The 72,089-nt window shown below is 38.9% G+C and overlaps 3 protein-coding genes across 3 annotated transcripts; all 3 read right to left on the minus strand.

Moving 5' to 3' along the window:
• Positions 1–8,192: 8,192 nt before the first annotated feature.
• rpp40 (ribonuclease P/MRP 40kDa subunit) lies at positions 8,193–21,505 on the minus strand. The gene is given in 8 exon segments (NM_001078949.1): positions 8,193–8,572; positions 9,066–9,200; positions 11,807–11,999; positions 13,481–13,606; positions 14,952–15,047; positions 16,888–16,956; positions 20,158–20,302; positions 21,384–21,505. Coding segments are annotated over 8 exon segments (1,080 nt in total). The 5' UTR covers positions 21,501–21,505; the 3' UTR covers positions 8,193–8,373.
• Positions 21,506–26,778: 5,273 nt separating this feature from the next.
• On the minus strand, positions 26,779–27,762 carry LOC116411741 (mas-related G-protein coupled receptor member H-like). Its single transcript, XM_031904580.1, has one exon. It carries the CDS (start codon positions 27,760–27,762, stop codon positions 26,779–26,781), a length of 984 nt encoding a protein of 327 aa, XP_031760440.1.
• Positions 27,763–58,218: 30,456 nt separating this feature from the next.
• On the minus strand, positions 58,219–63,474 carry LOC100492282 (mas-related G-protein coupled receptor member D). Its single transcript, XM_031904650.1, has 2 exons — positions 63,400–63,474; positions 58,219–60,778 (listed from the first exon to the last, which is right to left on the minus strand). Exon 2 carries the CDS (start codon positions 60,741–60,743, stop codon positions 59,682–59,684), a length of 1,062 nt encoding a protein of 353 aa, XP_031760510.1. The 5' UTR covers positions 60,744–60,778; positions 63,400–63,474; the 3' UTR covers positions 58,219–59,681.
• Between the last annotated feature and the right edge of the window lie 8,615 nt (positions 63,475–72,089).

The following is a 72,089-nucleotide window of genomic DNA, read 5'->3' on the forward strand; positions in this document are numbered from 1 at the left end:
GTAATAAGTGAAATTTTTAGTGAATTGTTTTCTTGTTACCATTGTGTTTGGATATGTATTATAATTTTATGCAGCTCTTGACAGGCTGAAAAATATAAACTTGAAAGGCCTGTGCCTAAAATTCTCACTGCAGCAGCCAGATAAAATGTTACTTTACTCCCTGGTGTTCTGTGGCTCTGACTGCCTCAGCCTTTATTTATGGAAAGCCATTAGAAACCTTAGGGAGTATTTGTAGAAGCATAATAGAGATTTTCAGGGCATTACACTGGAAAGTAACCAAAGTGACTAACAGCTGTCCTTCATCTTGTTTTCTATGCAAGACTGAGTTGATTTGGAATTTAATCTTATTTCCAAGAATGTAAAATGCAGGAGTTTAATATGTACTTAGATTTTCTTGTGTGTTATTTACTGATTTTTATTTGTATTTTTGCTTTGTCCCAAAAGTTTTCTTTTCGTGATGCAAAGACATAAATACAAATAGGCACTGTACAAATAAGATGGAAAAACTCTAGATTTGCAAGGGATAAAGCCGAAGACTGGCAATAACAACTATACCATCGGTGACAGCACATCCGTTTTCCCAATATGGGTATTTCAGAGACTACTACAAAAAAGATACAAAATGGATTTAGAAAAATCTTCAAATATTTTTTATTTACTGTGGTCAGAATTGTGTACTGAATTAAAAATATGCAGTTTCCATACAGGCAAGCTATTCCAGAGAAGCCCAATTCAGAATCTTTAGTTAAAATGTATGATTTTCTGAAGAAAATATGCATTCCCAGATAATAGATCCATAGCTATATTAAAATTGACAAAGGAGCCTGTTTTTATACCCACTGAATACTTGCACCACCACTGAGTCAAAGTGTAACTTTTTGCTCAATACCTAAATGCTTAAAAAGCCATATGGCTAGAAACACTGCAGTTTTATATCCTGCATTTATTGCACCTCATTGGTACAGCAGACCTATAAAAGTAGTTGTCAATGCCCCCCAAAGTTTTCTTAACTTCTATAGGGTGGTGCTGGTAAATTAGGCTAAAACAAAAAGTACAACATTTCTTATTGCCAGGCTTTAATTCTTCTTTAAGTACAACACAGCATTTTTTTCTTTCTACTTTGCCTTTTTAATTCCTCATGTAAAACCAGTTCCACTACATTTGGCACAAATAAGTTAATGCCATTTACTATTTAGTATTTGCTTTTTTTTTTTATGAAAAAATACAATACAAAGTAAATGTCATAAAGTTTTGACCTTTGAAAAGTGCAATGTAATTGTAGTGTTTGTCTAACTATGCATATGCAATACTGTAATTCTGTTTTATAGTGAGATATAAGATTTAAAAATAAAGATAGAAATAAAATATATATATAGCCGCGCAATAACTAATTTTTGAAAACATATTTTCTCTTTGCAAACTTACTTATTGCCAGCTTTGAGCATTTGAAAAACTTGGCCAAGAACTTACAAGTTTGCTCAAAATCTTTTAATAGGCTGAGTTATAAGATACTCTTTTCCCTGTTGTTGTTTTGCTACACCCTTTGGGTCTGGGTGCTGACTCCTGTTAATGTTGGATCTTTTTTGACTGGCTATTTATATATGCCCTGCAGTCAATTCACACAGTTTGACAGATGAGTTCCCTAGTGAAGTGCCTCTGTCATGAACCCCGCCCCCCAAATTTTTTTGGCATAACTTGTAATGAAAATTAATGAAAAAGTGAAGCATGGAGTCTAAAGGGTTATGTAATAAAAGGCAGTAAGTTTGCCCTGGAGCAGTAACCCATTGCAACCAATCAGCAGGCATCATCATTACTGGTTACCAATGCAAACATCTTATTGGTTGGTATGGGTTACTGCTCCTGGACAAACTATATATCCATCCTGATGACGATCCCATGTGATTTGAAACGCGTAGATAGTATGTCTCAATAAATAGTTGATTTGATTGGACACTGATGCTGTGAGTGCTTTCTATATCTTGGATATACAAACCGGATTCCAAAAAAGTTGGGACACTAAACAAATTGTGAATAAAAACTGAACGCAATGATGTGGAGGTGCCAACTTCTAATATTTTATTCAGAATAGAACATAAATCACGGAACAAAAGTTTAAACTGAGAAAATGTACCATTTTAAGGGAAAAATATGTTGATTCAGAATTTCATGGTGTCAACAAATCCCCAAAAAGTTGGGACAAGTAGCAATAAGAGGCTGGTAAAAGTAAATTTGAGCATAACGAAGAGCTGGAAGACCAAATAACACTAATTAGGTCAATTGGCAACATGATTGGGTATAAAAAGAGCTTCTCAGAGTGGCAGTGTCTCTCAGAAGCCAAGATGGGTAGAGGATCACCAATTCCCACAATGTTGAGCAGAGAGATAGTGGAGCAATATCAGAAAGGTGTTACCCAGCGAAAAATTGCAAAGATTTTGCATCTATCATCATCAACTGTGCATAACATCATCCGAAGATTCAGAGAATCTGGAACAATCTCTGTGCGTAAGGGTCAAGGCCGTAAAACCATACTGGATGCCCGTGATCTCCGGGCCCTTAAACGACACTGCACCACAAACAGGAATGCTACTGTAAAGGAAATCACAGAATGGGCTCAGGAATACTTCCAGAAACCATTGTCAGTGAACACAATCCACCGTGCCATCCGCCGTTGCCAGCTGAAACTCTACAGTGCAAAGAAGAAGCCATTTCTAAGCAAGATCCACAAGCTCAGGCGTTTTCACTGGGCCAGGGATCATTTAAAATGGAGTGTGGCAAAATGGAAGACTGTTCTGTGGTCAGACGAATCACGATTCGAAGTTCTTTTTGGAAATTTGGGACGCCATGTCATCCGGACCAAAGAGGACAAGGACAACCCAAGTTGTTTTCAACGCTCAGTTCAGAAGCCTGCATCTCTGATGGTATGGGGTTGCATGAGTGCGTGTGGCATGGGCAGCTTGCATGTCTGGAAAGGCAGCATCAATGCAGAAAAATATATTCAGGTTCTAGAACAACATATGCTCCCATCCAGATGTCATCTCTTTCAGGGAAGACCCTGCATTTTTCAACAAGATAATGCCAGACCACATTCTGCATCAATCACAACATCATGGCTGCGTAGGAGAAGGATCCGGGTACTGAAATGGCCAGTCTGCAGTCCAGATCTTTCACCTATAGAGAACATTTGGCGCATCATAAAGAGGAAGGTACGAAAAAGAAGGCCCAAGACGATTGAACAGTTAGAGGCCTGTATTAGACAAGAATGGGAGAGCATTCCTATTCCTAAACTTGAGAAACTGGTCTCCTCGGCCCCCAGACGTCTGTTGAGTGTTGTAAGAAGAAGGGGAGATGCCACACAGTGGTGAAAATGGCCTTGTCCCAACTTTTTTGGGATTTGTTGACTCCATGAAATTCTGAATCAACATATTTTTCCCTTAAAATGGTACATTTTCTCAGTTTAAACTTTTGTTCCGTGATTTATGTTCTATTCTGAATAAAATATTAGAAGTTGGCACCTCCACATCATTGCGTTCAGTTTTTATTCACAATTTGTTTAGTGTCCCAACTTTTTTGGAATCCGGTTTGTATATATACAGTGGTGTGAAAAACTATTTGCCCCCTTCCTGATTTCTTATTCTTTTGCATGTTTGTCACACTTAAATGTTTCTGCTCATCAAAAACCGTTAACTATTAGTCAAAGATAACATAATTGAACACAAAATGCAGTTTTTAAATGAAGGTTTACATTATTAAGGGAGAAAAAAAACTCCAAATCTACATGGCCCTGTGTGAAAAAGTGATTGCCCCCCTTGTTAAAAAATAACAACTGTGGTTTATCACACCCCCAGTTCAATTTGTGTAGTCACCCCCAGGCCTGATTACTGCCACACTTGTTTCAATCAAGAAATCACTTAAATAGGAGCTACCTGACACAGAGAAGTAGACCAAAAGCACCTCAAAAGCTAGACATCATGCCAAGATCCAAAGAAATTCAGGAACAAATGAGAACAAAAGTAATTGAGATCTATCAGTCTGGTAAAGGTTATAAAGCCATTTCTAAAGCTTTGGGACTCCAGCGAACCACAGTGAGAGCCATTATCCACAAATGGCAAAAACATGGAACAGTGGTGAACCTTCCCAGGAGTGGCCGGCCGACCAAAATTACCCCAAGAGCGCAGAGACAACTCATCCGAGAGGCCACAAAAGACCCCAGGACAACATCTAAAGAACTGCAGGCCTCACTTGCCTCAATTAAGGTCAGTGTTCACGACTCCACCATAAGAAAGAGACTGGGCAAAAACGGCCTGCATGGCAGATTTCCAAGGCGCAAACCACTTTTAAGCAAAAAGAACATTAAGGCTCATCTCAATTTTGCTAAAAAGCATCTCAATGATTGCCAAGACTTTTGGGAAAATACCTTGTGGACCGACGAGACAAAAGTTGAACTTTTTGAAAGATGCGTGTCCCGTTACATCTGGCGTAAAAGTAACACAGCATTTCAGAAAAAGAACATCATACCAACAGTAAAATATGGTGGTGGTAGTGTGATGGTCTGGGGTTGTTTTGCTGCTTCAGGACCTGGAAGGCTTGCTGTGATAGATGGAACCATGAATTCTACTGTCTACCAAAAAATCCTGAAGGAGAATGTCCGGCCATCTGTTCGTCAACTCAAGCTGAAGCGATCTTGGGTGCTGCAGCAGGACAATGACCCAAAACACACCAGCAAATCCACCTCTGAATGGCTGAAGAAAAACAAAATGAAGACTTTGGAGTGGCCTAGTCAAAGTCCTGACCTGAATCCTATTGAGATGTTGTGGCATGGCCTTAAAAAGGCGGTTCATGCTAGAAAACCCTCAAATAAAGCTGAATTACAACAATTCTGCAAAGATGAGTGGGCCAAAATTCCTCCAGAGCGCTGTAAAAGACTCGTTGCAAGTTATCGCAAACGCTTGATTGCAGTTATTGCTGCTAAGGGTGGCCCAACCAGTTATTAGGTTCAGGGGGCAATTACTTTTTCACACAGGGCCATGTAGGTTTGGATTTTTTTTCTCCCTAAATAATAAAAACCCTCATTTAAAAACTGCATTTTGTGTTTACTTGTGTTATCTTTGACTAATAGTTAAATGTGTTTGATGATCAGAAACATTTTGTGTGACAAACATGCAAAAGAATAAGAAATCAGGAAGGGGGCAAATAGTTTTTCACACCACTGTATATATATATATATACACACATATAGAGGGATCACAGTCACATTTAGAAATGCCTGCCAATGTTTTTTCCTTACTTGTTTCATTCCATGCATACTTATCTATGGTTATATTCAAACAGAAGTTTTTATAAAACTCTAGCCAGGAATCTAACCTTTTTACAGGGGGCAGATATTTATTAAGGCTTGGGGAGGCTAAAAAAAAATAAAAACTCTCCAAAAAATCAAATCCTGGGACTGCCCATTTTGCCTACTTGTTCTTGAGGGGGTGGGGGTGGTAGAAAAAGACAGTGATTTCACAGTGATTCCAGTGATTCATTGCTGAAAATTGCTGAAAATGCCAGCACAGAATTTGGATGGGAAAGCTTGAGAGCAGGTCTGCGCACCAAAACAATGTTAGGGAGAAGGTGTGACTGTGGTTATGCATGCTGATTGTGCGGCAATTGGGACCAAGAGACAAAGCAGCTGCTGATACACCACCTGCTTGCATGGCATGTGGGGATTGTTTGATATTTAAATTACATCTGAACTTGGTTTGCAAGAAGTTATTGGCACAAACAATACATAGATAAATACCTGGGGTCCCTCATGTAAAACAGTGCAGCAGCAGTGTACTTTGGAGTTCCTGTATAATAGGGGTCCCCAACCTTTCTTACAGTCAAATGTAAAAAGACTTGGAGAGCAACACAAGCATCATAAAAGTTCATGGAGGTGCCAAATAAGGGCTAAGATTGGCTATTAGGCAGCCTCTATGCACACTATCAGCTTACAGGAGGCTTTATTTGGTAGGAAATCTTGTTTCTATTCAACCTGGACTTGCCACCAAGTCAGGAATTCAAAAATAACTACTGTATCTTGTTTGGGGGCACTGAGAGCAACACCCAAGGGGTTGGTGAACAACATTTTGCCCCTGAGCCACTGGTTGGGGATCACTGCTGTATAAGGTAGTGTGTGTTGTGGGTCTTACTATTAAAAGTAGCAACAAAAAGAAGTGTGTCTGCAGAAGCAGTCTCAATGTGATATAAAGGGACGTAGCAGCAGACAGTATGAATGAAGTTCTTGTTATAGTTGCCATCAAATTTGCCTCTTATAATGCTGCATCTAGGGGTCCCTGCAATAACTGGAATGAAATAGTGGGCAGTTTGTGTGGGAGTCCCTGTTTTAAATGGAATGCAATAGCATTCAGTGTCTAAGGGTTCCCTATTTTAAAAAGAGGGGGTATTGGGCAGGGTGGTACAACTTGGGTACATATGCAGAATAGGTATTCAATACTCAGCTATCTTTTAAAATGTCCCACAGTGTCAGACAAATAGCAATATGAATCTATGAAGATTTTCATTTATCCAGGTCACGATATACAGTCTCTAGTTGAAATAAATTTGAAGCAGTTGGACTTTCTGACACAGACATCCAATCACAATAGTTCCATTAAAGATCCAGGCACAATTGTACCACAGTGACTGGATCACACTTTCACACAACTGTGAACCATTGTAATTGGATAAACTTTACCAAAGTACCAGAGGCTTTTGGTGCTGCTGTTATTCATTGTTCTGTATTACGGTACCCTGACAGAGACTGGGTGTGCACCCAGGTCTTCAAAGCTAGCAGTAATAGACAAAGGCGCTACACTTGTGAAGAGACTTCCATATTTTCTGAATAACTGACTGTTTACAGCACCTTCAAAACATCTTAAGGATGGCTATACAGTAACAGCATAAATTGCAACATACTCTTTGTTGCACTTTGATCCAGTGACTAGTCAGATGGCTCTCTTGGAGCTTTTACACCTTCCTCTGCTTCTGATTGCTATGCATATTGTTTTCAAAATAGTTTGGGCTTTATCCATGTTGAGTAAAAAATACTACTTAACCAAACAGCCTGTGGGCCCCTCAGTTGTTAGCCCTTATGTCAGTCCATGCATGGGACAGATTTCAGCCTGATAATGCTGGATATTTATTACGGAAGTGCAACGTTTCGGGGCAAAACAAAAAAAAGTTGTGTTTACTTCAGAAAGTCTACTATAATTTATATAAATAAGCTGCTATGTAGCCATGGAGGCAGCCATTCAAAGGAGAAAAGGCACAGGCACATAGCAGATAACAGATAAAACACTATTGTATTCTACAGAACTTATCTCTTATCTGCTATGTAACCTGTGCCTTTTCTCCAGCTTGAATGGCTGCCCCCGTGGCTACACAGCAGCTTATTATATAAATTATAGTAGTGTTACTGTAGCAAACACAACAGTTTTACCAGTGCAGGGCAACAGTACATTATATTTTTATTACTTTAAAGCTCTTTCATTTTTTGGTGTTACTTGTTCCTTTAAAATGGGGTCTTTGGGAGATGGCCTTCCCGTAAATCAGAGCTTTCTGGATAAAGAGTTCCAATACATTCAGTGCATCCACTGGCAGGCTGGTTGTCTAGTCAGTATGTGGCAGGAGTTCAGAACAATACCTGAAGTCAACATTTTTAGTTTGTGTGGAATACTAGTGTTAGTGTTTCTTTGCAGGCTTACCACTGCATGTAACATTATAAGTTATGGGACGGCAGTAATGCAAGAGAAAAAGATGCTTTCTATCTAATATTTTATTTGTGCAGTGAAGAGTTGCCCTTTAACAGACATGGTTTCTGAATTGTTCCTTTGTATCCAACACTGCCAGACAAAAAATAAAAAGAACATAATACAGTAAAGTCTGCACAGAAATATAGTTGCCATTAATCCAAATTCTGACACAGCAGTGAGGGGAACCAGCAAGAATCAATGTTATGATGATAGAAGCCGACTCTTCCTAGCAGGCATCTGCAAGACATTCTGAATAATTGCACCATCTGGGCTGAGCCTCTTATGCCACCACAACATTAGCGCAGCATAGAACATTTAGTGAGCTGATAAATTTAGATTACACAAAGGAGACCCTGTCTATGTAATCATACCAGTCTTCTTTACCATTCACATAAAAAAAAGCGTGAGATCCAAATGTCTATGAAATGGTTTTCATTTATTTTATTATAGCAGTCTGTTAGTCAAATGTATGCATTCTTTTCCATATAAAAATATGTAATAATGAAAATAAATATTATTCAAACAGTACAGCAGTGTTTATAACTGCAAGAAGCTTACACAATAAGTTTGATTGATCATTGTTTTATAATATTCAGAATTATGGAGGGCAACCATCATGTGTTCCAACAGCCATCTGCAGCCAGTAGTCCTGGTTGTTAAATACAACAACGCTGTACAGGTTTTCCCCACCCTTGAAGAATCCATGTTCACACTCTTTCCAAGACACGGGGCTGTCGGCAAAACCATGCACAATAAGGGACACCCACTGGGTTAATTTAGGTTCAGCAAAATACTCACTAGAATAACAAAAGAAAAATTAAAGATTGCAGCATTAAGTGCAGTTTATTCCCCCACCCCAGAGATGTAGGAGTTTGTGACAATATGACAATATGTTAAGACAAGATTAGCTAAAAAGATAAAAAGCAAAACAAATGTATTTTTATGAACATTCAGCATAGATAAGTCAGAGCCATAAATGACAGAAGCAGTATAAGAGTAGTTTTCATGTGCTATGTATTTCTAAAGGTTTTTTTGTATAGCAGGGATGATCTGTGTAGCCACACCAACAATAAATAAGTACAAGACAAGGCATAATTACATGGAAGTGACAGTAACACACAAATTAAAATGCCCTATATATTCTCTTTTTTATTATTAGTTATTATCTAACAAACATTTTGGATTCAATCAAATACCACTTCTTATAAAATTGCATAATTTTATGCTGCATTCAAACACAATTAAGACAATTCTTTAGTTAAAGATTATTTTTAAAAACTTGAATCTTACCGTAACTGATCCAGTAGCCTTTGAATATTCTCTGGTGTTACAAATCCATTTATTGTACACAAATGTGCACGTTCTACCATGGTATTTGGATGAGGGCAACAAAAGGCTGATATGAAATTGGAAGAATCATTATCACTAGAAGGCAATAAAAAAAGATTAAAACCGATACATTTTGAAAATAGAAGTAATCACTGATTGTGTTGACTAAATGTTTTTGTTTTTCTGGCTATCAGGCCAAAGAATAAACCAGCAAATAAATTATGTATTCAAATGGTTTGTTATCTGTTTTCCCTCTAGTTCCTCCTTTTCCAGTAATATTGCTGTCCAAACATTTATCTTTTAACATGGCATCATCTATAAAGGAGAAGGAAAGGCATTTTACTGCCAATAGATTAGTCATAATAGTGGAAGCTAGAACGCTATATTTATTCTGCAGAAAGCTTTACCATGCCTGAGTAAACAGCCCTAGAAACTCCCTCTGTTTAAGATAGCAGCTGCCATTTTAGCTGGTCTCAGTAGCTTTTGTGCTGCAGCTCTAGCTGCTGGTAGCTCAGATTACACAGCACTGTTAGGAGGGGGAGCGAATTGAGATGGGAGGGGAGCAAGCTGCACAGACTTGTGCCGTGCCCTGAAGGATTTTTCTGAGAAAGGAAGTCTGATACAGAATGTGTACACAAAAGAAGAAAAAAAATCACGTGTTTCTTTTGATAGAGGACTTCTGTGAGTGATTATGGCTGTATTTCCATAGGCCTTTTACCTTTCCTTCTCGTATAAAGTCTCCATGCTTCTTTTATTCACACAGACAGGGCAGAAACTATCACTGATACTATTTTGCATGCATTTCTCCATTTATTTTTTAAATCAATATGTAAAATCCAACCTCCTGTAGTTCTGCCCTCGGCTAATAGCCAAAGTATGTTTCACACACACCATGTTACGTGGGGAAAGATCAATGGAGGAAGAAGTCTATACAATGAGTGCTGACAGAGCCAAATCCTAGCAGTCGCTGATTATAATTTAAAAGCATTGAAAAGGATTCCCACTAATCCTGACACTTCTTGTCTTTTATATTTTATGCTGACGGTGAGAAGCCAGCATGCAAATTTCACCTTTGCAATAATATTCTAGTTCGTAATAAAGGGGTTACTATCTTTTTTCTGTTAGTTGATCCTTTCTTTTGAGACCCACACGTTATCATAAACCAGTGATCCCCAACCAGTGGCTCAGGGACAACATGTTGCTCACCAACCCCTTTGGATGTTGCTCTCAGTGCCCCCAAGCCAGATAGTTAATTTTGAATTCCTGACTTGGGGGCAAGTTTTGGACGCATAAAAACAAGATTTACTACCAAATAAAGCCCCCTGTAAGCTGATAGTGTGCATAGAGGCTGCCTAATGGCCAATCTTAGCCCCTATTTGGCACCTCCATGAACTTTTATTGTGCTTGTGCTTGGTCTTTCTACATTTTACTGTGGCTCACATGTAAGAAAGAGTTTATGACAGGGATCCCCAACCTAACTGTTTTTAGGAGCAATATAGCCAAAAGTACATAACTACCAAAAAACACAATACTTTTGATGTGCAGGTATAGCATTAATATCAATTCCAAAACTGTGATAAAGGTAGCAATGGCCAATAAGCAAGATATATAAACATGCCCCCTGTTCCATCATCTTTGAAATGATTAAATACCTGCCACTCCTGTTGTTCAAAGGTCAATAGTAAGGCTACGTCAACCCATTACTCACTTAGGATTCTATCTGCTCCTCTAACCCACTTGGCCCCCCTCCCTCATGAATATACTTTGGCTGTTGGCTACTAAGCATGTCCAGTTCCTCTCAACTCAGGTTACTAAACATGCCCTTGAGTCTAGCAGCCATAAAAAATATGCTCTAGCTGTACACTGTGCTAAAGAAAAATGTTTATTAAAGCAAATTTGTTATAGAAAAATATGGTGGTGCTGGCAAACAGAGGGGATATATGCAGTACAAATGACGCAGTTTGGATGCAGTGCCCAACCTTTATACATGGCAGGAAAATGTAGCGTTTACATGTCCTTTAATAAAAGTGCCCACAAAATGGCACCTGCCTACTTGATTGTAAATACCAAGACTGAAGGTTTATTTAAGTTATATATTGTAAGTACAGTTTATATTGCCTAACAAAACAAAAAAAGGACTTAGAATTATTTTTAGGGTGACAGGTCTTCTTTAAAACGGACTACGCTTGGGGGAAAAAAAAAAAAAAAAGAATTAGCCAACATGCTACACTGTGTGAAGTGTGTTAACTGTGATCTAGAATTTTAATTATCCAGTCAGAATGGATTTCAGCACTGGCTGTTGGTCCAAATGGGTTCAGATATTTCTGCATGTGAGAGAGGCGTGACATAAAAGGCCGGAAGTACAAATAAATGCATATGCAAATCACCTTGTACCCACTTTTTATTAAAAATAAAGATTTTTTTTGCATAGTTCATGATCCAGTACATGATTTCCTTGACATGGTTTAAGTATTAGGATAAAGACTGGATTACAATATCCCGAAGTGAACCAATACAAGTAGAAGCTTTTATTTTTTTTTTATGTTCTTTTAACCTTACATGACGCACCACATCACAGCACTCATTGCAATATAAAAAAGTATAAGGAGGCATCTATATAAATGAAGATGGGGGCATAAAAAGCTACAGGAGCAACATGTCTGTATGTAGTGTCTCTTAATAATTGTTACAGTATTACCCACCAGTCAATGCTATTGCTCACAGCACCGAGCCAGTCAAAAAGCTCTTCAGAACTACAAGATTCTTCAGGTTTCCCATGCAGGTCTCCACTCTTCAACACAGGGCAAGGCAAATCTCTTGATATCCTTGAAGTTATTTTAAAGTTACACTCTTTCACAGTGTATTTACAAAAGTATGACAATATGGAAGGTGCTCCTGAATACAAAACATAGAGAGGATCACACTGATGTGGAGCAGAAACATCACAAATTGAAATATATAAATAAAAAGAAACACTGTGTAAGCGGAATATAAATACTCTGAAAGATAAATTCCATTTACTGTACATTCCTTAAAACCTAATTTTGCCTCTTTTTAGGTCCCTGGTAAGGCCTCACCTTGAGTATGCAGTGCAGTTTTGGGCTCCAGTCCTTAAGAAGGATATTAATGAGCTGGAGAGAGTGCAGAGACGTGCAACTAAACTGGTAAAGGGGATGGAAGATTTAACATAAAAGGTTAGACTGTCGAGGTTGGGGTTTTCTTCTCTGGAAAAAAGGCGCTTGTGAGGGGACATGATTATTCTTTGCATGTACATTAGAGGGGATTATAGGCAGATAGGGGATGTGCTTTTTTCACATAAAACCGACCAGCGCACCAGATGCCACTCCTTTAGATTAGAGGATTGTTACATCCATTTGAAGCAGCGTATGCGTTTTTTCACGGTGAGGGCAGTGAGGTTGTGGAATGCCCTTCCTAGAGATGTAGTAATGGCAGATTCTGTTAATGCCTTTAAGAGGGGCCTGGATAAGTTCTTAAACAAGCATAGTATCCAAGGCTATTGTGATACTGAAATCTACAGTTGGCATTCATGTTGGTATATAGGGTTTTTTTTATGTGGGTCGGTATAGGTTGTGTGTGCTGGGTTTGCTTGAAAAGGTTATACTTTTTCAACCCTATGTATCTATGTATGCAATTTTTCAACTTAGCCAAAAATATTTCAGTGGTTTAAAAGTTATTTGTAAATGCAATTTCAATTGAAAGCATTCTCTGCACTCCTGGATCTGAATCCTAAACCAATATTGCAAGCCATCAGATTAAATAACCAAGAGGAGAACCGACTCCTGTTTTAGACCCAGAAAACCCAGTTTTTTTAAAAAAAAAAAGCTGCTTTCAATAGCAAGTTATATTTACAGACAACTTTAAAACCATGAAAAATTATGTAAACTTTCTCTGTGCTTCGCCAAGATTCATTTTCTGTTTTCAGGAGCTTCTGCTATATCTGCATTATAATTGCTAATAGCAGTCAGCAACCCAAGGGGTTAACAAAATGGAGGGAGTGCATAGCCTGCTAATAGCAGTCTAAACCTGCTTATATCTCAGAAACTACCAAAGACAGAAAATTAATGTAAACTACAAAAACGCTTGGAAGGACCACTCTGAGTAAGCTCATACCAACTCGATTTTTTGGGTGGACATCCCCTTTAAGTATTAAGAAATCTCAAATCTAACATGCATGTGCCAAGTTTTAATATGAAATGCAACACCATTTCCAGCGAGAATTTTTTTGAGTGTACTGTAAGTCATTTTCATTGCACTACACCATTAACTCATTCAGGAGCTAAGGTCTGTGTCTGTAAGTAAACCAAAATAATGTACTGTAAATAAAGGGTGTACATTGTAAGATTCATCAAAACTACCTGTGTTATCCCAAGCTAGGAGAAAGTCACATTTTAAAGGTTTCTTTTCAGTAAATGCCCAGTTTAGACGCTGAAATTTCTTGCCACCAGGAGCTAGACCTTCTTCAGTTAGGTCAATTTTAATAACTGTAAAAAAAAAATTTGTTTTGAATATGCAGTTATCTTTTTAAAGAAATATATGCTCTCTGACACTGTCCTTAAAAAGGAATCATTGCTATTATGAAAAAAAAACACCAAAACTATAGTGGAAGTTTTTAATTTTAATCCTTTTCTTATAGCTGTTTATATATTTAACAGCTTATTTAGATTTTCTCAACATGACTTTTTCTTACAGCTGCAAAAACACATCACCTCTAAAGGTGCCCGTTATGATCTAAGTGTTGCCAACAAGGCCAAACAATCAGATTGGCTCAAAATGTAGGTGGCCAAATCAGGCAAAGATCCACTCAATTGGCAACCTTGCCAAACAAGCACATCTTAAAGGACAAGGAAAGTCAAAATCTATTAAGCACACTATTAAATAGTACTACTATTGCTGTGTAAAAACGCTATATTTCTGGCTTGCCTAATAAAAGATTTACAGAGATACACATACTAGAAACTACATAGTTGTTTCAGTGAACGGCGCCGCCATCTTGTCCAGCATGTCTGTATGGGCCATTCCACCCCCCCCGCTGAGATCCCCGCACCTACCGGCTCACAAACCCCCAGACCCCACCCCGCTACGATCGCCTCAGCTACCGGCTCACAAACGCCCTCCCCCCGTTCCGATTCCTGCATCTGCCGCCTGCCAGCTCACACAAACCCCCCCTCCCCCCGCTCTGATCCCCGCCCTGCCGTCTGCCGGTGTGCATGCCACAGAATAGCACTTATAGGGGTGTTGCTGAAAAGCACAAAACCAGTCCCCCCCCCTTGCACAGTAATAAACAATGCTTTCGGTCTCCAATAGAGAGGCGCTTAGAATATCATGAAGTCGGGATAACAAGTCCTAAGGACAAAAGTCTAGCTAAAAGATACTACAAGATTTTGGCAAGCTTCATGTCATGCAATTGACAATATGTTGTCTTCATACACAGCTCCAGCCTATGAAACCATTCTAATGTGCTCCATGATATCAGCTGGACATGAGAAAAAGTATCAACGGTGCCACCTTGAAGGCAGAATATAATTTAATTTGCTGTGCATGGCACAGAACAGCACTTATGGGGGTTGAGATTAACTCTTACTAGCCTTTCCTTCTCCTTTAAGATGAATGGCATACTATATCAGCACCCCAGGGAATTCACATTTCCTTGTCCTTTAAGCACGATTAAGAATAAAACTTAATAATGAGGGCAGTCGTATATTTTCCCTATCTACTGCAACAAATTGCCAGAAAAACACATATGTGCTGACATGCACTAATATGTATTTTACAATTACTTAAAAAACAGTAACAGAAAAACTATAAAGATAAGAATAAAATACTTACTGTATCGCAGAGGGTTTTTACCAGAATAAAGGGATGGTTTGCCTTGAAGACCCAGTTCCTCATAGGTGTCTTTGTCTACTGATAAAATTAGCTTTCCTATGGAAATCAAAAATAGAGCTCTTTAACCAATTGGCCTCCTTTAATATCTACCAAGTTGCTATTCCCACTGAAAGAGTGAGCTGCCATAAATTTCCAATTTTCATTTTTTTTCAAACAAGCTGGGTGCATTTACCAACTACAACACCATCCTCAATCCCCTTCTGACCCTGTCAAGCATTTTAGAAGTCCAAATGTGCTCCTCCAGAAGATAAAACACTGCAACTTAAATAAGGATAGCTAAACTATAAAAATGAATATGGGAAAAAATCCTATATTTTAAATACTGTACTTACTGCACCAGCCTTAAGTTTCAGGACCTCACTAGCTAAACTTGTCACAGGAGCTCCCCATCTTGAAAAGTGTCTGTGACACTCACATGCTCAGTGTGCCCTGAGCAACTGTTGAGAAGGTAAGCTTAAGGGTTTGTTGCAAACTACCAAACAGAATATGATGTTTGTCTGTCATATAAGCTGATGCTACAGGGCTGATTATTAAAGTCTGATGCTCCTTGTATCTGTATTAATTACTAATTAGCCTTATATTGTGACATTTATATTCTGTATGTACAGATGTACATATGTAAGCCACTGAGGTCATCTAAAGATGCACAGATCTTCCATGCTAAAGAGCTGTGGTTGTCTTGGGTTGGTATAGAAGCCCAAAATATAATGTACAACATTTTTGCCCTTCTTCTTTAGTTAGGCTTTAGTTCTCATTTAACTCAAGAAAGGGTCTGAGAAAAAAAATCTAAATACCATAACCTGAAAAACTGCATTCCTAAAAGCCAAAACCATCAATTTATTTCACAGATAATTAATACATTTTTTGCTAATGATCTTTGGCCTAAGCTGACTGATATCTTACCAGCGGCCACACACATATGGCTATAATCCCACTGGTCATCAGGCCAGAACAATTATAACTGAAGAAAGCAAACAAGAACTTTGGTTCTTCCTCATTTGCAAATGCACCACATACTTAAAGGACAAGGAAAGTCAAAATCTATTAAGCACACTATTAAATAGTACTACTATTGCTGTGTAAAAACGCTATATTTCTGGCTTGCCTAATGAAAGATTTACAGAGATTCACATACTAGAAACTACATAGTTGTTTCAGTGAACGGTGCCGCCATCTTGTCCAGCACCTGCCGGCTCACAACCCCCCCTCCTTCCTGCTCTGATTGCACTTGGCGGCTCACAACCACCGGCCGCCACCCCCCCTCCAAAAATGCACTTTTATATTGCACCCTGATCTCCCTTCATATTTTTGCCTGCATTTGTCTCCCCCTTCTGCCACAACCTACCACCCCCCCTCCCGCTCCTGTGTCCTCTTCTGGGTCGCCATGGCAACCAGATGTTCTGCTGTGTGCGCATGTGCAAGCTAAGGATCTGGTCGTAGTGTCAGTGCAGGAGCGAGGCATTATGGGAATCTTCTCTACACAGCTCAGCGTTTATTTTTCCTGTTTGGCTTCTGATCTTCTGAACAGGTGAAATATGGGGAGAGAACTGAAGGTATGCCTGCAGCTTGAGATTAACTCTTTACTAGCCTTTCCTTCTCCTTTAACTGCATGGTGCATCAGAGGACTGAAAAATTGGTTAACACAACAGAACATCTATGCCTGTCAAAAAAACTTTCCTATGACCTGTCTGAAATCAGCAGATCCAATCTGTATGGCCAGCTTTTTTAAATAATTCACTTCTGGTGCTGTAACTTATTATTTATCTTGTGCTATTTGTAAGGAAATAAAAATACAAGACATATATACATATATAGACATGTCACACAAATTTTCTCCTGGGGGAATTTCGACAATTAAAAGACGCAGAAACATTACCTGTTGGCAACAGTGCTGCACTATTATCTTGGTCAATCCTTGTTCTATATGTAAGTGCATAGAATGCCCCTGTAAAAAAAACAAATAAGATTTACAAACACTTTTAGATTTCAACAAATTATTTTTGGGTCTGTAATAATGTTTCATTGTGGAAAATGTTTGTACAAATCTTTTCTTTTTGAACATAAGCTATGAGGAGCAATAATTCAGACAAGAGATAGAGCTTAAAGGAGAAGGAAAGGCTAATAAAGAGTTAATCTCAAGCTGCAGGCATACCTTCAGTTCTTCAAATAGTGACCTTAAATCTCCCCATACAGATGATCAGAAGCCAAACAGGAAGAAAAAACACTGAGCTGTGTAAAGAAAGTTCACATAATGCTTCGCTCCTGCACAGACACCCAGACCAAGTGAACATGCTCAGTTAGTTAGACTATGGGGCACATTTACTAATCCACGAACGTCCGAAAAGCGTCCGAATGCGGTTTTTTCGTAATGATCGGTATTTTGCGATTTTTTCGTAAATTGTTGCGACTTTTTCGTAGCCGTTACGACTTTTTCGTAGCGTTGCGACTTGCGCGAATTGTCGCACCGAGTACAAAAGCTTTGGATTCATTCAAGCTTCAGTATCGTGACTTTCCTTGGGCCAGGTTGGAGCTACAGAGTGCCATTGAGTCCTATGGGAGGCTTCCAAAATCATGCAAAGTCTGAAAGGTTTGCCCGCCATTTACGAGCGCTCAATAAGAAAAAGTTGCAACAATATACGAGCAAGTCGTAACGGCTACGAAAAAGTCGCGACAATTCGCGCAAGTCGTAACGGCTACGAAAAAGTTGTAACGGCGACAAAAAAAATCGCAAAAAATACGAAAAAGTCACAAAATGTTAGTTTCCAATCCAAATTTTTCCCATTCGGATTCATGGATTAGTAAATGTGCCCCTATGAGTCAGCTTCCTGACTCTCCTGCAGGAGAGAGGAGACAGCAGAGAGCTGCGTGTCTGTCACATGAAATACAGACACAAGAAATCTTTTCACAGAGAAGTCAGTGCAGCATTTCTGTGAGTGCTTATGGCTGTATTTACATAGACCTTTCTGATAAAGCTCACTTAGTTTTTTACCTTTCCTTCTCCTTTAACTCTGCTGCTCCACTGCTCAACGCAGTCGAACACATTTTGGTTTGATAAATACATTAGTTTGCTGAAAATATTCCTGGTAAGAAAGCTTTGACACATAGTTTTTTGCAATTTGTCTGCAAAAGTAAAAATATTTTGGCTTTAAAGGAGAAGGAAAGGCTAAGCCAAAATGTTAGGCACCCCCAAGTGACTTTATTCGCCTACATTGTACCATGGGCTGGTGCCTGATAGGAGAAAACAGCACCAGCCCGGGGTACCTGTAGTGAGCGCATCCTTCTTCCACAGCGAAATCCCTGGGCCGGCGCATGTGCATTAGAGTGAAAAGCTGCAGGTACGCTGCAGGTACCCCGGGCTGGTGCTATTTTCTCCTAACAGGGGCACCAGCCCGGGGTACAAGGTAAGCGATTAAAGTCACTTGGGGGTGCCTAACATTTTGGCACCCCCAAGTGACTTAGGCTTTCCTTCTCCTTGAAATGAATATTTTATTTAATATATAGTTTTTATAGATTGTATATACAGTGGTGTGAAAAACTATTTTTTTACTGATTTCTTATTCTTTTGCATGTTTGTCACACTTAAATGTTTCTGCTCATCAAAAACCGTTAACTATTAGTCAAAGATAACATAATTGAACACAAAATGCAGTTTTTAAATGAAGGTTTACGTTATTAAGGGAGAAAAAAAACTCCAAATCTACATGGCCCTGTGTGAAAAAGTGATTGCCCCCCTTGTTAAAAAATAACTTAACTGTGGTTTATCACACCTGAGTTCAATTTCTGTAGTCACCCCCAGGCCTGATTACTGCCACACCTGTTTCAATCAAGAAATCACTTAAATAGGAGCTACCTGGCACAGAGAAGTAGACCAAAAGCACCTCAAAAGCTAGACATCATGCCAAGATCCAAAAGAAATTCAGGAATAAATGAGAACAAAAGTAATTGAGATCTATCAGTCTGGTAAAGGTTATAAAGCCATTTCTAAAGCTTTGGGACTCCAGCGAACCACAGTGAGAGCCATTATCCACAAATGGCAAAAACATGGAACAGTGGTGAACCTTCCCAGGAGTGGCCGGCCGACCAAAATTACCCCAAGAGCGCAGAGACAACTCATCCGAGAGGCCACAAAAGACCCCAGGACAAAATCTAAAGAACTGCAGGCCTCACTTGCCTCAATTAAGGTCAGTGTTCACGACTCCACCATAAGAAAGAGACTGGGCAAAAACGGCCTGCATGGCAGATTTCCAAGGTGCAAACCACTTTTAAGCAAAAAGAACATTAAGGCTCGTCTCAATTTTGCTAAAAAACATCTCAATGATTGCCAAGACTTTTGGGAAAATACCTTGTGGACCGGACGAGACAAAAGTTGAACTTTTTGGAAGGTGCGTGTCCCGTTACATCTGGCGTAAAAGTAACACAGCATTTCAGAAAAAGAACATCATACCAAAAGTAAAATATGGTGGCGGTAGTGTGATGGTCTGGGGTTGTTTTGCTGCTTCAGGACCTGGAAGGCTTGCTGTGATAGATGGAACCATGAATTCTACTGTCTACCAAAAAATCCTGAAGGAGAATGTCCGGCCATCTGTTCGTCAACTCAAGCTGAAGCGATCTTGGGTGCTGCAGCAGGACAATGACCCAAAACACACCAGCAAATCCACCTCTGAATGGCTGAAGAAAAACAAAATGAAGACTTTGGAGTGGCCTAGTCAAAGTCCTGACCTGAATCCTATTGAGATGTTGTGGCATGACCTTAAAAAGGCGGTTCATGCTAGAAAACCCTCAAATAAAGCTGAATTACAACAATTCTGCAAAGATGAGTGGGCCAAAATTCCTCCAGAGCGCTGTAAAAGACTCGTTGCAAGTTATCGCAAACGCTTGATTGCAGCTAAGGGTGGCCCAACCAGTTATTAGGTTCAGGGGGCAATTACTTTTTCACACAGGGCCATGTAGGTTTGGATTTTTTTTCTCCCTAAATAATAAAAACCCTCTTTTGCAAACATGCAAAAGAATAAGAAATCAGGACAAATAGTTTTTCACACCACTGTATCTAAATTTTAAATTACCAAAACTTTCCTGTAAAATATATGGATATGATAAGTCACAGAGGAGTTCCATGGTCATATAAAAAAACAAGTTATTATCTTACCTTTCTTTACAAATGTATTTATAAAGTCTTCTTTTACAAATTCATGAAGTGGCAGATTCCTTACAAGATAATATCTCCCAAAGTTGTCAACAGTCCTTTTAATGTGTTCTGGCAAACTAGCACACTCCGGCAATAAAAGGGACACCTAAGGCGATACATTTCTTACAGTAAAAAAAACAGACCATGCATAATATAGACTGGATATGTATATACACATGTGCAATGTCAGAAATGTTGCCCCCTTAAATCTACAGTATACAGTTCTTTTTGGCAGTAAAAAGGGGGATACAAACGCAAAGAACTGCAGCAAACTAGGCAAGAGTGTGGTACAGTTATGGATACAGAAACTCAATTAGGGAGCTCTTTTCCCATAAAATCCTTTTTGAGCTAACAGCTTAATATCTGTCAAATTCAGCTATTTTAAAAAAGACAGTACAGGTATGGGATCCTATATCCAGAAACCCGTTATCCAGAAAGTTCTGAATTACAGAAAGACCATCTCCCATAGACTCCATTATAAGCAAATAATTCTAATTTTTTTTTTAATGATTTCTTTTTTCTCTGTAATAATAAAACAGCGCCTGTACTTGATCCCAACTAGGATATAATTAATCCTTATTGGAGGCAAAACAAACCTATTGGGTTCATTCAATATTTAAATAATTTTTTGCAGACTTAAAGTATGGGGATCCAAATTATGGAAAGATCCCTTATCCGGAATACCCCGGGTCCCAAGCATTCTGGATAACAGGTCCCACACCTGTACCTTTTTCTGGATGGTAACGGTGTTATTAGTGCTTCCACACTGAAAATTAGGTTAAAGCCCTAAAAAAAAAGAACCTAATCTTTTTCCATAAGTAGTCTCGGTAGAATCTGAGGGAAACGTTTTTTTTTATAGGAATGCTTGGGTTTAAGGCTAATGTGAAACTGACAAAAGCGCAAGCCCTATGGCACACTGGACAGATTAGAAGACCAATTCAGTGCCCTCAAGGATTCTATTCTGTTCCCTGAGTGTTGGCTCTAGCCATCTTCATGTAGCTGTGCCCTCCCGCATTGGGCATTACTAGATGGTATATTCCGTGTGCCTCCGGTCAGCATAACGTGCTTATTCGCTTAGCCCAAAATGAACAGCTGATGTTGGTTCGTTCTACATACACTGTACCAATGTTTCCCAACTCTCCCTACTGCCCCCCACCCCGGACACATGTACCGAACGCCGCACTCACAGAGCAGTTATAGTAATGAGACTGGACCAGCGCCGAGTGCCGGCTCTTCTCATGCAGAAAGCTGGACTTCTCACACACAAGCAAGTGCCGGGGACATGCCTCCAAGCCGCGCAACATGCTGCCTCCTCCTCTCACTGCTACACACGCACACTTCCCTCTTTCACTTTAGATAAACACGCTCCAGGATAGGACTGAAGGGAAGGAGGGACCGACACGGCACTTCCTGTCAGCTAAAGTGTCACCATTTCTGCTTTGGCAAGAAAGGGGCGGGGGGGTGAGCGAACCTGCTGCCCTCTAGTGAGAAAAGTGAGAACTGCAATAAGCAAAGACTTGAAAACGGATTTCTTTAACTGAGGGCTTTCATGTTCCTAACATTTTCGCAAATCTCAGTAAAATAGGATTTCTTTGTCATTTAAGGTGAAAAAAGTATATTTTTAATGGAGAGGTAGTGTTCACGTGGGCTTCATGGCGTTGCACTCCAGCATGGATCGCAGCAGTCTGTTTATTTTTTGTTAACTACATGGGAATGGTGGCTGCGCCGCAATATTTTGACCACGCCCACTTCTGTGGCCACGCCCCCAATTACCACACCCCATTTTTAAAATTCATTTTTTTGCCCCAATGGCCCAATAGACAGTACCCCCCATACACAGTGCCCCATTTACCCCCATAGACAATGCCCTCCATAGACAGTGCCACCAATTGACCCCATAGACAGACAGTAGCCCCCATACACTGCCCCATAGAAAGTACCCCCCATACACAATCCCCCCATACAGTGCCCCCAATTTCCCCCATAGAAAGTACCCCCATACACAATGCCCCCATACACAGTGCCCCCAATTTCCCCCATATACAGTACCCCCCCATACACAGTAGCCTCTAATTGCCCCCATAGAGAGTACCTCCAATACACAGTGCCCCCATACACAGTAGCCCCTAATTGCCCCCATAGAGAGTACCTCCAATACACAGTGCCCCCTATACACAGTAGCCCCTAATTGCCCCCATAGAGAGTACCTCCAATACACAGTGCCCCCTATACACAGTAGCCCCTAATTGCCCCCATAGAGAGTACCTCCAATACACAGTGCCCCCTATACACAGTAGCCCCTAATTGCCCCCATAGAGAGTACCTCCAATACACAGTGCCCCCTATACACAGTAGCCCCTAATTGCTCCCATAGAGAGTACCTCCAATACACAGTGCCCCCTATACACAGTAGCCCCTAATTGCCCCCATAGAGAGTACCTCCAATACACAGTGCCCCCTATACACAGTAGCCCCTAATTGCCCCCATAGAGAGTACCTCCAATACACAGTGCCCCCTATACACAGTAGCCCCTAATTGCCCCCATAGAGAGTACCTCCAATACACAGTGCCCCCCATAGATGCTGCTTCTTGAGACTCCTGCTCCTTATGCGGCTCCTTCTACGGCGGCGACAGGCCCTTTTATAAGGTTGCGCCCGTGTGTACGTGTGACGTCACACGTACGCACGGGCGCAACATTATAAAAGGGCCTGTCGCTGCAGTTAGAGGAGCCGCATAAGGAGCAGGAGCCACGGAACGAGCCGGAGCCTGAGCGCTCGGCTCCAGCGAGCGCGTCCTGCTGTCCCTGGGTTGTTCAATGAATGTTCTGCATTTTCGTAATGCAGGACATTCATGGAACTATCCGGGACAGCGGGACGCGCTGTAAAAACCGGGACTGTCCCGCGAAAAGCGGGATAGTTGGGGGGTGTGCTCATCCACTTCTCTCAGCCTGACTGAAAAATGCAGAGAAAACCAGATATACACCCTTGCCCTTATGACCATTCTTCAAGATAAGGTATGATACAAAATAGGGGTATATAAATCATAATATCTCTATAACATCCATGCAACACACTAGATCAGTGGTTCTCAACCTCCCTAATGCCGCGACCCTTTAATACAGTTCCTCATGTTGTGGTGACCCCCAACCATAAAATTATTCCTAAGACCATCGGAAATATGTGTTTTCTGATGCTCTTAGGCAACCCCTGTGAAAGGGTGGTTCGACCCCCAAAGGGGTCCCGACCCACAGGTTGAGAACCACTGCACTAGATAGTTATCTGCTTCCTTTACCGTATGTAAAGTATTTTCTACAGTATGTGGGGTATATATAGACACCATAGGTATAGAATCCATTATCTGGAATGCTTGGGACCTGGGGTTTTTTGAGCAAGGGATCATTTTGTAATTTAGATCTTTAGGGTAGTGTCCTACTGGGAGATTAGTCACCCGTGATAAATCTCTGCTACTGTGGACAACTCTCCACAGATATTCACAAAAAAAGCCTTTCCACCTGCAATTAAGGGAATGGCCAGTGGAAAGGCCTACAGATCACTTCAGTTTTCTGAAGTTGCGTGAACATTCCTCATGCAAGCAACTTTGCATAAATTCTGAAGTGATGTGTAGGCCCAAAATAATTATTTTGCCATCAATACAGATTCATGCAGCTTAGTTACAGTCAAGTTCAAGCTACTGTTTTTTATGACAGAGAAAAGGGAAATCTTAATAATTAGAATTATAATCATTTATGCAGAATCCCTACATTAGATTGTCTCTGAGCAGGCAGGTTGGGGTACATTTTCTGACCTGGTTGTAGTTGCTTAGCTTTTTTTTTTAACAGAAATTATTTTTATTGATTTTGTGTATATAACGGATAGGTATACAGAAGAAAAAAGGAGAAGGGAAAAGGGGGGGGGGTTACAGCTATAGTAGAGTTTCTTCATTACTTTGTAATAGCATGCAATTACATACTTATTTAGATGAGACATGAACTCATGGTAATCTAAGTATATGGGTTTCCAGCCAGTCACCTTTTCCCCAGGAGCAAAAATCCTCCTGGGGAAAAGTAAACACCAGGCAGGTGCTGGAAGTGGATAATTTTGGACATCAGCTTCTACAGCATCTGGTGTAGCCTATTACATTGGTCCAGGCAGAATATGAGTAATGCCATAGCAAGGGGGCACCTCACTTCTACTGGCTGCCACCAACCACTGAACAGAGCCAAGTTTTGCTTGTACTGCTTGTACTCTGATAAACTTCAGTCAGTGCTGAGCTGCAAGTTGAAATCATATTAATCCCTTTCCCCCCAGCAGCCAATCAGCAGAACAATGGGAAGGTAGATATCAGAATAGGACTCAATAGTAAAAATTCAAGTCCAGCTCATGACTCCTCCAGTTACATGGAGTAGGGTTCTGTTGTCCTTCTGAAAGTTCAGAATAAAAAAAATACATTAATTGGTTCAAAAATAAAATTTTAAATGGTAGAATGAATTATTTTCAATGTGAACAGTGTAATTTAGTAGTAAAAACTATGCCATAAAACTCATCCCTTTAAAGTAACCAAGACATTGCCGTATGTGTTATTGATGTAAGTACTAAATTTCTGTTTTTTTTAACTAGAAATTCTGTTTTTTTCATGTGTTAGAGTTCTTTATATCAGTAAATCTTCCAGACGACATCATTAGTTCTGTTGTTTCAGACAGCATTCTTAGATGCAACTCTGTATCTCCCAGTTTTCTGGTCATATTATACCCAGTTTAGCCCTGTCTAATTGCCTAATCTGAGCCTCCACCTTAAATGCGTGGGTCACCTTTAACTTAACTTTTAGTATGTTAAAGAATGAATAATTCTATGCAACTTTTTAATTGGTCTTTATTATGTTTTTGATCTATTTGCCTTTTTCTTCTAACTCATCTTTCTAAGGGGGTCACTGACCCCAGCAGCCAAAAAACTATTCCTCTGTGAGGCAACACTTTTATTGTACCTGTTACTTTTTATTACTTATTTTTCTATTCGGTCCCTTTCCTATTCATATACCAGTCTCTCATTAAAACCACCCCTTGGTTGCTAAGGTAATTTTGACCCTAGCAACCAAAAAGCTGGTATAACTTCAAACTGGAGAGCTGCTGAACAATTATTGAAATAATTCAAAACTACAAATACTAAAACATAAAGACCAATTGTAAATTGTCTCAGAATATTACTCTCTACACCAGTGATTCCCAACCAGTGGCTTTTGAGCAACATGTTGCTCACCAACCCCTTGGGTGAGCAGGTGCTTATTTTTAAATTCTAATGGCTTAGAAGCAAGTTTTAGTTGGGTAAAAACAGGTGTACTGCCAAGCAGTGCCACCTGTAGGATACCAGTCCAAATAGGGGCTACCAAATAACCAGTTATAGTCCTTGTTTGGCACCACCACCAGGTACCAGGTCACTCCCCAACTCTTTTTACATTTAAATGGGGTTCACAGGTAAAAAAAGGTTGGGGACCCCTGCTCTACACCATATTAAAAGTTAACCCAAAGGTGAACAACCCCTTTAAAGGCAATGACAGGTGGGGCGTTTTTATTGCCTTGTTTTGTTACTTCAACAAAATGCCAAAAATGTTTTCCCATTACAATGAAATCACATGCATAAAATGCCTTTATCAACCCACAAATAGGAAGGAATTTTTAAGTTCTTTTTTACATTGACAAAACGCGGCAATAAAGGATACCCTAGAATTTGTTCCCCCTACATATGGGGGCTAACACAAAACATACTTCAGATTGGGAAAACAATAGTATTGTTTATCATTAGCATGTTGGGAAACACGCTCACTTGTTATGTGTATGCATGTGATATAGGATCTGGGGACACGCTAACTGATCTATTACACAAAACTGTCCATAATGAGTGAGCTGGGGCCCTTGCTCATTATGTGCATGCATGTGCCCCATCATGGCCGCCTCCACTAGGAGTCTTCTTTTAAATAGCTGCCTCTGAGTGCTATGCCACCAGGCACTCTATGGTGTGGGTTTTGGTGTGGGTTTTTGGGTGACAGGCATCCTTTAAGTCAATACATAAGAGCAAATGAAATAATTGTAAATTTAAAGAGAAGAGACCCTGATATGCTTTATACACATTAAGCAGAAGATACTCACCTACATTATCATGTTGTTTTATGCAGCAATATAAATCAATAAATAATGATAGCCATAATATATGAATATCTACAGCAAAGTACATTGTATTTAATTTTACAATTTTACATATGACCTAAATATGCCCCCCTGTTAAGGAAATCCATAGAAAATCCAAAGAAATACTGGGTCAGAGTTACTAGGTTTCTTGTCCATGGACCAACACATTGAAGGAAATCCCTATTCTTTGCTCTTCCTTTTTATATACTGGCCTCCTGCCTCTGACTTAACAAGCAAGTTCCACTCAAGAGAACTCGGTAAATTGCTACAAATTATGTTGTGAGCATGGATGGGACACTGGCAAGGGTGTTTGGGGGGGAAAGTATAATAGTTTGAACTTTTTTTATGTGCACATCAACTCGATTACTCAAGTTTCTTCTGCGCTCTGCTGCCTCTTTCTCTATTACATTGGAGTTGTTGCCATTGTCTGGCTTTCTGTGGGTTCTTTGAAGATGTTCTCTAACATATATTTTAAGGAACGCTTTAGACTTTTTTTTCCTCCCCACTTGGAAACCACAATGTAAATATAAGGATTAGCACTGCAGTTTATTGCCGAGCTAATAGAAGTTATAAAGAAAATAGATACTAGGTATTTTTTTTCTGAAAGTATATTAAAATACAAAAGTAGACCCAGTATTCTGGAAGGCACTACTGAAACAAGAAAAATGGTGATACTAGCAATTATAATTATGTAAAGCTTTGGAGAATGGCAATGCTGTGGGGCTTTATCAATATCAAGAAGAAGTGTCACACTGGACCACAGCATAATGAGAACCACAATGACATATAAAGCAGATGTAAAAAAATATACGTTTGTACAATTTTCGGAACCCTGCAAAAGATAATGTTTTTCACCATCGCATATGAACAATTCAAGTCCAGTAACTAGGGCAGATAGTAGCCACAAGGCAGTGCTTATGTATAAAGCCAGGTTCTTGGGACGATGACATTGATACCACAGTGGGTAAAGTACAGCAAAGCATCTTTCCAAACCAATGACTGTAAGTAGATAAATGCCAGTGTTAAATCCAAAATTATAAAATAAATCACTGATTTGAGCTAGATGTTTCATCACAATTTTTGAGCTCTTTAAACCATTTAAACTACAAAACATGTAAAGCATCCAAATTGAAAGGCCAACAAGATAAATGAAATCAGCTACAGTCAGATTAATAACATAAAGTATAAACTGATTTCTTTTAACCTTAAAACGGAGAAGAATAAATAAAGCCCCATTGCCCACCAACCCAGTAAAACATATAAGTAAGGAAAAAACAGACAATGGTAAGGAAGATGGGTTTTTGTTTGCCAGCCCTGTGCTTTCTCCTGTTCCATTAATTGCCTCTTCGGTTTCATTTCTTCTTAATTCATTGTACAGTTTAATCATAGTTACCTGTGAAACATATAATAGTAAATTAGTCTCTCACATATAAATATTATGTTTGGTGAAGAGTTCCAACAACTTTAAACTTGATATAACCAGGGGAGGAGAAGGCCTTCGCTGCAGAATTTATTATTTTATATTAAAGTATAGCAGCCTTCCCAAACTGTAATTATTCTCTACATATGAGCATAACAGTCTCCTCTCTTGATAATGGTGTTCTCATAGAGCCCTCACTCACTTATTTTTTTGCTTCCAACATTTCTTATGATTCTAACATAAAGCTCATTGTTGTTCATTGGGTCCAAATGTATCTTCTATGTTCTGTAGCTGTCAGATAATTAGGTATATAATATTGTTTACGCAAGTCACTTCCAATAGAAAGTCCATAGTAGATGTCCATTTATGAGGTAGCTGCAGATGTAGATTTTGTGAACATTATTTTATAGCATAGAAGAAGAATGAAGTAAATGCAGGCAATCACATTTATGAAAAATAGGGGCTCTGTATGCAACATCAGGTCAGCTTTTTAGAGTGTAGAGACCTGCGGCGTGCCCCTTGAAGCATGGGCTCCCCTTAGGCAAATTACCTAATGGTAAGGAAAGGTCAAGCTGCGCCTCCTTCTAGTGCCATCATTTGAGTCTGGTGTGAGGAGCAGAACGCAGCTTACCGGGGGGTTCCAGTGCTTCTTAAAGGAGCACTAAAGGATCTCACAAGGCTTGTGAGGGTTTAACCCTTTTTGTCTGCCGGCAATATATATGTAATACTTTCTAATACTCTGTCTCTTTCTTCATTCTGTCTTTTCCTTTGTCTCTCACTTTCACAAGCTTTATTTTTTTGCTGACAAGTTGTGACAAAACACATCTCAGCCACTTCCTCTACTCTGGAGACCGAGGACATCAATGACACCTCTCTAAGTAAATATAGTAAGGGTATATTTTTGTTCAGCTCTGCAGTATTGCACTAAGCAGCCTATGCAAATATAGAGCAGCACCAAAATATTACACTGATATTACAGTGTTTATCTCATAAAGAGCAGCATTAAGTAGTTTTACAACTCCCTGTTACTATGATTACAAAACAAAACATTTAGATCAATGCCATATCACTAAAGCAAGCTACTCTTTATGATTCTAGAGCTGTATTGATAAAAGTACATGTTCATAGAATTAAATGAAAGTGACATTTGGAAATACTAATATAAAAACAGGAAAATGTCACTCATAGCATTTTTCAGCTGGTGCAGAGACCCAAGGGACTGCCTCCATCACTGACATTACTATTTGTAAGCTAATGGGTTATAAAAGTAACCACTGATTCTTTTATTCTATTTTAAAAATATTTTTTTTTTACAAATGTGGCTAGGGCACAGGTCAAAGCACCATGTTTTTTCACTTTGCTACCTGCCTGCCTACATTTCTCGTCTGCATTAGATACTATCTACCTGTCCAAAGAAATTGTTCACTTGGAGCCTAGTAAAGCCTAATGATCCTAAAAGGTAGATTTAAGCTGCTGAGTCCTTTAGACTGATTCGTAAGCTTATCTGCCTGTGTAAGGGGCCCCCTCACGGGCCTTCACGATTGATATCTGCCCATCGTTCAGGTGTCGATTGGGCAGTTTTGATTTTCCCGTTGGGTCAGAGACCGCATCGGCTCCTATATCCTAGGGTTAAACAATTGAATTAGCCCAATATCATCCACCTTAAATGATCATATTGGGAGAAGATCCTCTCCTTTGCAAGGTTGTGTATGGCCACCTTTACAATGTCCAAACTATAAATTTATCTGGCCTCATATTTGAGTAAATTAGTTAAAAGGTTAGTAGTTTCTGTCCCCACATTTCTTAGTGGTGGTACATGATCTATAATCATGTTCTTGGTCATTAGTATTGTCATTTTTCACCACATATGAGGTTGGTTTCATCTCTCAGTGTGTTTATGGTACTTTGTATATTATTATTACATTAGTCTAATAATACTTCTATATAAAATGGATTTGGTCACCACCAGGTGATTTTTAGCACAATTTTGTGTAGTGTGTGGTATAAAGCTGGAAATACATGTTCAGATTTTAGTCTTCTTCCAACGAATGTCCAGATATTGGTCGTACATTTAAATGCAATGATCTAAAACTAACATTCAGACTGAAATTGTAGGATAAAGCCCTAAATATACAAATACCCACTGTGGTATCGACTGCATTACCTAAACCTAAACAAGAACTTTTACAAATGGAATATCAATGTGTAAAGTGCTAAAATGGATGCAAAAGTGTGCATGGTTGAATGCTATGCTGTTTACCCTTAACAGCTTGGTGTGCAGGGGCACCAATATAAAAATAGTGCATATGACAGACTAAGCACAAAATATGTGTATTATGTGCTATAAGACCCCCTAACAGTATGGAGACCCTATAAAACCATACATTTTCCAAAAGTACACATTCTGACAAAACCAAAATGGGTAAATACATCTTTCTACTACAAATTATCAAACTACAAAGCTATGCTGAATGTAGCAGTTTTTATTAAATTTCTAAAAAACATCACAAAGCTTACATTTTACCCCATTATATGCCAAATGTTTCACAATGCAGTTGGATGCCAAATATGTATAGATTTACCAAACTATGTGGTGTACAGAGGCACTTAAATATAGCAGACAAAATTTCCATGGACACAAATGAGTAACAAAAAAAAAATGTAAAATGCAATAAAATCACTACAATCCAATGCTTTTTTTTCTAGTGTAATCAGCAGTCAGAATCACAGTTTGAATATTTTGCCTTGGCCCAATCTGTTTTACAGACAGAAACAGGCGAATAGAACCTATGAAGAACTGAAAATGCAATAAAATAGCTAAAAACACAATAAAATGACTAAAAATGCAGAAAAATCCCCAAAAATGTAATATACCGGTATGGAACCTATTATCCAGAGGGATCTTTCTGTAATTTGGTTCTCCATAACTTAAATCTACTAAAAATCATTTAAATATTGAATAAACCCAATAGGCTTGTTTTGGCTCCAATAAGGATTAATTATATCTTACTTAGGATCAAGTACAAGTTACTGTTTTATTTTTACAGAGAAAAAGGAAATCATTTTTAAAAATTAGAATTATTAGCCAATAATGAAGTCTATGGGAGATGGCCTTTCCGTAATTTGGAACTTTCTGGATAACGGGTTCCCGGATAAGGGATCCCATACCTGTAATAACATACAAAAGGTATTGTGCAGTGTGGTTAGTGAAAATGCTATTTGCAATAGCAATAAAAAAATTTTCAGGCAAAATAAAACCACAATGCAATAAAAAAAGCCGCAAAATTGTGTGTGCAAAAGCATGTGTATACTTGGCAAAATGTGTGTTGTATGCATGTGTGCACGTGTGTAGGGGAGGCCCTGTGGGGGGTGTGGGGTCCCTGGGGCGGTAGCCCTGCATCATCCAGTCCAACCCTTCCTAGTCCTGTGTAGATAAAAATATTTTCTTTGAAACATACCTCTCTATTTTTCTTGCAGTGTGTTTGTAATCAGCTCAGCTGTGTTCAGCCATTCAGCCATCTTTTATCTGATGAAAACCAAAGCCCCCCAAAGCCATTTTTAAAACAAAAAAAAACCCTGCTTTCTAGAAATCATGTAGAAATTTTAAAAGTGCAGTCAACATTATGTTTAAAAAGTAAATATATATTTTCACAGTGCACAGTCATTTGGAGACAGGTTTAAAGGTGATTCTTACTGGTGCACGTAGTATGCATAACACATAATAAATTTAAAGGTGCGGCCATACATACCAGAAGATTCTATATTGGTTGATATTGAATACTTTATTCTCTTGACGCAGTCCACTCATTTCAATGGGTAACAATATGTGTGAGCTGTAAATAACATATATAAGAGGTATATTGCTATAACATGAAGACAGGCGCTTTAATTATCTATGCATGTGAATTTTCGCAATGCCTAATAATAAACAAAAAAAATACATATTTATTATGCAAAAAAAAAGTAGGAAAAATGGAAGGAAAGAAGGAAATTCAAGGAAATCAGTAATCTTACCAATTGTCCTGAAACTGGAGTACCTTGTTTCTAGAACCACACAATTAAAATCCAAGAAAACTTTAGTAAAGCTTGCTTCTTGTGTCTGAATAGTCTGTAAATGTTGAGTAGGGGGTGTGTGAAATGCTGTTGCCAATTAATAAAAGCACATCTCCAGCCTCACTGCCTTTCATGTTGTTGGCTTAGTAAATAGCAAGTGGATATTTATGACCAGTGTATCTTTCTGCATAACATACTCTGTTACAAACAGGACATTAGATCTGGATCTCTGCCAAAAGATATGTTGTGCCACCATAAAAGGGCCACCGACAATAACGGATATTTGTTTTAAAATAATATGCTGTGTTGGTTTTTAAAAAAAATATTGGTATAAGGGGGATGTTACCAGCAGCCCTATTGTGATTAAAGTTAAGTGTTACTATAAAAAGTTGAATCAAAGGAAATCATTACATAAAGAGATACATATACTCAGAATATACATGTTAATGAATGGTACTGCACAAGTTATGTACCTACCCAAAACTTAAGTGAAATTATTAGATGCAGCAGAATGCATGCAGCTGCTTTTAAGGAAATATAACTTGCCCCTGCACTTCACAATAACCTCCTATACATTTATATCTCACCGATCTCACCATTAACTTGTTAATAAAATGGTAGCTATAATCAGAAGTTACATTTTCAGCAACTGAAGGACCACAGAGAAATGTAGCAAGAAATATACAGTATACAGTATAGATAAATACATAGCAGAGAACAGAAGTCAGGGATATGATGTGTCCATATTTGCCACCATTACCGTCCCTTGTATCTGGAAAAAAAACTCCATTGGGGGAATGTAATAAAAGTCATAAACAGAAAAAAAATTGGCACAAATAAGAATGAGAATTTGCATTTCGCAATGTAATATTGTCCATTAGACTGTTATTGCATTGCAAATTTTAATTGTGTGTTGCAAAGCTTTTGAGGCATGCTTGAAGGTGCCGTAATCTTTTAGAGCAAACTTTTTCATTAAGAGGTTTTATTAGATACACTGCGCTTTAAAACTTGGAAGTGGTCGCTAAACAGTTGCTGCATTCGCAAAGCCCATATTAAATTTGCGCAAATTTGTTCACACAGAGGCATACATTTTCTCATTGCAAATTATTTTTCCGTTAACAACTTTTATTACATTCCCCCCTTTTTAGTACTAACTGTAACAATGTCAATATAAATTTCACAAGATCAGCATCTCAGGGTGTGGCCGATTTTATGTATTTTTGGAAAAATTAAAATAACCAGTTTGACTAGGTGCTTATTTATCAGAAATCAGACTGATTCATCAGTTACTGTATTCCTTTTTCTTGCTCAATCACTATGTTAATGATCTTGGCTGGGTTAACTACTGAATCTTGAGAAAAGAATTTGTAATGACCCCTGTTGCCCAACTGGATAAAATCTTTATATACTAGTTTGCTTGGTTCATGATCACTATTTTGCCTCCTTTGTGCTCAGACTTAATCACAATTTGTTTATTGTTTTCTAGTTGTTTCCATGTTTTTCCTCTTCATGGACAATATGAGCCTTATGCAAAGAAAAGAAGATAGCTGCTGTATATAGTTACATAGTTACATAGGGTTGAAAAAAGACCAGAGTCCATCAAGTTCAACCCATCCAAGTAAACCCAGCACACACAACCCACACCTACCAATCTATACACTCACATACATAAACTATATATACAAACATTAATACTAACTGTAGATATTAGTATCACAATAGCCTTGGATATTCTGATTGTTCAAGAACTCATCCAGGCCCCTCTTAAAGGCATTAACAGAATCTGCCATTACCACCTCTCTAGGAAGGGCATTCCACAACCTCACTGCCCTCACCGTGAAAAACCACCTACGCTGCTTCAAATGGAAGCTCCGTTCCTCTAATCTAAAGGGGTGACCTCTGGTGCGTTGATTGTTTTTATGGGAAAAAAGAACATCCCCCATCTGCCTATAATCCCCTCTAATGTACTTGTACAGAGTAATCATGTCCCCTCGCAAGCGCCTCTTTTCCAGAGAAAACAACCCCAACCTCGACAGTCTAACCTCATAGCTTAAATCTTCCATCCCCTTTACCAGTTTAGTTGCACGTCTCTGCACTCTCTCCAGCTCATTAATATCCTTCTTAAGGACTGGAGCCCAAAACTGCACCGAATACTCAAGGTGAGGCCTTACCAGGGACCTATAAAGAGGCAAAATTATGTTTTCATCCCGTGAGTCAATGCACTTTTTTATACAAGACAGCACTTTATTTGTTTTAGTAGCCACAGAATAACACTGCCTAGAATTAGACAACTTGTTATCAACAAAAACCCCTAGATCCTTCTATCACATTAATTATGCCCATTCACTGTAATCTACAGTATATCTATATACACAGCTTGCCACTTTAGGCGAGAGGCCATGATAAGTACGTTTGCCGTCTCTAATGTAGCTATCTATTCTAAGCACCAATAGCTGCAAAAAATCATTATAGCTATCTATTCTAAGCACCAATAGCTGCAAAAAATCATGCAAATGATGGGTCTACCATTGCTTCCAGTAGTCCATGGGAAGCAATAGGTATCAAACCAATGGTGTAGCTGCAACTGCTTTTCCAGCAAAAAAGTAATGATCATAAAATATAATACATATATGTGTGTGTGTGCTAAGCACTGATTATAACTAATGACATCAGTAATCATTGTTTATAAAGATATAATTTACAGCAGTGATCCCCAACCAGTGGCTCATTAGCAACATGTCGCTCATCAACCCCTTGGATGTTGCTTTCAGTGCCCTCAAACCAGGTAGTTATTTTTGAATGCCTCACTTGGTGGCAAGTTTTGGTTGAATATAAACAAAATTTACTACCAAATAAAGCCTACTGTAAGCTGATAGTGTGCATAGAGGCTACCTAATAGCCAATCTTAGCCCTTATTTGGCAGCTCCTTGAACTTTTATGATGCTATTGTTGCTCTCCAAGTCTTTTTACATTTGACTGTGGCTCATGAGTAAGAAAGGTTGGGGCTCCCTGATTTACAGCATATTTATGGCTTTGGTGTATTATATAATAATATTCTTCTTATCCACAGGTTTTAGTGCACTCTCGTAATGTATTTATTACTTCCAAACTCCTGAAATAATTGTAGGGAATGAGATGTTGCAATGCAGTAGTTGTTTTTAAATTGAATCACATATATGCTTTAAACAGGAATTCTGATTCTCAGATGATTGTCATAGTCTTCAAAAACATGGAAACAAATCTGTTAGGTGTTTAGCATTTTTAATAAACATGTAGGGGATTTACAAAGGCTGAAATTTTACAACCTCTTTACCACAACACTGGTGACATTTTGGGCTTTGGACATGTAGACATTTATCAGCATTGCTTGTTTTCTGGCACTAATAAATCACTTTTGTAATGAAATTCAAAGATTTTCTAGATTTCATAATGTAACAGGTATTTTAAATAACGCCCATAGGCCAGCCCCCTTCTCCATTTCGCCCCCTTCCCCCCCCCCCCCCCTGGTTTGCACGCATGTGTATTTACTTTGCTCCCATATGGAGCACTGGGGACAGGATGCGCTGAAGTTTTCTGCACGTCCTGTTCCCAGTGCTCCGTCTGGGAGCAAAATTTACATGCGGCTGGGTGGATTTAGGGCAATTTAGGCCGCCCTAGGCCTGTATGTTCTTTTTATATTTGATTCTCTATTCTAGGTTTCATATGAAGGAATTAAATATATTTCTAGCTCAAAATATATTTTATCATGTAAGCTTACAATAAAATGAGTGCACTGGTAGGATTCATTTTACTGGAGAACACTTTTGCACCTGTAATTATGCTTGGGATGCCTACTTTGGTGAGACAGGGTTAGCAAGAGTTTTAAGGATGCTGTACAGTATTTCTCCCTTTGATGTCTCCTGAAATTCTTTTTTCCTTTTAGCGCAATTATTGGTTTATAATTCTAATTATTCAGACAAACAAAACTCCCTGTGCAGAATAATCATTGTAAATATGTTTTAGAGACATTTATCACAAATGAAAGTGTGTTTTGCCCTTCTACCTACTTAGTAACAACTTTAAACAATTTCGAGTTGAAAAAAGGATAGCAATAATACCAGTGCTACTTACAACTTTGGATCAATTTGAAAACATGGAGAAATGTTTAGCCAGCACTTGTGCTTAACCAGAGGGTTATTCCTTCTATGCAGCACAGTTCAGTGAATGTATAGCTGTTTTCTCACCAGCAATGAAACGATCTATGGGGTAATGTCCATATATTAAGGTTTCATGTGATGACCCAGTAAGAGTACATAATTAAAGACGGTACATTAAACCTATTTATAAAAAGTGTTGTAACCTGCAATAGCTATTTTAAGCACCAGGAAAATGTATACCTTCTGTAGGATTATTTCATATCTTTTTCATTATTTACTGTACATGCATTTAACCCTTTAAGTGCCAAGGGACGTAGATTCTACGTCCCAGGTACCAAGGGACCAAAGTGCCATGGGACGTAGAATCTACGTCCAATGGCACTGTCGGCTTTACAAGCGCTGCGCTCGCTTTTAAAGCAGCGCAGCGCTTGTAAAGCCTTCACAACCCCCTAGGCAACGAGCGAATGAACACATACTCACGGATCCGGTCGCCCAGCCGCACCGATCCGGTCCCTCAGCCAATGACAGCAGTGGACACGCATTGATGACGTGTCCACTGCTGTCCCTTTAAATGTCGCCGCCCCCGCGTCGCCTCTTCACTCCTGCTGAGCACATGTGACTGCTGGAGCCCCCCTGCTGCCTTCCTGCTGCCTTCCTGCTGGATTGGTCGCCCTGATTGCCTGCCTGCATTGTGTGAGCTGAACTACAACTCTCTAACCACTGTTTATTTTGCTTATTTCTATCTCAACTGTCTAAAAAATTTTTTTATTTTTTTTTTTCCATTTCTTCTTCTATCTTTGTCATTATTACACTTTTACACACATACACACTTATTTACAACTTTCCCAAGCACACACAGACACTTACACACACACTTACACTTAGAAAAAAAAAAAAAAAAAAAAATCTTTCTTTCTTTTCTTTTCTTTCTTTCTTTGCTTTCTTTGGCAGTCTTTTTTTTTACTAAAACTTTATTTCTGATCTTGCTCTATAATTATCTGATTTATTTGGTTGCATTTTAGTGTTTTTTTGGCATTTTCATAATTGATTTCTGTTTTTGAATTATTCTATTGCACTGTAACTTTTTTATTGCTATTGGGTGCTGAATTTGCAGTGACGTTGGTGGATCCAGGGCTCTGGCCACTGATTTCATTGCAATAATTGTTCTTCTGTTGGTTTGAGTGGTTTTATTTGAATTTACTGATTTTATGGTGTTTTATCTTTGCATTGTTCTTTATTGTGTATTTAGTGCCCCTAAAAGGTTGCTTTTGCAGTGACGTTGGTGGATCCAGGGCTCTGGCCACTGATTTCATTGCAATAATTGTTCTTCTGTTGGTTTGAGTGGTTTTATTTGAATTTACTGATTTTATGGTGTTTTATCTTTGCATTGTTCTTTATTGTGTATTTAGTGCCCCTAAAAGGTTGCTTTTGCAGTGACGTTGGTGGATCCAGGGCTCTGACCACCGATTTCATTGCAATTATTGTTCTTTTGTAGGTTTGGGTGGTTTTATTTGAATTTACTGATTTTATGGTGTTTTATCTTTGCATTGTTCTTTATTGTGTATTTAGTGCCCCTAAAAGGTTGCTTTTGCAGTGACATTGGTGGATCCAGGGCTCTGACCACAGATTTCATTGCAATTATTGTTCTTTTGTAGGTTTGGGTGGTTTTATTTGAATTTACTGATTTTATGGTGTTTTATCTTTGCATTGTTCTTTATTGTGTATTTAGTGCCCCTAAAAGGTTGCTTTTGCAGTGACATTGGTGGATCCAGGGCTCTGACCACTGATTTCATTGCAATTATTGTTCTTTTGTAGGTTTGGGTGGTTTTATTTGAATTTACTGATTTTATGGTGTTTTATCTTTGCATTGTTCTTTATTGTGTATTTAGTGCCCCTAAAAGGTTGCTTTTGCAGTGACATTGGTGGATCCAGGGCTCTGACCACCGATTTCATTGCAATTATTGTTCTTTTGTTGGTTTGGGTGGTTTTATTTGAATTTACTGATTTTATGGTGTTTTATCTTTGCATTGTTCTTTATTGTGTATTTAGTGCCCCTAAAAGGTTGCTTTTGCAGTGACATTGGTGGATCCAGGGCTCTGACCACCGATTTCATTGTAATTATTGTTCTTTGATTGCTTTTAGTGGTTTTATTCCATTTGGTTTCAGTTGTTCTAGAAAGATCCAGAGGTGCTAAGTTCAGATTGTTCTAGTAGTTTCTATTGCCAAAGGTTAACTCCTGGTCATCCCTTGCTGGCTTGAGTTTATCAAAAGGTTACAGTGAGGTTTTTTTTTTCTAGCTTCTCCTATTACAAGTGCTGTCTTGCTTGCTGCTTTTTTTTTTTTTTTTTTTTTTTGCTTGCTTGTTTTCACTTTGCCTGCTGATTGCTAGATTTGCAGTTGTCGGTATATTTCTGGCACAATGGCCAAACGGTTTTACAGCACCGAGGAAGCTGCTAGGTATTGCATGGACTCCAGCTCAGAAGAATTTAGCGATTCTGGGTCTGAGTATGTTCCATCTGACCACTCTACTGAGGAATCAGAGATAGACGATAGTGACACGGTTAGCGCAGAGGTTAGTAGTGGTGGCACGCTTACTGCTGAAGAGGCAGAGGCTGGTGGTAGTGCCCAAGATGTACCCATGGAAGTAGAAGAGGGTGAGGGTAGCACTGATGCAGCAGTTGGAGAGCCTGCGTGGGGGCCTCCCTGTAATTATGTCCCTGAAATTCCCCCTTTCACTGCAGTCCCTGGCCTCAGTGTGGACACCACTAATTTTGAAATTATAGATTTTTTTAATCTCTATATTACAGAGGCCATCCTACAGGACATGGTCCGTTACACAAATTTGTATGCTGAGCAGTATCTTGCCAGCAACCCTTTACCGGGTTTTTCAAGAGCCCAGGCATGGTATCCCACAAATATAAACGAAATAAAAAGATTCCTGGCTCTTACATTGGCAATGGGACTCGTAGAACGTAATTCTTTAGCTTCCTACTGGGATACCAATACAGTCCTTTCCATCCCTCTTTTTTCAGCCGTTATGCCAAGAAACCGTTATCAAATTTTATTGCGGTTTCTTCACTTTAACGACAACACAACGGCTGTTGCCCCTAATGAGCCCGGTTATGACAGGCTTTATAAATTGAGGCCCCTTATAGATAGCCTGTCTCAGCGCTTCGCAGAGGTTTACACCCCCTCCCAAAATGTCTGTGTTGATGAGTCCCTTTTGCTCTTCAAAGGGCGCCTAAAATTTCGCCAATATATCCCAAGTAAGCGTTCTCGCTATGGGATGAAATTTTACAAACTCTGTGAAAGCAGCACGGGCTACACTAGTTATTTCATGCTGTATGAGGGAAAGGACACTAATTTGGACCCCCCCGGTTGTCCCACTGACTTGACTACCAGTGGTAAAATTGTTTGGGAGCTCATAACTCCACTGCTGGGCCGAGGTTACCACTTATACGTGGATAACTTTTACACAAGCATCCCTTTATTTAGAGCCCTAAATTCTTTGGACACCCCAGCCTGCGGCACAGTCAACCGTAACCGCAAAGGACTGCCCAGGGAATTGCTGGATAAGAAACTGAAGCGTGGAGAAGTACATGCTCTAAGAAGCAATGAGCTCTTGGCCATAAAATATTCAGACACCAAAGTTGTTTTTATGCTTACTACTATCCACGATGAGACCATGATTGTCCAACACAGAAGTGGCGGTAGGCCCTCAAAAACAAAGCCACTGTGTAGTAAAGAATATAGTAAGCATATGGGTGGTGTTGATAAATCCGACCAAATACAACATTATTATAATGCCACCCGAAAAACCAGGGCCTGGTACAAAAAAGCAGCAATTTATATGATCCAAATGGCCCTTTATAATTCTTATGTCGTTTACAAGGCGGCAGTACCAGGCCCCAGATTGTCTTATTACAATTATTTGCTGCAGTTGCTCCCTTCCTTGTTGTTTGGTGATGTAGAGGAGGTTCCTGACATGCCAGGTAATGACAATGTTGCCCGAATGGTGGGTAAGCATTTTATAGCACAAATTCCACCAACACCTAAAAAAACATATGCCCAGAGAAAATGTAAGGTTTGCCGTTCCAAGGGTGTTAGGCGAGATGTCCGGTATTATTGTCCCAAGTGTCCTAGCAAGCCTGCTTTGTGTTTCCACCCATGTTTTGAAGTGTACCATACTGTGGTACACTATGAGAGGACTTGAATTTTGTGTTTTTATAGGTAGGTTATGGTTCTCTGGGTTTGTTGGTGGAATAAGGATTTAGCATATCAGAATAGTGAACTTGGCATGTTCTAGGTTTTTATGCACAAGGTTTCAGGACTCCAAACTTAGCTGTGCTGGCAAAGTGACGCTGTTTTTTATTTATTGAGTTTATCTATTCTGGCAGGTCCGTACTTTACTTATAACTAGGTTATAGATATATGTGATGAAAAGTTTGGTAAGGTGTGTCATATTGGCAAAAGTGTTGTTTTTTTTTTAGTAAAGTAGGGATTTATGGTGTGTGATTTTGTTTTTTGCACAGGTTGTCAGAAAAACAAAGTGTGCTTGTAGCTTGTGGTTGTTTAGACTTGTTCTTGGGCATTCAGATTTTTGTGTTTGAGCTATGGTTATTCAGGCTAGTTGCAGTGTTTCTTTGGTTATGGGGTAGGACTTATATTGTGCTGTTGGTATAGCGAACTGAGGTGCTGGGTGACTGACAGGGCGCATGATAAAACTTGTGGTGTGTGATGAATCAATGAGATGTTTTTATCTCTAAAGCTGATGCCACAAGTCCTTTTACTGGCACCTCAAAAGCTTGCCTGTCAGCGCAGTTATCTGTGCATAGTTTTGTATATTACTTTGCATTTCTGGGCAGCATTTAACTACTGTAAGTGTAGGCCTTGAGTTTTTTGCAAAGGTTCTTGAGCACAGGATGACAGATACATTATGGTTTTTTGTGCTTGTAGTACAAATTGAATATCTACTGTATGTTCTGGTTAGGTTACACAAGTTGCAGTGGCTCTCTAAATATAAAAACTTTGCGTAATACTGGTGTGCCACTGGTGACTGCTGCACGGCACGTAATGGTGCACATAATTTTATCTCTGATGCTAATGCCCCAAGCTTTATTGTTGGCACCTAAATTCCTAACCTTTAGTGCAACTTCTAAGGACATTTGCATCATTTATGGGCCAAATTACTATGGATTTTTTGGCAAATATCCTTCTAAATGTGGTGCAGATTTTGTCATTTCTAAAGTAGTGTAGGAAGAAGCAAAAAACTGGTATCATAACACCACAGGAAAGATGGAACTCAAATCAAAGATGCTCCACAAAACAGAAATAGGTGAGTAAAGTACAATTTAGGGGTTTATTTGGGGGGGGGGGTAAAGTAAAAAACTGCAAGGGGTGCATAGAGTGCATTTTCAGGTTTGGCGGCCATGTACTTATGTGCAACCAGACATATGGGGTGTAATTTTATTCAGGGTAACTTGCTAATTGATACTGAGCAAGTTTTTTGATAGTTGCCGTTGAGATTTTGGGGAGAAATCTAACTTTATATTTTTTTTCAGACCAAGAATGGTGTCTCTAAATAGCTGAAGTTGTCTATTTTTAATCAATGTATAGTTTATATGGGTTTTTTTACAGTTAAGGGGCAATTTTGTCTGAAAAACTTTGAGATGTGCACATAAATTGCAGCCCCATTATTATGCATTGCCCCTGTTTTGGGGCATTTGGTGGCCACGTCTTTATGTGCACCCATACATATGGGGTATCGTTTTATTCAGGGGAACTTGCAGATTGATGTTTAGTAAGTTTTTGGTAGTTGCTATAGAGATTTTGGGGAGAAATCTAGGTTTGTATCTGTTTTTTCCTTGATTTCTGACCAAAGCACCGACTTCTGCAAGGGACTGCGGCCGCAATTTTCCATGTAGAAAGAGGAGAGTGGCGTCTCTGAATAGCTGATGGTGTGCACTTTTCAGAAATATATAGTTTGTGGGGGTTATTTTACAGGTATGGGGGGTTAACACTGAAAAACTGCAGGAAGTGCACATAGAGCTCAGTGAAATTGCCCTTTTGCATTGCCCCTGTTTTGGGGCATTTGGTGGCCACGTCTTTATGTGCACCCATACATATGGGGTATCGTTTTATTCAGGGGAACTTGCAAATTGATGTTTAGTAAGTTTTTGGTAGTTGCCATAGAGATTTTGGGGAGAAATCTAGGTTTGTATCTGTTTTTTCCTTGATTTCTGACCAAAGCGCTGACTTCTGCAAGGGACTGCGGCCGCAATTTTCCATGTAGAAAGAGGAGAGTGGCGTCTCTGAATAGCTAATGGTGTGCACTTTTCAGAAATATATAGTTTGTGGGGGTTTTTTTACAGGTATGGGGGGTTAACACTGAAAAACTGCAGGAAGTGCACATAGAGCGCAGCCCCCAAAATTTCAACTGAAATTGCCCTTTTGCATTGCCCCTGTTTTGGGGCATTTGGTGGCCACGTCTTTATGTGCACCCATACATAGGGGGTATCGTTTTATTCAGGGGAACTTGCAGATTGATGTTTAGTAAGTTTTTGGTAGTTGCCATAGAGATTTTGGGGAGAAATCTAGGTTTGTATCTGTTTTTTCCTTGATTTCTGACCAAAGCGCTGACTTCTGCAAGGGACTGCGGCCGCAATTTTCCATGTAGAAAGAGGAGAGTGGCGTCTCTGAATAGCTAATGGTGTGCACTTTTCAGAAATATATAGTTTGTGGGGGTTTTTTTACAGGTATGGGGGGTTAACACTGAAAAACTGCAGGAAGTGCACATAGAGCGCAGCCCCCAAAATTTCAACTGAAATTGCCCTTTTGCATTGCCCCTGTTTTGGGGCATTTGGTGGCCACGTCTTTATGTGCACCCATACATAGGGGGTATCGTTTTATTCAGGGGAACTTGCAGATTGATGTTTAGTAAGTTTTTGGTAGTTGCCATAGAGATTTTGGGGAGAAATCTAGGTTTGTATCTGTTTTTTCCTTGATTTCTGACCAAAGCGCTGACTTCTGCAAGGGACTGCGGCCGCAATTTTCCATGTAGAAAGAGGAGAGTGGCGTCTCTGAATAGCTAATGGTGTGCACTTTTCAGAAATATATAGTTTGTGGGGGTTTTTTTACAGGTATGGGGGGTTAACACTGAAAAACTGCAGGAAGTGCACATAGAGCGCAGCCCCCAAAATTTCAACTGAAATTGCCCTTTTGCATTGCCCCTGTTTTGGGGCATTTGGTGGCCACGTCTTTATGTGCACCCATACATAGGGGGTATCGTTTTATTCAGGGGAACTTGCAGATTGATGTTTAGTAAGTTTTTGGTAGTTGCCATGGAGATTTTGGGGAGAAATCTAGGTTTGTATCTGTTTTTTCCTTGATTTCTGACCAAAGCGCTGACTTCTGCAAGGAACTACGGCCACAATTTTCCATGTAGAAAGAGGAGAGTGGTGTCTCTGAATAGCTGAAGGTGTGCACTTTTCAGAAATATATAGTTTGTGAGGGTTATTTCACAATTAGGGGGGATTAACACTGAAAAACTGCAGGTAGTGCACATAGAGCGCAGCCCCCAAAATTTCAACTGAAATTGCCCTTATGCATTGCCCCTGTTTTGGGGCATTTGGTGGCCACGTCTTTATGTGCACCCATACATATGGGGTATCGTTTTATTCAAGGGAACTTGCAGATTGATGTTTAGTAAGTTTTTGGTAGTTGCCATGGAGATTTTGGGGAGAAATCTAGGTTTTTTATCTGGTTTTTCCTTGATTTCTGACCAAAGCGCTGACTTCTGCAAGGGACTGCGGCCACAATTTTCCATGTAGAAAGAGAAGAGTGGTGTCTCTGAATAGCTGAAGGTGTGCACTTTTCAGAAATATATAGTTTGTGAGGGTTATTTCACAATTAGGGGGGGTTAACACTGAAAAACTGCAGGTAGTGCACATAGAGCGCAGCCCCCAAAATTTCTACTGAAATTGCCCTTTTGCATTGCCTCTGTTTTGGGGCATTTGGTGGCCACGTCTTTATGTGCACCCATACATATGGGGTATCGTTTTATTCAGGGGAACTTGCAGATTGATGTTTAGTAAGTTTTTGGTAGTTGCCATAGAGATTTTGGGGAGAAATCTAGGTTTGTATCTGTTTTTTCCTTGATTTCTGACCAAAGCGCTGACTTCTGCAAGGAACTACGGCCACAATTTTCCATGTAGAAAGAGGAGAGTGGCGTCTCTGAATAGCTGAAGGTGTGCACTTTTCAGAAATATATAGTTTGTGAGGGTTATTTCACAATTAGGGGGGGTTAACACTGAAAAACTGCAGGTAGTGCACATAGAGCGCAGCCCCCAAAATTTCAACTGAAATTGCCCTTATGCATTGCCCCTGTTTTGGGGCATTTGGTGGCCACGTCTTTATGTGCACCCATACATATGGGGTATCGTTTTATTCAGGGGAACTTGCAGATTGATGTTTAGTAAGTTTTTGGTAGTTGCCATGGAGATTTTGGGGAGAAATCTAGGTTTTTTATCTGGTTTTTCCTTGATTTCTGACCAAAGCGCTGACTTCTGCAAGGGACTGCGGCCACAATTTTCCATGTAGAAAGAGAAGAGTGGTGTCTCTGAATAGCTGAAGGTGTGCACTTTTCAGAAATATATAGTTTGTGAGGGTTATTTCACAATTAGGGGGGGTTAACACTGAAAAACTGCAGGTAGTGCACATAGAGCGCAGCCCCCAAAATTTCTACTGAAATTGCCCTTTTGCATTGCCTCTGTTTTGGGGCATTTGGTGGCCACGTCTTTATGTGCACCCATACATATGGGGTATCGTTTTATTCAGGGGAACTTGCAGATTGATGTTTAGTAAGTTTTTGGTAGTTGCCATAGAGATTTTGGGGAGAAATCTAGGTTTGTATCTGTTTTTTCCTTGATTTCTGACCAAAGCGCTGACTTCTGCAAGGAACTACGGCCACAATTTTCCATGTAGAAAGAGGAGAGTGGCGTCTCTGAATAGCTGAAGGTGTGCACTTTTCAGAAATATATAGTTTGTGAGGGTTATTTCACAATTAGGGGGGGTTAACACTGAAAAACTGCAGGTAGTGCACATAGAGCGCAGCCCCCAAAATTTCAACTGAAATTGCCCTTATGCATTGCCCCTGTTTTGGGGCATTTGGTGGCCACGTCTTTATGTGCACCCATACATATGGGGTATCGTTTTATTCAGGGGAACTTGCAGATTGATGTTTAGTAAGTTTTTGGTAGTTGCCATGGAGATTTTGGGGAGAAATCTAGGTTTTTTATCTGGTTTTTCCTTGATTTCTGACCAAAGCGCTGACTTCTGCAAGGGACTGCGGCCACAATTTTCCATGTAGAAAGAGAAGAGTGGTGTCTCTGAATAGCTGAAGGTGTGCACTTTTCAGAAATATATAGTTTGTGGGGGTTATTTCACAGGTAGGGGGGTTAACACTGAAAAACTGCAGGAAGTGCATATAGAGCGCAGCCCCCACATTTTTAGCTGTAATTGCCCTTGTGCATTGCCCCTGCTTTGGAGTGTTTGGTGCCCATGTCTTTATGTGCACCCATACATATGGGGCATCATTTTATTCAGGAGAAGTTTGTCTTTCAAATATGCCTTTGTTAGAAAATTTTTATGAGATTTTTTTTTGTCAAATCCACATTTGATCATGCGTCCAAGTTTACGTTTTAGAAAAAAAAAAAAAATGTCATAAAAAGTTCCAAATTTCACAATGCACTGACAAAAGGTATTTGGCTTTTGAGTGAAAACTACATTGCACCTAGAAACCTGAAGGTCTGTAGTTTCTAAAGATACCAAACATGAGGGGATATTTTAGATTTACATATAAGTTATGCTGCATTAACTGTTACAAGCGCTTTTCTGCTTTGTTCTGGTGTGATATTGTACAAAGTATTGCTTTAGTTTGGGGGTTACTTCTGGACAGGAACTGTGGGGTACCACCACATATTTGGTATCGTTGGACTTGGGAGTATCAGGGCTTTTACAAACAACAAAAAAAAGTGTGTAAAATTAACTTTTCTATGGAAAAAAAACTCAAAATATACAGAAATTTTTCATAATTTTATTTTTTTTTTACATATTTCACCCAAAATACACATCATATCTCCAGAAAAGTTATAAAATTTGGTATGTATGTCGAAGCCCAATTAGTGACGAAAAAAACGATATATAATTTCCCTAGTTTCATGGAGGTTTTTCTACCAAAAAACATTGTTAAAGTGAATGAGTACAAAATGCTTAAAAAACGTCTGGCACTGGGGGGAACCGAAATGACGAATTCGGCTGGCACTTAAAGGGTTAAGGGATATTAATATTTTAGGGCAGTTGTATTACCATTCATACTTTTTTTGTTTCTCCAAATCTAATTCTATAGCGCTAAATCATGTATCATGTATAAATCACTCACCTGTCTGTCAGACTTATTGCCAATGAATCAGTTTCTGTTGATGTAAGAGTAGTAGACGGAGGAGACTGACTGCAACTGATTTATTTATGCCTCAAACTATGGGCCATGGCAGCAAGGCCAGGGGGCTGGGTAAATGTCCGCGGAGGGCCACATCCGGCCTGCGGGCCGTAGTTTGAAGACCCCTGGAATAGATAATTCCACAGGAAGTGCAAATAAGATAGCAATGGCTTTATTTCACAAAATCTTGCACTGTAGCTAAACAATGAACTGCCAAGGCAAGACATAGGGGGGAATTCACAAAAGTGGAGAGAGCCCTTTTTTGGATAAAAGTGGTGGAAAAACTGGTGGAAAACACTTTCTCCAGATTCACAAACAGAAATCCGCCTATATTCCAACTCAACCGCCACTTTTCCATTTTTGGTGAAAGAAAGATTGTTTACAGACACTTTTGTGAATTTGTCGCTTAAACGACATTTATACGTAATTTTTTCCCCAACATTTTTCCCCGCCATTTTCAAAATGGAGTAAAGCTCAGTGTAACTCTGTCAGACCAATTCTAAGTTCTTCTGTTTTGTTTCGTTTCACCCAGTCTTCATTTCACACCTCTGGTAGGGCCTCATTGGGGATCATTAACATATTATTGGGGATTAGCAGACTATTGTAAGGGAACAAGTTTCTGTCTAACCCTAGAACAATAGGTGCAAAAAGACTCATTAACATTTTATAAACAAGTAAAACACTGATTTAAAAAAAGTATAATTTATATCATATATAAAAAGTTTTTACCTCACATTTGCATTCTTAAGCTAGTTTTCGCTTAATGAATGAGGCAATAATAACATTTTGAGTGAATATATTGTATACATTATTATTTAAAGGAACAGTAAAGCCTCCCCGGCAAATTTTTAGTTTTAGCAGCAGTGTCCCTTCTTTAATCACTTCACTGACACTTGCCCCAATGTATTTGTGCCCCCATAGCATGTCCAGAACTATAGGGCTGCTTAATAGCATTGCCCCCCACCTTTAGCTGTGTCCCTTCTGTTTCCAGATGCCATCTTAGTGATCAGTATACAGCACATGCACACTGGCACCCAAACTGGGATATTGGGGTACAGGGTTTTACTGGCCCAACAGGGCACTTGATAAAAACCCGGTGGGCCCTAGTCCTTTTGGACCTCTTTTCACCAGGCATGTTGGTGTGTGGACCAGATTGCTGTTGACCAGTAATGAGTATGGGCTAGAGAAGAATGTATTTAGACCCTCAAATCTTGTTACAGAAGTGGAATTACACATACATATAGAAAAAAATGAAAGCCCAGCTTGTCCTGAAAAAAATGATGTATAGTTACCCTGGGCAGACTAAAATTACCCTTCAGGAAATACCCCCAAAGTAAAATGAAAAATGGCATATGAAATGCAAAACCCTGCTGGTAAAATCCTTACCCCAAGGCTCATGTACGGTACATGTGGGACTGGGTTTGATGGCACCGACAGATTTGCTAAGAGCTAAAAGCAAATTCATAAAAAATTTTTTGGCAAAATGACAAAATCTGAAAACTGTCTGTTTAAAGACAAATTCACAAAAGTGGAGATAGAGTTTTGTAAATTACATAGTTACATAGTTACATAGGGTTGAAAAAAGACCAGTGTCCATCAAGTTCAACCCATCCAAGTAAACCCAGCACACCTAACCCACACCTACCAATCTATACACTCACATACATAAACTATAAATACAACCACTAGTACTAACTGTAGATATTAGTATCACAATAGCCTTGGATATTCTGATTGATCAAGAACTCACCCAGGCCCCTCTTAAAGGCATTAACAGAGTCTGCCATTACCACATCACTAGGAAGGGCATTCCACAACCTCACTGCCCTCACTGTGAAAAACCACCTACGCTGCTTCAAATGGAAGCTCCGTTCCTCTGCACTCTCTCCAGCTCATTAATATCCTTCTTAAGGACTGGAGCCCAAAACTGCACTGCATACTCAAGGTGAAGCCTTACCAGGGACCTATAAAGGGGCAAAATTATGTTTTCATCCCTTGAGTCAATGCCCTTTTTTATACAAGACAGCACTTTATTTGCTTTAGTAGCCACAGAATGACACTGCCTGGAATTAGACAACTTGTTATCAACAAAAACCCCTAGATCCTTCTCCATTAAGGAAACCCCCAACACACTACCATTCAGTAGATAGTTCGCGTTTATATTATTTCTACCAAAGTGCATAACTTTGCACTTATCAACATTGAACCTCATTTTCCAGTTTGCTGCCCAGTTTTCCAATTTTGTCAAATCGCTCTGCAAAGCGGCAGCATCCTGCATGGAACTTATAGTTTTGCACAATTTTGTGTCATCAGCAAAAATAGAAACAGTACTGTCTATGCCCACCTCCAGGTCATTAATAAACAAGTTAAAAAGCAAAGGACCAAGGACTGACCCCTGCGGTACTCCACTAACCACACTGGTCCAATTAGAAAATGTTCCATTTACCACCACTCTTTGTAATCTATCCTTCAGCCAGTTCTCTATCCAATTACAAATATTATGTTCTAGGCCTATATTCCTTAATTTGATCATTAACCTTCTGTGAGGTACTGTATCAAACACTTTAGCAAAGTCCAAGTAGATGACATCAACTGCCATTCCAGCATCAAGGTTCCTGCTCACCTCCACATAAAAGGCGACTAAATTAGTCTGGCAAGATCTGTTACGCATAAAACCATGCTGGCACAAACTAATAGTATTTTGAACTGCAATGTATTCAAGTACCCTATCCCTTATTACCACTTCCAAAAGTTTTCCTACTACTGATGTCAGACTAACAGGCCTATAGTTTTCAGGCTGAGAACGGGATCCCTTTTTAAATAACGGCACCACATTAGCAATCCACCAGTCTCTCGGCACCATGCCAGACCTCAATGAATCCTGAAAAATTAAGTGAAGAGGTTTGGCAATCACAGCGCTCAGCTCATTTAATACCCTGGGATGAATCCCATCCGGCCCTGGACCTTTGTTTACCTTTACATGTTCAAGTCTCTTTTGAATTTCCTCCCGAGTGACCCATGTGTCAGTAGCTAAATTACTAGAACTGGGCATATTACAAGGGAAGCCTTCATTATCTGGCTCCTCAGATGTATAGACAGATGAAAAATAAGAGTTCAAAATTTCAGCTTTTTCCCCATTCTCATCAACCAACTTACCCCCCCCCCCCCGTGATAATAAAGTTCCCACCCCTTCTTGCTTCATTTTTTTACTATTCACATAATTAAAAAATAATTTAGGATTCTTTTTACTCCTAGCTGCAATATCCCTTTCCATTTCTATTTTAGCTTGCCTGATAGCTTTTTTGCATGCTTTATTTGCTTCCTTGTACCTGATGAAAGTTTCTGCTGTCCCAGCTAACTTGAATGCCCTAAAAGCACGTTTTTTCTTACCAACCTCTACAATAACACTTTTATTCAGCCATAAAGGTTTTGCTTTGCGATGCCTCTCCTTGCTTACAAGGGGGATATACTGTTGTGTATACCTACAAAGCAATGTTTTAAAGATGTTCCATTTTCCTTCTGTGTCTAACCCCATGAAAAGCCTTTCCCAGTTGACACATTGCAGAGATGCCCTTATACTGGCAAAGTCTGCACGTCTAAAATTGAGCGTTTTAGTTACTCCCTTATAGCGCTGTCTCTGCAGCATTATCTCAAAGGAGACCATGTTGTGATCACTGTTCCCCAAATGCTCACCCACACAAATGTTAGAGATGAGTTCATTATTATTAGATATCACCAGGTCCAAAATAGAGTAATTCCTAGTAGGTTCTTGAACCACCTGAAATAAAAAGTTGTCATTAAGCATATTTACAAACCTACTAGCTTTTTCTGACTTAGCCACCCCATTACTCCAGTCAATGTCCGGATAATTAAAGTCCCCCATAATAACAACTTGACCCAGTTTTGAAGCCTCCTCCATTTGCACCAATTAGGTGGAAAATCTGACAAATCTATCTCCACTTTTATTTTGTCTCAATATCAGCATTTTTGTGAATTCCTCCCATTGAAATGGAATGTTGGGGCATCTGGTAGAAAAGACATAGCCAGCAGGTCCTCCTCAAGATATTCAGATATTGTATAACTGTTGCTAATAACATCCCAATAACACCTAAATGGGGGATTAGACATTATAAATCAAGAACATCGAATATCCATCCACATAGGGAGAATTACTGACTAAACACTGACTAGGTTTGTGCATGCTATGTTTACTTGAACCTGATGGACTCTGGTCTTTTTTCAACCCTATGTAACTATGCAACTGTGTAACTATGAATGGTATCATTGTCAAGATGTAAATGAAGACTGCAGCAATAACGATGATATAAAATCTTGGCAGGTATCTATCCCTGATGGTCCTCTTCATAGCAATTAGCAGAGTGAAACTAGAAAAGGCTCATTAGTGGCAGACAGATGCAAATGCCTAAAGTGAATTTTATCACCTCTACTCTCTACTGTACAAACCGGTGTTTGATTCATAAAATCTTCTAGTTTTCTGTGAGACTTTCTGAGCATCCAAGAATCCAAAGGCAAATACACATTGTTACTGACAGTGTCTTTGGACAATGGCCATGATATCAAAAACACAGAAATGCATCTTTCCACACTGAGAGCTGTTAGCAAGTACATTCCAGAATGCAGAGAAGGATCATAAATTATTAGTAAGAAGTATGCAATCCAACATTGCCTTCAGAATGAGGATTGCTACCAACTAATGTGTTTATATTAAACATCATTAACATAACAACAACTTTGAGTAACAGCAGGTTAGCTATAGCTAAATTATTAATGAAAACAGTGTATTTGTGCCTCTGAATCCTGAAGAAAAGGTACAAGAACTCTATTATATTTCCCACAACAGCAGCTGTTATTGTATAATGTATGACAGAGTCTGACTTCCATCAAAGTAGTGTGTATCATTAAAATGTGTTGTGTTTGTGTAGATAGATGCCATTTTGTCTTCATCAGCAGTCACTCATGAAATTTCAGTTATCACCACTTTGAACAATAATGTATTATATTATCTACAATTAAGGTTATGCCAGCAGTACTATTGCTCATCAGACCTAATTGATAGAAATGCCATTTTGGAACAGTTAAAATTATGGTTTGGCAGATGCCTTTTTAGAGGTAATTTATAAACACACCCACAAATGCAGGTACTTTAAAATGAATGCAATACAGAGCACATGTTGACTTAATTCATTAGATTCCACTAGGTCTACACGGCGGTAGCTCCAGGGCTCCCATAATGGGTTGCATGGATATACCAATCCAGTAAATCCTACACAAACACAGTTTTAAACACACATTCCAGAAGTATCATGACCCCCATGCACTTGCCGACTTGGTGTATTGGCAAAATCCTGATCCCTGGACCTATTGATATCCATGCTACATAGATTATTCATAGTTCATAAATAAGTCAGCATCTGGCAGGCCAGCACACACAGAAAATTGTAAGTAACTTCATGCCATATGATTTTATTTTTTCATGTATGGTCATTTTATGGAAACACTATGGTTCATAAAACAGGATCTGGGAAATAATCAAACCAACAGCCTTAAGTACAGTGCAACAGAGATAGCTTGGCAGGGGTAGCATGGTTCAATTGCTGCTGCTCTGGTGAGAAACATAAGGATTATAAGAAAATAAAACACAACCAAATAAAACCCAACCATAAATCTGTCCCACTGCTCCCCCTTAGAAGGCAAAAAATGTACTTATGCAAAAGTATTCACCAATAAGAATGCTGACTACCAGCACAGTCATCTTGCTATTATCTTACAGAGATTATTTTGCCATTACTGGCTTCATCATTTCAGACATGGGATAAAGGATTGAATAATCTATCTTAAAGGACAATGAAAGGTTAATATAAATTAAAAGTAAGTCTAAAGGCATTCTTTTTAAGTACTTACTGCATATCTAAATTCCCAGATCCCTGCTTGCTTCTCTGAGATATGGTGCTGGCAGCCTACAGCAGTGTGAAGACTACAGTGACATCACTGAAATCTCTCTGTCCTTCCTGTAGGCTGCCAGCGGCAGCCTTCCTATTCTCCGAGCATGTGTGTAACTTGATCCTGTCTCCTGTTCTGAGCTACACATGCCCACCAGCCAATCAGAAGCGGATCTGCCAGAGGGGAGGGGGGGGGAGGGAATGAAACACATGTGCAGTATGAAGCAAGGAGGGAAAGGAAGGGAGAATACCTTTTTAGAGATGGCTGCCTGTTCTAGAAAATGTGAAGTAAGTGTGACTGAGTAAATATTTGATTAGGTGAGCCAAAAGGGTGGCGTTTTTACTAAACAATAGGAGGACTATTGGGCAGTATGCTTTTTAAATTTTGACTTGCATTTTCCTTTAATGCTTCCAACTAAAGTTACAGGAACAATGATCATGGAGCCAGATTTGCACAGATCTTGTAGGGATGGAACAGCTGCAATTATACAAAGTATCAGGAGAACCTATGTTTGTTGCATGTAAATAATTGGATAAGGCATTTTTGGAATATATAAGCATCATAGCAACAGCTGAGATGTAAGATGTGGCACATATGCTTTGAGGAAAACAGTGGCATGAACTTTGGGCTTTTAAGGCGCCAATAACTTGAGGTGGCTCAAACAAATATATTCAAAAGACTACTTACTATTGTATTTTACTATTCCTCCTATAGAGAACGGCACTGTCTTATTTCTATGTGTTCATGGGACGTGTGAATTGCATACAGGTAAAGCTGCTCCGCTACAGATTATACCAATATTCACTTTGCCTATATGTATGAATTTTTAAGGATTTTTTGGTTCTATTTTATTAGCAATTACTTTATTGAGAGCCAGGGTGCAGACATAGTTTCCATACTGGTTATCACAAATAAATTCATATGGTAGAAATATCAGTGTTTATGGTTTTAATTAAACTTTAATCTTCTAAATAAATTCATATACTTTATGTTTTGTACACGTTATGCATTTTTATGACTAATTTATGAAGCATGAACAATCCATATATGCCCCACCTGAAACTGTAGTTGTAGCATAATAATGCTGTAACCGAGAAAAAAGTTTAATAATAAGTATTCAGGGTTTTTTTAACTTTACTAAGAACTGAATCATGCTTGGGTCAGTAAGTTTAACTAAAGCAGAGTCCTATTTACCATCATGCTATACCTATACCTGTAAGAATAATCCTTTATCCAGAAAGCCCTGAATTATTGAAAGGCCATTTCCCATAGACTCCATTTTAATCAAATGTTTTAAAATGTTTAAAAAAAAACTCTCTGTAATAATAAAACAGTCCCTTGTACTTGATCCCAATTAAATTATAATTAATCCTTATTGGAGGCAAAACAATCCTATTGGATTTGGTTAATGTTTAAACGGGAACAGGTCCCGTACCTGCATTGCAGAGCAAAAATGCCTTTACTGCAATGTAGTTTTGCCTTCCCATGACACCAATGCATTTGGTGAAATTTAAACTTTTCGCAGATTTGCCCATCATTACCTATGAGAATGCCTTCCAACAGGTATTGGGTCTATATTGCAATGCTTGGGACACCGGGTTTTCTGTATGAGCTATGTGCGTGGCAGGCAAAGGGTTAAAGGCAACACACTTTTCTAACAGGGGGCCACTAAATTAGGTTCAAAACAATGATGGTCATTTGTATGGTTTTGTAAATGTGAGAATGGAACGAGATGGTAGTACCACAAAGTTGTGCTTGATGCACATGCAGCATAAGACACACACACACTGCTGGGGAATGCAGTAGGGAAGCCTAAAAATATGCTGTTGATTGATGTTCAGTAGACTTACTGTATAACAGTAATGATCTATGCCTTTAAAGTTGTCCACATGAGACACCCATGTTGTCATTTTAATAGGCAATCTTTTCAGTGGCTTTGTAAATAAGCTAAACTTAGGGAAGTTTGCAGTATCTGATCATGGATTTTAGATGTTGCAGGAACCAGTACCAGGAATCAGAGTACCTAGGAACAAGCAAACTTGATGTACAATGAGCAGTGAATGAGCACAGTGATTGGGATATGGGGCCAGATTAAAGGGGTTGTTCACCTTTAAAGGAGAATGCAAGTCAAAATTTAAAAAGCATACTGCCCAATAGTCCTCCTATTTTTTACTAAAAACGCCACTCTTTTGGCTCATCTAATCAAATATTTACTCAGTCACACTTACTTCACATTTTCTAGAACAGGCAGCCATCTCTAAAAAGGTATTCTCCCTTCCTTTCCCTCCTTGCTTCATACTGCACATGTGTTTCATTCCCTCCCCTCTGCCAGATCCACTTCTGATTGGCTGGTGGGCATGTGTAGCTCAGAACAGGAGACAGGATCAAGTTACACACATGCTCAGAGAATAGGAAGGCTGCCACTGGAAGTCCTCGATTTTTTGAGTTTACAAATATGGCTTGACTTTACCTAGCACTCCCTTTGACTTCTATAGAAACTTGCAAACTCTTAGATGGCAAATTTTTACATTCGATTTTTCATGGTTTTTTTGCGCTTAATAAATACCAGACCAGAAATTTTTTTAACATTATTCAAATTCAAGGTTTTTTGTGCAAAAAACCTAAAATCTTGAAAAAATTTGAACGTTGATAAATCACCCCCATAATGTGCCAAGTGCAAAAAAGTCTGCAATCAGCCACGTCGGAAGGCTATCTGTACCTCCTGATGCTGCACTCGTAACTAAGCACATAATTTTTCATCCAGCTTCAGTGTAGAGTACAGCACACAGGGGAAAGCAAGTGTTCCCGGAATGAGCACAAATGGCGCACTTTTGTCCCCCTTAGTGCTCCTGCGTGTCTGCTCCCCATGGTTTTCTGGGGCCTTCATACTCATAATATGCAGAAATATAAAAACCGCAGTTTGAAATATAAAAATCTTTTCATATTTAGGATGTTCTTTTTTATACCTAATGATATGTGGGACATCAGATGCTGCAAAGTGGAAGCATTAAGGCTATTTTCATAAATTTCATCAAAACTGCTAAATTTAGAAAAGCTTTATGGTCTGTTAATTTAGAGTAGAAAGAAACATTTACCCAATTTCTATTTGGAAGACTATGTTATTTCCAAAAATATATGGCTTTCTGGGGTGAATGTACTTTTTTGCACCTTTACCCTACATAAAATGCAGTAAATGTGTTGAAGTTGCTGAAATAACAGAAATGATTGAGTAGATTGAGTATATGGGTTAATTTTATACCCTATATGCCCCAAGATGGCAAAAAAAAGGTTGTGGATTAAAATGTGCATAAAATACCAAGGAGTCTAAAATATTATGGTGGAAAAAAACTATGTGGTTGGGGAAAGTATAAATAAATCTATCTATAACCTATAATTTGTGTCCTCTAAACTTCCAAATAAAAACCCAAAAGAAAAAAGATCCAGTGTGATGACAAATAGAATATATTATACTGACTAGAGAGTTTTCCTCTTTTAGTCTTTGCGCAAAGAATATGCAGCTCTCCAGGCACCAGACTTTATGCTGCCAGTAGTTTGTTACACTGGCAAAAATACTAAACATCTAGGCATATTAACAATACTAACAAGAGAGGTGGAGTTGTCTGATTATTGGCAGGCTCTGATACATTATACATTTATGACAAAGAGACTGCATTCCATAACTATTATGAAATAATGGAAAACTAGTGTACAGTGTTACAATCAAGGTTACTTCATGGGTGTCATCCCAATCAGGAAAAAGGAGTTATAATTACAGTTAATTATACGTAACGTTATTATTTTTTTATTCTTCTGGTTCAAAGATGAATATTGGCCCTACAGGATTTGGTCCTACCACTGGTGTAACTACTCTGCGTCGTGGACCCCTGCAAAATAATCTTTAGAGGGGCTAGGCATGGGAAAACAAATTCACCGGAGCCCCCCTACCCTGATGCATCCTTCCTCTGCTCTGACATGTTCCCCAGACCCCATCCCATGCACTCGCCAATAAATCTCCACTTCCTGTCCGCTCTCCTACATGGAAGCTTGTGTGGAGCAAGGGTTTACATGAAAATGGAGGAGGCAGACCAGCAGTCTGGGCCCCCCTAAGGGTCTTCCTCTATTGTTACACCACAATGTTGCTTAACAGATTTGGATTTGGAAGAGCATGATTATATATTGAGGCTCTGATCCCTCTTCAGTAGCTTATTATGTGGATAATCACTACTAATATTGGTCACTGTTGCATTAAAACTGTTTTTTTAATGCTCATCATACATATTTTTTACACTTTTATGCTGATACTGGGATCCTTGAGGTGTTTATTTGATACAACTTTATGCAACAGTTTTTTCAGCAAAATAGGCACAGTATGGCACACACAGGCAGCATAGGGCAGGCAGAGTATGACACACAGGCAGCATAGGACAGGCAAAGTATGTCACACACAGACAGTGTAGGACAGGCAGAGTATGGCACATAGGCAGCATAGGGCAGGCAGAGTATGGCACAAACAGGCAGGGTAGGGAAGGCAGAGTATGGCACAAAAAGGCAGGGTAGGGCAGGCAAAGTAGGGAAGGAGACCTATCATGACACAAGAAAGTGATCATGACTTCTTCTTTAAAAATACCCTGGCCTAGAGACTTGTGCTGTAATCTTTATTTAGTGTCCCAGGCATTACCTTTGCCTGTTGAAGTATAATACAGAATCTAATAAAACCTCTGTTTTACATATGTGGATGCCCAAGAAAGCACAAAGGATGCCTTTGACACCAGAACAGGAAAAGTTATAAAAAAGGATTAGGGTAGGCAGTATGCCACTAGAATCACTTAGGGTGCCTAACTTTACTGCCCCCCCAGTGAATATACAGTAGGTTTTGGCCACCTTTAATATAAGTGTAGGGTTATGGTTAAATCCCTTATTGACTTGTGTAATCCGCTAATGGCTAATGACCTTCCATATGTAACCTATGCCCCGGGTGGGATAACTTTCTGAGCTGGTAGTGACTATTGACTGTTCTATGTTTAATAAACTAGGTTGAAGTGCATGGCTCTTTCTCCTTGGTCTTCACCTTCTGAACAGGGCAAATGCTGCTGGAGAGTCTAAAGCACAAGGTTCCAGTCAAGAAGAGCCGAGGAACAGGGACCCCAAGAATGAAGTAATAGAATTTGACAGACTAGCAACTGCACAAATACATTCTTGGAATGTAAGATAGATTTAACTAGCAAGAGCAGCACTGAGCCTCTACTTAGCACTAATAGTTTGGAGATAACTCTGCCGGGTAATATTTGCCTTAAAGTGAAGAGACCACAGTAATGATGCGTGGTTCAGGAATAACAGAACCCGCACCCCACCCTAACCCACAAAACCTTAACCAAAACTTGACCCTAACCCTCAAAATGTTTCCATTGTAGGACCTGCTCCCTCATCTTTCCTCTCTATACGCTACTTCTGCACATGCCTCTGGTTTCAAGACAGGGAAACTTATGGCAGAGGAGGTGTGGACTTCCCCAGTCTGATCCACAACCAACCCAAACCAGTTTGGAAAGGGACACAGGCTTATACTTCTCCCTAAAGTTTCCATTGGAGAGGATCTGTACCAATAACTCTGGCCATACATTAAAATATCACCAATATGCCCACCTAAAGGCAGGCAATATCAGGGTATATTAATGTTTCATTTATATTAATGTTTCATCTGTCCATAATAGCGATTTGCTACTGATCAGCCAAAAAGATTTGATTGTAAGCTCTACAGGGCAATAAACTCTTTCCTCAGTGCTCATGCATTCCTTAGTTTATTTGTATTCTGTATTGTATTAATAACAATAATGTGTACACAAGCATCACTATTTTAATAAAAATATACTTACAACATGTGTACACTGTTACAGCATAAAGAAAGTATCACATCCAGTATTGTCTAGCACTATACATGTTCCTCATCTACAGTATATGAAACTGTTTAAGAGCAGTCATTTCTTGCTGACTCCAGTATTTATATATATATATATATATATATATAATTATTCTGACTCATACATGAATTAGAATAGAGTAAAACTTAACATACCAGTTATACCTCTTCCGATAAGGGAAATGAATACAATTTGTTTGGCACCATGCTTTGACTCTTATTAACACATGAAAAACACTTATTATATAAGCATTTCATACACAGTATTGGAATTTCCACAACTTCTTCTGTATCATAATAAGTAAGACTTAGAACCATGTTGCCATAGATGCCTAGATAAGTAATGCCTTGATAGTTATTCCTTCCTACATATTTATTTTCTTTTGAATTTAAAATGATACTGCTTCATCATGGATGAGAAAAATAAATCACAGTAGTAATATCAGGAACTGTCCCATATGGCCATACTATAACTGACAATATATATGAAAACAAATCTGTTTGCTCCGCATACCCATAGTCACTGCTTCACGTATTTTACTGCACAGAGCAGATGCATTTTTGCACAATGTGTGTCTGAGCAGAGAAAATGTTGTCTGAAAAAAGCTGATGCACAGTCCTGTGTGCCAATAGCCTTAGGCCAGGCTAGAGCACACCTGGATATTTTCTGCCTGCAAAGCACAAATGGCAGAAAAGGCCGATTTGCTTTTTTCTGCCCTATATTCTGCATCCACTGACATCCCACTGTCAGGGCACGAAAAAGGCAGATTTAAATTTAAAAACACAAAGTTATGCATTTTTAGGCTTCTGGCATACTATAGGAGTTATTTCTGACCAAAAGCACAGTTGCAATTGCACAAATTTCCCTGCAGTCATTTGCAGGTTAAACCCCATTCATTATATTTACTTATCGTCAAAACACACTCCTTGCACTTCCATATAGTTATAGTCTCAAAATCATTTAGCATCCCTACCTTTTAAAAAATGTATGCCTTTTACTGACAAATATATATACAGTATATGTTTATACACATAAATGCATATTCAAACTATAACATTATGAAAAAGTCCTTATGCATGTAAACAAAAAGAAAACAGTGATAATGGCTGTTTTTTTCTTTTTTAAATTAGGCCAAATACTTTTTCAATGTATTCTTATTTTATTTTGTAAAAATGTTTCCTAATGGTCCAACTTATCTCATAATAGTCTTCATTATTTGTTTTATTTTTGGTTTTCCTGTACATTTTTGTAGCATATAGCAGAAACCCTTCAGTTGGAAGTATACTAATAAAAAGTCCAGTCTTTAACAACCATAACTGCAGTTGCTCACACGATACTTTCTGTATTGGTGTTATGTGAATTATCTGTTCTATCACTGTCACAGGAAGTGCTGTTTGTTACACCACTGTTAGATGAAGTATTTTCTTTTTCACATTTTATTTCTTCCTTTTCATCTTCTTCTGCCTTGAAGGCTCTATGAAGAGTATCATGAATTGATTGACTTGATTTCTGTTTCCACAGTCTACCGACAATGAAGTAAATATATGGATTGGCAGTAGAACTTAAAGCTGCAGTTAGTATACCTGCAAAGTATAGACCAAGTGTATCTTGTATTGAAGGCAAAAGTCTGAAGTACATTAGAAACCAGAGGAAGTTGAATGGTATCACGGACAAGATGAAAATGAAGACTGCAGCAATAATGATGATATAAAGTCTTGGTGGGTATCTGTTCCTGAAGGTCTTCTTTATAGCAATTAGCAGAGTGAAACTAGAAAGGATCATTAGTGGCAGACAGATGCAAATGCTTAAAGTGAATGTCATAATCTCAACTCCTGTACAAACTGGTGTCTGATTAGTAAAATCCTCTTGGGTACATGATAAGTTTTCAATGAGACTTTCTGAGCATCCAAGAATCCAAAGGCAAATACACATTGTTACTGACAGTGTCTTTGGGCGATAATTATTATACCAAAGAGGGAAAAGCACAGAAATGCATCTTTCCATGCTGATAGCTGTTAGAAAGTACATTCCAGAATATAGGGAAAGATCATAAATTATTTCTAAGAAGGTATAAAATCCAGCATTTCCTTCAAAATCAGGATTGCTACCAACTAATGTGTTTATATTGACCATCATTAAAATAGCAGCAAATGTTAGTAACAGCAGGTCAGCTGCAGCTAAGTTAATAATGTAAACAGTGTATTTGTTCCGCGGGATCCTGAAGAAAAGGTACCAGAACACTATTATATTTCCCACTATTCCAATCAGACAGAGGCCCATGGCAACAGCAGCTGCTATTGTATAATGTATGACGGAGTCTGGAGCATGACTTCCACCAAAGTAGTTTGTATCATTAAAATGCGTTGTGTTTGTGTAGTTGGATGCCATTTTGTCTTCACCTCTTAAAATATCTTCTGATGCACCTGTTATACAAACATATACAAGCAGCAGTTATTAACAGGTTTAACTGTAATGTACGTTGTTTACACTCAGAAAATGAAAATGGTTATGTCAACAGTGCCATTACTCATGAGATTTGAGTAAAAGAAATGTCATTTTGGAACAACTGAAATTAAGGGTCATGCCTTATTCACTATAAGGGTAATTTAAAACACAAGTGTGGGTGCTTTAAAGATGCAAAGGAGAGTGCAAACATTGATTCAGTTCATTAAAATTTGTGGTTTTCATTGTGGGAACCCTGGACCTACCACCAGGTCCAGGATGATGGTTTGCATTAATCGGGTGAATCCCCATACACTGGCCAACACTGTGCATCAACAGATATCGCACAGGTGGGCCAGCATACACAGTCAGATAATTGCTTGAAACTTAATTTGGTATAAATGTATCTGATTGTGTATTATTGTGTATATTGTGATTGGAAATACAATGGTTCATAAATACAAAATTAGAATCTGGGAAATAAGCAAAGACAAGACAACTAAAGCAAAAACTACATTCAGTACAGCGCAAACAGGATAGCTTGGCAGGAATAGAATAGTGCAACTTTTGCTGCTGTGAAAAGGGCCATCAAAATTTACAAGTTAGATAATGTTGTTAAGGGGATCTAAACCCAACCATACATCTGCCCCACTACACACCCTATTTCTTTTTAGAAGACTAAAAATATAATTATGCAATAGAACTCATCAGTGAGAATGCTTACTACCAGCACTATGTTGCTGGGATCAAATGGAGATTATTATATACTTTTGCTTTCAGTAGATAACATTGTAATCAAACATGGGGATAAAAGTAATACTTTTAACTCCAGTTACAGGAACGATGAACATGGAACCAGATTTACACAGATCAGGTGGGAGGCTGAGTATATTACTTTTTCATTTTAATGTCTAAACCATAAGCTTCTGTCCAGCCTCAAGGTAGATATATGCAACTGTGCTGCAAACCTCTACTTTTGTTATTACATAATTAGTTCTAATTGGAGCAGCACTGTAACTACTCTGGGACCCCAAAAAAAATATTCCAAGGGGCCTGACGGCAAGTAGCAAGCCCTACCAGCCCCTGGCCGCCTTCCCACCACCCGTTCTATCTCTCTCGACCCAGGCCTGCTTGCATATAGCTCCCTGCCCACTCTAAGAGCTTGGAGAAGTATTACTGGGCAAAACTCGCATTAGGACTACAAACATGATGTTACAACTTCATGGAAACTTTGAAAATATGATTTTTCAAATGGCCTTAATTTTTTCATTTTTATAGTTTTTGAATTATTTGCCTTATTTTTCTTTTCAGCTTTCATATGGTGGTCACTGACCCCATCTAAAAAAACAAATGCTCTGTAAAGCTACAAATTTGTCGTTATTGCTACTTTTTATTTCTCATTTTTTATTTATTTTTTTCCAGTTTCTCGTTCAAATCAATGCATGCTTGCTAGCAAACTGCAGTAGCAAACTAGAAAGCTGCTAAAAGCTAAATAACTCAAAAATCACAAATAATGAAAAATGAAGACTGATTGCAAACTCTCTGAGAATATTACTCTCTACATCATACTAAAAATTATTTTTAAAGGTGAACAGCCCCTTTAACACATAAACATGGTAAAATGAAACAAGGTCTGAAAAACACCTGGAGAGAATCGATATCACTTTTATGAGCTGCAACACGATTGTGTTAAGAAGTCTGCAAAAAGGTGTTTTTTTTAACGGAAATGGTACTGATCTGCACCTAGCTACGTTCTGAAACTTACACTTATCAGTACAAATGGCAGAATACCATGTAAAACATGACATCTTGGCCCAAAGACAATAACTGCATGGAATCTGCAGACTTGCTGCCCAATGAAGCTCCATGCTATACATCATTTCTTTCACATGTGCAAGTGACTGTATATGGTATCTCTTTACCCAATTTCCCCCCAAGACCGATATTTGTGTATGGGTTTCCTCTTGTTGTATTTAAATATTCCTTAACTAAACCCTAGATCAATAAGGGGAGAGATGCCCAAATAAAGTCCATTATTATGAGGTGGACTACAGCAGGGAGCCAAAGTGCCAAAGCAGCACTGTAGTTTCTTATTAAGCAGCCGTCTTGTGATCATTCTCTGTTGGGACTAGTTTTTCTCTAGAAGACTCTTGTTGTGCCCTGGATTTATACACCAGTAATTTCTTCTTTTGTGTTATGATTCAAAGCTGATTTACCACCACAGTGCAGTTTCCAGACACAAGTTTCAGTGGTATTTCCTACAATGCCCAGAATTCCAGCATCATTGTGGCTGTGCTCCAAGTTGCATTGAAATTGTGAGTGATACCCCAAATGCTCACTAATTTTATTGCCCAACTGGATCTAGCATTTTAAGAATGGTAATAGGGTCATATGAAGCATGCTAATGATCACAGCGCTACTGACTAATTCATTAGTAGTGGCTATTGACCCTATCTGCTACTGGAACTCTTGGATCTACCATCACCTTGTGGCTAGTTGTAATTCCAGGTCTCTCTACCAAAATAGTCAGCTCTGAAGTTCTGAATAAAAATAACCAAAAGTATAAAAGGTCCAGATCCATAATAGAACTTGTTATACTGACCAGGGAGCTCTTACTTGTGGTCGATGTGCAGAGAATAAGCAGCTCTTAAGGCACCAGCCTCTCCCCTGTCCGTAGTTTGTTACAATGGTAAAAAAAATCTAGGCATTATTAAGAAAACTTACAAAAGAGGTGGAGTTGTCAGAGATGCGTATGGGCAGGTTCAGATGCATGACTTGTTTCCATTATTAGCAAAGAGACTGCATTCCATAACTGTTGTGAAATAATATAAAGCTCTAATTTGTGTACAGTGTTACAATCAAGGTAACGTCATGGGTGTCACCCACGTTGCCAAAAAACAAGAGCTATAATTAGTTATTTATACGTAGTTTATAATTTTTCATTCTTCCTGTTATGGTTTAATGATGAATATTTTGCATAAATGCAAATGTTATTACACCTATATAGCTTGTAGCATTTTTTGTTGAAAGCAAAAGAAATTGTCATACTTTTTCCTATTGTCTTATCTTGTTTTTTAACTGGTTATGTTGGACTGACTGGGCCACATCACGGTTTCTAACAGCCTTAAATAGAGGGAAAACTGAGCAATTGACTGTATCAACTCTATGTTGATACCATTGTTCTGGTTATGCAGGGCATTTCCAATTACATAACACCAAAAATGTTAGTATTTTAGAGAAGAAAACAGGATTACTTGCTTTGTTATGGATGCAAAACTCACATTCCTCACCTATAAAACTAGGTGCAAGCCTGTCATGAAATGTCATAAATGGACAATATTGCTTGACTAAGCCTCAGTGAGCAGCTTATTGGCTAGTGTATAGTATCAAAACTGTAGCCTTCCCAAATTATATTTCGTTGGAGCATGGTCCAATATCAGTTGGGTGGAAATCTGACAGGTTCATTGCCCATGGGCCATGGCCTGTCATTTTTTAACAATATAAATCCTTAAATGTGTTGTGCAAGACATCTATTGTTTACAGAAAATAAGGTGGTATAATGTATTAGCATATGGTGTGTTATATTTTATAAAGCTAACTCCATTTGAAGATTGTCACAATGTTGCTGCCTTGGGAAATAATGTGAGGAGACTGGAAAGTTAATATATGTGTGAGAATTTAAAGATGAATTCTGTGCAACCTCCCCCCCACCCTGAAAATGTTCCTGCAGCACCCTGAGGAGCCTGTAGTGCCTTGGGACCTCTGATATGATCAGTTTGCTATCTATTTACTGACACCTGGCCTGAAAGGAGCCTCCCTTGAGAAAAAAAACTTTCTGGACTCTAAATATTATATTATAAATTTAATAATAAATATAAAGGGGTAGTTTGCTTTAAAGGAGAATGCAAGTCAAAATATAAAAAGCATACTGCCCAATAGTCCTCCTATTGTTTAGTAAAAATGCCACACTTTTGGCTCACCTAATCAAATATTTACTCAGTCACACTTACTTCACATTTTCTAGAACAGGCAGCCATCTCTAAAGAGGTATTCTCCCTTCCTTTCCCTCCTTGCTTCATACTGCACATCTGTTTCATTCCCTCTCCCCCTCCCTTCTGCCAGATCCGCTTCTGATTGGCTGGTGGGCATGTGTAGCTCAGAACAGCAGACAGGATCAAGTTACACACATGCTCAGAGAATAGGAAGGCTGCCGCTGGCAGCCTACAGGAAGGGGAGAGAGATTTCAGTGATGTCACTGTAGGCTTCATACTGCTGTAGGCTGCCAGCACCATATCTCAGAGAAGCAAGCAGGGATCTGGGAATTTAGATATGCAGTAAGTACTTAAAAAGAATGCCTTTAGACTTACTTTTAATTTATATTAACCTTTCATTGTCCTTTAAGTGAACTTTTACTTTAATGTAGGGCATGACATTCTGAGACAATTTGCATTTTGTCTTCATTTTAAATTTTTTTGCGCATTTTTAATTATTTATGAATATTGAATTTACGTTTTATTTAGCAACTATCCAGTTTGGAATTTCAGCAGCTATCTTGTTGCAAGGGTCCAATTAACTGGTTTAAATTGGAGACTTGAATATGAATAGCAAAGGTGCAGGCGGATTTTTTTTTTTACCCTCACATTACTAATCCTCAGACCTTACTTCGTTCTTGAAGATTTACTCACAATCCAGAAAGCTTCCAGGAGTAATGGTCACTGTTTTGGTGGTAATAATTTATCTGCATAGCATCTCATCCATGCACAAGTCATTAAACACAGTGTTACATAGGGTTGAAGAGTCCATCAAGTTCAACCCTTTCAAGTAAACCCAGCACACACAAACCTATACTGTCCTATCTACTGTATACACTCACATACATAAACTATGTATACTAACATCAACTGTAGATATCAGTATCACAATAGCCTTGGAAACTATGTTTGTTCAAGAAAGCCTGTCTTAAAGGGGCTTGGATTGTAATTTCCAATCAGGTATTTCACAGGCTTATGGACAATAACCTACTAAATTACCTTAATGAAGAAAAATAGACTCTAATCACTGCAAATAAAACCCTTGCAATCCAATATTGAGGCTATACAGTACATGAATTATTAGAACCATCTCACTTCTTTTCTGAGATTTACAAACTACTATTTAGTCTTTGTAGTTGACAGATAAAATTAATATCTAGACATCAGTAGCCAACAATGCAGCTGATCAATCTGACCCCATTTTAGGAAGGTCCTTTAACCGAATGCACCATATTTGCTATATTTTATAGTGCTGTTGCCCCATGCAATTTTTTTTTTTATTTGAGCAGATAAAAGAAGAACAGACAACCATTTTTTGGTTTAACTTATATACATCTTTCCTAGATATTCTACAATAACATATAGCAGCTTTTCTCAATCCTAAAAACAATTATTAATAATTTCCAATGTTGAAGAATTACTTGCCTATTCAAATCTCTGTGGTAATGCAAAAGTACCAATGAATTTATTGATCATTAATTTAGCATAAATACCCAAGTGTCATTTTTCACTGGAAAAGTAATCATTGAGATATAAAAAATATTACGTGCTTATTAACAATAAAATGACAATTGCTAATTCAAAGTGCCCATGCTGCAATCAAATCACTGCATCTGCAGGATTAATTATTACAAATTAAAAATCACCCCAGGCAAGGAATTCTTCAACTTAGGAAATTATTAATAATTGTTTTTAGGATTGAGAGAAGCTGCTATATGTTATTGTAGTGGTGATTATTGAAAAAAAATTCCAGAATATTTAGGAAAGGTGTATATAAGTAAAAGGAAAACTATACCCCCAAACAATGTAGGTCTCTATAAAAATATATTGCATAAACAAGCTAATATGTAAAACCCTGCTTCATCCAAATAAACCATTTTCATAAAAATATACTTTTTAGTAGTATGTGCTATTGGGTACTCCTAAAAAGTAAATTGCCATTTTATCGTGGATAATAGGATTCACAGTGCACACAAACAAGCCAAGGCACACATACATGCTAGGCCCCATCAGCCAATGAATGGACAGAGTTCTGTCTTTTGCTTCCACACTACTTCTTGTTACAGTTAGAGCTGCATTATTTGTGGTCATGTGATCTCTGAGGGAGCACTCAGCCCATCACTAAATGGTCACTAAAAGTTTGGGGTGATTCTCAATGGGAGAAAGAAAGCAATGATAGTCATTAGTAGCAGTAGCAAAAGCTAAACAACATTAGATAATACCAAGAGGTTTAAAAGTGACTAAAAAATGTGCCAGTAATTTTGATGATGTGAAACACTAACACTTCCCTAAGAATAAAAAGAATATGAATATGACTAAGAAAAGAATAATATTTACAAAAGACTAGAACAGAAAGAGCAGAAAAACAAGTGGCAAGGAAAGCCAGTTTTACATACATTTATTCTGAGGCCTACTTAGGCATCCTAGGCCTAATCTGACTAAAATTTGGTCAAGTTGTTTATACCATACTTTGTAAATTGTTTCCAGATAGAAATGCTTGTTATGCACTTGTTTTGCAAATACTTTAAGCACATGCTAAATCATTTATCATCACCCCATGTTATCAAAGCACCCCAGATGCGTCATAGAAGATAAACTGATATCAATGAGAACACTGAATATTGATTAAGCAACTTTTGGGGGGAGCAGTGGAGGTAGTTAAAAAATCCCAGATGGAGGGTTATAAATAGGCACGACAAGATGTAAACATTGGAAGATTGATGTACAACATTTGTATTGTACACTGATTTTCCCCACCAGTGTATTAAAAGCTTATCTGATTCCTGAGAGCTGAGTCCAGGTGGTGTTCTTGCGTTACTTAACCCAGTCTTGGGCCTGACAGTTTGGGTCCTTCAAGCCGGAAAGATCAGATCGTTCCCGCAGAGAGACAAGAGACCCACACTAGCTAAATTTACTGGCCAGGCAAGAACCTTGTTGTTCTTATGTATTTTGCTTGTAGTGGCTGTTGGTCAGGGTGATCCCATGACTGACTTTTCTGAACAGGTAGCACCATCTGGAAGATATATTTATGCCTATTCCTCTCTATCTGGAACCTTTGTCAGTGTCCTGTGTATTTTTAGTCGCTGCCTTTATTATCTTTTTAGTGTGTTGCCACTATTATTGCTGTCTGAACTAAACTTACTAATATTTCCTGAGAGGAAGTGTGGTTGGCGAGTAAAAACAAGGTATTAGAGCAGAAGCTGATAACAGCTTAACCCATTACGCCAATATCGTTGTGAATTACAAGAAAAGCCTGTGATGAATGAATGGCTAGAATACTCTGTCCCTGCGGTAATGACTAACGTAAAATATTAGTCTTATATGTAATTGTCGTGTGGCTCAAGTTTGCTAACACGGTTAGTTATTGGTCATAATAACAGATATAATTTGGCATATTTGATAGCCAATAAAACACACCATTGTCAGCAAAATAGGAAAGGCCCCAGAATCTAAGAAGAACCACACATTCTCAGAATCCTAGGCCTAGGTATATTAACCTTCAGGGGAGTCCTTAAGTGACTGATAGACCGTGTGGTGTCAACTTCTACTCCACTGTCTAGGACAGAACCTGTTGTAGAGGGGTTAATTGGAATAAGAAGTTTAAAGAAGAGGGGCTTATCTACGCTGGGAGAAGCCCTTAAAGGAGGAAGAAAGGTGAAAACTAAGTAAGCTTTATCAGAAAGGTCTATGTAAATACAGCTATAAGCACTCACAGAAACGTTGCACTGACTTCTCTGAAAAAAGATTTCTTGTGTCTGTAATTCCTGTGCCACAGACACGCAGCTTTCTGCTCTCTGCTCTTTCCTGCTCCCCCCTCCCTCAAGAATGCTAAGAACTCACTCCCCCCCCTTAGGAATGTGGATCTGAGCCAATCAGCAGGAAGCTGACTCATAGTCTTACTAACTCAGCATGTTCACTTGGTCTCCGTGTCTGTGCAGGAGTGAGGCATTATGGGAACTTTATTTACACAGCTCAGATTTTGAGTGTAAAGTCCAAGTATTCTCCTACAATTTGGGTTGTTTTTAAAATTCCTGAAATGAGAGGGAGCCAGCCTGGTAGTACATATGTAGAATCAAAAGCTCCTCCCTCATAAGCTCCTACAGAGACGCATTCTATTCCTCCACTGTATTCTGACACTGATACACAGGAGTCTGGGTTTTAAAGCAGAAGCCAGGATAACAGCTGATCAGATTCCCTATACCCTATATAGACCAGTTTCGCCTTTCTTGAGGCTCATCAGTGTACTGCAGGGTTTTCTAATCAGCAGTCTCAATGATTTGTTTGTGAAACCACACCGGTCTGTAGTTGGGAATCTGATCAGCTTTTATGGCTTCTGCTTTAGGGCTGTGACAGACGGGGAGATTAGTTGCCGCGCAACAAATCTCCCCGAAATGCCATGCCTACCCAGTGGGTGAGCTTTAGCCTATAGGATAAACCCACGTAAATGGGATTTTCTTTAGGAGTTTGGAATTCACTCCCAGAATCCCTTTTGTTTATTGGTATCTGTATGAGGCAGTCTCCTCAACCATAATCATTTGTTTTTTCACTTATTTGAAATTGTGCAATTGACTATAAAAAAAGATCCCTCATCCATGTAAAAATAGGGTTGTATTTTAAGGGAGATTCACAAGATTAAAGTTTCTCAAAATCTTGCTTGGGAAGATGTAGATGCCATATTAAAACCTGTGCTCAGTTTAACTGATTTGTAGGTCATATCCCGGGAGACCTGCAGAGCATTAGACCAAGGTAATTTATGTCCTAATAGAGGACTCGCACACCCATTTACTCCTGCAGATTATTATGTCTTTCGCTGAGAAATGGAATGCCTTTGAAGGGGAGAATTGCTGTAGGAAGTATCAGAATTTAGCAAGTGAGCTAGAAGTGGATCTACTGTAGGAAATCAAACAAACGTAATTTCTAATGCTGCCAGTCAAGCATGGATAGCAGGTTTACAAGAAGCTATCCAAAAGAAATTGTATGAAATCAGGCCAGACTATAAATGTATGACTATCAGTGCCTTGCATGATCTGTGTGCTAGCATAGAACAAGAGAGTCAAAAGAAAACAATAGTTAAAATTCTATATGTCAGTGACAAACAAGAAACAGAAACCAATATGAAATGATTTCGCAAGTGTTTTAATTGTGGGAAGCTTGGGCATTTTGCTAGGGAATGTAGGCTGCCCCAGAGACTGGTTTGCAAGGAAAAGGCCCCGCCAAAAAAGTCAAATTGCCAATTATCGCTCCTGAATCCTGAGTTAGACCCCTGTAGGCGTCTCACCTAATTCCAGTACTTCAATTTATCCAATAGTTTCTACTACTGATGGCAAAAGATGCTTTTGTCGAACAACCATTCCCTGAAGTAATTTGTTTAGTGGATTCGGGAGCAGCACGTACAATCATTTTTGCGAAACATTTCAGAGGTAATAAATCTAAATTTAAACAGGGCCCTACAGTTACAGGCACTGGAGGCACAATAACTTTGTTAGAAACGCTCCCTACTTTTCTAAAAGTTGGCAGCAATTCTATTATCCAAAACATAGATGTCATCAGATGACATATTTGTGAATCTTTTGGGGCAAGACATTTTACAACAATTGCAAGCTTCCATATAGTACACAACCAAGGAGTGCTTGTTACTACAAAACCGATTTCAGAAGAAATTTATTGTAGGTTAGTATACCTCTTAGATCATGAGAGAGACTGTGACATTAGCAAAAAAGTGGGTGCAGATGATATACCTGCAGAAATTATGGTACAAATTCCTGAAAGGGTGTAGGCTAAAGGCAAATACGACGTAGGCTTGTTGAATCTTCCTCCTGTGCACATAAAAATTAAGCCAGGTAGTGTGTAGCCAGGTAGACTACCACAGTACCCGCTTTCTCCATTACAACAAAATAGCATTAAGTAACAAATCAGTCAGCTGTTGGAGGAAGCAGTGATAACACCAGTAGAGTCTCCTGCTTAGGGAAAATGCTCTACCATTATTCCCAATAAAAAAGAAAGGAAAGTCAGGAGAGGCTCCCACATTTATAACGGTGCATGATTTAAAGGACAATGAAAGGTTAATATAAATTAAAAGTAAGTCTAAAGGCATTCTTTTTAAGTACTTACTGCATATCTAAATTCCCAGATCCCTGCTTGCTTCTCTGAGATATGGTGCTGGCAGCCTACAGCAGTGTGAAGACTACAGTGACATCACTGAAATCTCTCTCCCCTTCCTGTAGGTGCCAGCGGCAGCCTTCCTATTCTCTGAGCATGTGTGTAACTTGATCCTGTCTGCTGTTCTGAGCTACACATGCCCACCAGCCAATCAGAAGTGGATCTGGCAGAGGGGAGGGGGGGGAGGGAATGAAACACATGTGCAGTATGAAGCAAGGAGGGAAAGGAAGGGAGAATACCTTTTTAGAGATGGCTGCCTGTTCTAGAAAATGTGAAGTAAGTGTGACTGAGCTGTTTTGTGCTGTTTCCCAAGGCACAAGAAATGGACAGGTGTTCCCATCTGGACAACATATAGTGGCATATGAAAGTGTACAGTTAGATCTGATAATACAGGTGTCATGACGTGTCAAAGATGTGATTGCTTCAGTCTTGCTCACAGAGAATGTGGCCATCATCCGCCTGGGCAAACATTGTACTGTATACACATCTCATGCAGCTGTTGAAATTATTGAGCTAAGACACAACATTTGTCCTCCTTTAGGCTTGGCAAGTATGAAGCCATCCTTTTAAAATCAGGTGATATAGAGGCTAAGTAATGCCTGGTCCTTAACCCAGCTACTTTCCTTCCTCTGGAAGAGGAAGAAAGTGAGCTGGGGGGAACAGGGGACCATATTTGTCTCCAACTGATGGAGGGGGAGATGAGTCAGTTGACCCCTGTACAAGCACTTCCAATACCTAATCCAGATATGAGGGTTGATTCACTAAAGGTCGATAAGTTTTATTGCCCTTTTTTTTACGTTAAAATTGACACAAAAAAAACGTGCGATTCACTAAAGTATTAACACATGCGTTAAGTTGCATATTGCGTGCGTTAAATTTCGCGCTACCACATGCGTTAATTTCGCGCCAAAATTCACAAAGACTTAGACGCGCTAAATATTGCATTTGTCTGTGCGAAAATTAACACCTACTTGGGGCAGGCGGTAATAATAGAAAAGTACAGTTAATGAGCTTTTGGCAACACAATATGGACTTTGCAGTGGGATTTTTTCAAGTATGTGTTGGCCCTAGAGTGATGCATCCTCCAGTTTGCAGGGAAATG

This window comes from Xenopus tropicalis, chromosome 6, assembly GCF_000004195.4.
Source record: "Xenopus tropicalis strain Nigerian chromosome 6, UCB_Xtro_10.0, whole genome shotgun sequence".
Classification (NCBI taxonomy): domain Eukaryota; kingdom Metazoa; phylum Chordata; class Amphibia; order Anura; family Pipidae; genus Xenopus; species Xenopus tropicalis.

Coding starts and splice junctions, on each gene's coding strand:
- LOC116411741 (XM_031904580.1), bottom strand. CDS start 27,762: ATGATTAAACTGTACAATGAATTAAGAAGAAATGAAACCGAAGAGGCA.
- LOC100492282 (XM_031904650.1), bottom strand. CDS start 60,743: ATGGCATCCAACTACACAAACACAACGCATTTTAATGATACAAACTAC.